Source organism: Macrotis lagotis, unplaced genomic scaffold (genome assembly GCF_037893015.1).
Source record: "Macrotis lagotis isolate mMagLag1 unplaced genomic scaffold, bilby.v1.9.chrom.fasta BILBYCTG078, whole genome shotgun sequence".
In the NCBI taxonomy this organism is placed as follows: Eukaryota; Metazoa; Chordata; class Mammalia; order Peramelemorphia; family Peramelidae; genus Macrotis; species Macrotis lagotis.
In genome coordinates, this window is record NW_027421985.1 from 1 (window position 1) to 68,176 (window position 68,176).

The 68,176-nt window shown below is 39.1% G+C and overlaps 1 long non-coding RNA gene across 1 annotated transcript; it reads right to left on the reverse strand.

Moving 5' to 3' along the window:
* Positions 1-8,554: 8,554 nt before the first annotated feature.
* Positions 8,555-33,007, reverse strand: LOC141504073 (uncharacterized). Its single transcript, XR_012473197.1, has 3 exons — positions 32,885-33,007; positions 13,632-14,303; positions 8,555-9,950 (listed from the first exon to the last, which is right to left on the reverse strand). It is a non-coding gene; the product is annotated as an uncharacterized LOC141504073 (long non-coding RNA).
* Positions 33,008-68,176: the final 35,169 nt, after the last annotated feature.

Genomic DNA, 68,176 nt, shown 5'->3' on the forward strand with positions numbered 1-68,176 from the left:
AACAATGATCGTTATCCTTTATACTCATATGGCCAGTCCAAGAGGTGTGACATGGTAACTCAGAGATGCTTTAATTGGCATTTCTCTAATAAGTAATCATTTAGAACAATTTTTATATGTCTAAGGATCACTTGGATTTCCTTATCTGTAAATTGCCTTTGCATATTCTTTGACCATTTGTCAGATGTGAAATGGCTGGCTTTTTTAAAAATATGAATGTTTCAGTTCTCTATATATTTTAGAAATGAATCCTTTGTCAGAAATCCCTTTCCCTTACTTCCTCCCATCACTTCCTCCAAACCACCAGAGCAAGTGACAGAACAACAAAAAATCACAAACATGTGGAGCAGGGTAAATACTGTTTTCTCCAATTTTTGGAGTAGAAAATTTAATATCCTGACACCACCACCTAGGCATAAGTCCTAAGTCCACAGATGTGGCCTTTGATCAGTCCCTGATATGCAATTATTTTCATCCCAGGGAAACAATGAGACCAAAAACAGAAAAGTGGACCCTTAACAGTCCAGAGTCTCGAATTTATTATCTTCAGTGGGCTCAGACAAAGAAGACTCAACCTCAACTAGACTTCAAACACCAAATAACACTTCAAGTCAACACTTTCCATTAACCGAAGGATATTATGGGGTTGGGAGTAGACCCTGAGACACTCCAAGAACTACTCAATGAGAAATATGAAAGGTAAATATTAAAGGGATCAGACCAGCTGACCCCTAATCCCACTGGTGATGGCACTCTTCCGCTTGGTGCCGAAGACAAGGAAACATCTTTGCTGGAGCCTAAGTCCTGTGCTGCATCCCCTGAGCATGAAACTAAGGATAGTCCAGACCCTAATACATGGGATTCACAGCAACTCTAGTTTGAACGCAGTGAAACAGCCAGTAGCAGAGGAACATCCAAAAGCAGAGGTCCATGGGACACCAAGGTCTTACTTAATCAAAGGTAAATTGAAAACAACACTCAGAGAGCCTGATCACCAGGGCATTGCATCCTGGGCAAGTCTATCAAAATGAGGCTATAGAGGATGTCAAAGAGATCTGAAAGAGACCCAGACGGTTTGTCTTCAAAGACCAACCCATAGGATGTCACCAATTGGTGAGGAAACTTTTTAGAGATCCCAGTATATAAACCCATGTCAGTGCCCTTACTACATTCCATCCACTAACCCTCATCCATTCCAAATGCCATTCCCTTCCTTCCTTTCACCCCATCCTCCAAGTCTGCTGGGATAGATGCATTAAAACAAATCTAGAAAAGACTCATCAAAAGCTTTAGAGTTTTGGATTCAGGCCAGAAAAACCATTTTATGGCTGTATTTTTATTTAAAAATCAATCCTCCCCTTAGATTTTTCCTCCTACTAGCCCTGACCAATAGACTCTGGTACCTAAGTACCAGACATTAGATACAGCCCCAGGCCACAGGTATAATTGGAAGAGTGCTTTAATTTCATAAGATATGGCAACATTCTGCCAGCCACAACTAAATCCAACTCTGGGTACAAGACTGGAAAAATGACAAACCTGAATTCTCAGTTGACAGAACTTTGGGAAACAAAGACAGAGGAAATGGACCACCAGATCATAAATCTCAGGTATAAATATCCAGGCAGCAATTTCACCTATGTTTGATCATTGGGCCACATCACTACCTGAACCTCAATTTGACTGCAGCTATACATGACCTGTATATAAATTTTATTTGAGCTACAACCAAAAGAACACAAAACATGGTAACCAAAACACCACAAAACTAGGTAACCAAAACGAGAACAACGTGCTAAAATTCCAGGTCAACTGCAAAGTAAGTCAGCATAGATGACCAGAAAACAACACTTGCCTGCTCCTAGAGGGTCAGGGTTGCTTCCATGCTTGGCTTCGACTACACCAGTCCCTGATGCACAGGTCTTGTTTAGATTGAACAAGAGCACAGGGAACTAATGCAACCAAAAATAGAAATCTGGACCCCAGCTTTAACAGACCACCACCTTCACTGGGCTTAGACAATGAAGACTCAACTGGACGCAAGCATCCCTTCCCACCAGCCTGAAGATATAACACAGTTTGGGGTGTGGGTTGGACCTTGAGGTTCAGGTTTCCAAATATTTTTAAATGGGGAATATCAAAGACCCTAAATTCCACTGATGATGGCCAAGGGGCAACACTTCCTCAAGGAAATGATAAGGAAACAACTTTGACTGGCCCTGAGCACGGATTTTTATTGCCACTCAGCCCTGACTACCAAGCTGAGGATAATACAAACTCTAAAGACAAAAATTCTTAACTTTAGAGATTTGATTTAATTTTATTGTCATTTGTATAGTAGTCACTCAGTAGAGTTTTCCCATTCCTTTTTCAATTTGAACCAGTTTCCACAAATATTTTGAATTCTCCACATTCCTCAAAATATTCCATCTCCCAGTCTAGTAATAGGCATAATCATTCTAATTTAGATGGAGGGAGCTGATAAAATGTTTTGGTGCTTTATCCTCCATTTTCAAGACCATGACATCAAGGAAATGATGCCATGACCTCCCCAAGAAATGGATTTTGAGTGTATGGGTGCTGTAAAATGTCACCAGACTTGCTCTTCCAGAGTCATCTGGGTCCAGTGGCCAGATATAAATCTGGATGACTGGATATTGTCCAGGATCTGAGACAATCAGGGTTAAATGACTTGTCCAAGGTCACACAGATAGTATCAAGTGTATGAGGACAAATCTGAACTCGATTCCTCTTGACATCAATGCCAGTGCTCTCCCCAGTGTCAACAAGCTGCCTTTTGCTGATAAAATAGACAAGCAAGAGAATGTAGAGGGACACAGACTTGTACAGTCTTGGGGAACCACCTCAATTAGGGGGCATGATATGAATGATAAATTTATGAAGAATAAGAAAGCAGTCATAGTTAGAAAATGAGAAAGAGCATTTTGTAAAAATTCTAAGGGGAGATGGTGTCTAGGAAGAGAATGATCAAGACTGTTACATGTTGCACAGTTTAAGAGTACGGGGTGTGCAATACAACATCTGAGTTAAAATCTCAATAGTGTCTATGGGCAAGAGCCTAGACCTTGTTCTGTTTCCTTATTCAAAAAATGTGGATAATTAAAACACCTTTCTCATGGTATCATGAGGGTCAAGAGGAACTACATGGAGAGAACTTTCCAAAAACCTTAACTCCCTGACATAAATGATAGACATCATGAATGCCTCATGAATTCATGAAAGAGCCCAACATCTAAAAATTGAAAAAATGGACAGAGGAGTTGGACAGATTTGGTGATTAAATCATGACTTGTAACATACTGAGAGAGTAATTTTATTTGAGTGATGAGAAGAAACAGATTGTAAATGACTAAAATATGAGTTGGAGAAAAATTCATGGCAATAAATGTATAGGTTCTTTTTTATGAGTTTGAATGTTGGGAAGAGGAGCATGAAAGGGTCTAAGTGAAGATTTTTCAGGACAGGGAAGGCTTGAAACATTTGTGACAAAGACGATATGAAGCACAAGATGAGACTTAAAAAAGTTAAGAGAAAGGGAGGAGTTAAGAAAAGGGGGGTGCTATCTGCTATAAAAGATAGGAGATAGATTCCAGGCCATGTGCAAAATCTTTTGAGGGAGGACAAAAAGGGGGTAGACAGGCACAAAGCAAAGAGAACATAATTGTTTGCTTCACAATAAGCAATGTGTAGTAGACTTGGTTCACACTGTTTCTTTTACTGTTTAATCTAAATATTTTCTATCCTAGGAAAGTGTCCTTTCTTGTCAAAATCTTTATGCAGGTTACTCGCTGCACTATCAACATATTCACTGCTAGAAATCACATTATTTATGTAATCTCCTTAGTTCAGTTTTCTCAGACTACCTTGCACAGACCATCAGACCATATATTGAGTTATCAGTCAAGAAATAATGAGGGGGCAGCTAGGTGGCACAGTGGATAGAGCACCAGCCTAGAGACAGGAGGACCTGTGTTCAAATCCAGCCTCAGACACTTATTAAGTGTTTAGCTGTGTGACCTTTGGCAAGTCACTCTTAACCCCATGGTGTCAAATTAAAAAATAACTGAAACATGAGAGATAAAGAAATTAACATTTTCTTTCCTGCCAAACACTTTATAGCCATATGACCTAAAAATAAGTGTCTTTGTTTTCTCTTACAGAATAAGAAGCTAAAGAAAAGATTTTTTGTTATACTTTCTAATTTCTTAATGCCATATACTAAATTATGATATAGCACTATTTTTACCTTCAGAACTAAAATTTATACAAAATTCCTCTCTTCTTGTTAAGCAAAATGGGAACTACAGATAATTTTCGTATTTTGAAAATCATTCCTTGTCGCCGAACTGCTTGTATACTTTCATTATATATTTGTCACAAATTGGCTTCAAAAAAAGCCCAAAAACGTGTTTAAGCAGTTTCTGGCTGCCATAAAACCACTAAATTCTTTTATTGCCGTAGCATGGGTTAGACCCTGAAATCTCAAGATTCAGATGAAAACCAGCTACTGGTTATCACACATTAGTCTTTAGAAAGTCCAAAAGAAAAAGTTTTCCAAGCATTCAGTTTCTCTAGAGCTTTTTGTTTGCTAGGCAATAGCACAAGCAAGAAATTTGCAAAATTAGATGTCTGCTGTCAGGATTTAATTTTACCTCAATTATCACATCTGACCATCACTTAATTCAGTTCACAATCCCAGGAAGAAAGAATAACCTTTCATTTACAAAGCTCATTTAATTTTCAAAACAAGTCAGCATATATATGACTATCTCTCAGGTCAAATATACATCTCAATTGGTTAAGAAAACTCAAACCTGTTATACCTTCCATTTTTTTTCTTGAAACCCTTCCATTTGATTGGGGGGGTGGGGAGGCAGGGGGCAGGTCGGAGCAAAGATGGCCACAGGAGAAGAGCCTTTCTTAACTGTTCAATCAATATTTCAAAAATCTTAGAATTATGACTTTAACTAAATTTTTGAGGAACAGAACCCACAGAGGGATCCAGTGAAGCAATTCTCCAGAACAAGGTAACCTGGAAAATAGTGCAAAGGCTCTGCTCCACAGGGTTAGAGGGGCAGCCCACCAGAGTGAAGGAAGGGCTTGAGGGAAGATTACCATTGTGATATGAAAAAATTTGTCATTAATTTAATAATAAAAACATTTAAAATTACTTTAATTATTGCAAGTAGAAAAGTTCTTGATGTTTTGGTCTAATTGTGGTGGCATTCCTTGGAATAAGTAGGAGTTAAAATAGGGTTTTGAAATGATCACAACATTCAGATTAAATTCGTCACAAATTTCATTTTTTATGGAATCTAAGTTTTCCAAATGGGAGAAACAAAAGAAAAAAACCTAGATTTTAAATTTCTGTAATGTAACTTTCTGTATATATCAACATGGCAAGTGACATCAATTTATATTCATGATCAGAATTCCAGAATTTCCTTGCCTAATCATGAAAATATAAATTTTCACCTCTTTAGAAATTGCTGTTGAGATGTTCTTTTACTAGAAAGGTAGATATCTACAAGAAACCTGGACTGGAAGAGAACCTTGGGAGCAACATTTGAAGTCACAGAACTACAATGAGGTGGCTCCAAAAAAAAAAAACTGGACTTGATTTGGCAGATTTTCTTATCTGTACATGTTTAATCTGAGAGGACTGACCCCTTGTGTTGTCTATAATTTGATATTGACAATGTATTGTCCATCATTATGTAGTGATATGGACCTAATAATTGCCTGCTCCCATCTCTTGACAACCCTAGGTCTCAAAGATATGTCCTTCTGCCTCCAATATGCCCATCATCTCCCTACATCTTTATTTAATTGATGTACAGATGTCTCTTGAGTGTCTCTTTGATCCAAATGACGAAACTTTCAAGGTTTTTTTCTAAGACTTTTTACATACATATATGTATACACACACACACACACACACACACACACATATATATATATATATAAACACACATGCATAATCTGTTATAAGAAAAAAGACATGTTCCTCATCTAATTAAGAGTTTTAAATCTTCATATTGTCTTTGTTGCCGCCAAATTCAATCTGCCATCTCAAGGCCTGCTCTTCATAATCTCGTGATTTAGCCTGTGTCAATACTACTTAGCTTTGAGATAGCACCAATACATTTCTTAACCTATGACAACAAATCACAGGATAATATTTCTCTTGTGTGGAGATAGAAATCCTATGTCTGTAAACAATTTCTCTCCATCTAAGTGGTCCTATCAATAGGAATTTAGGACAGATAACCATAGATTATCTATTTGAAATCTCATTGATTCCCACCTTAATTTTATAGCTTGGTGTCTGTTTTGTATAAATATGTCCTCAAAGTTTTGTATCAAGATTGATATTTTTAATGATGTCATCCACCTATAGGTATCTAGGTAAGATCTTAGAGAAAAAACATGTATTTCTCTTCTTTTCGTTTTTGTCTAAATTAGTGTTCAGAAATTTTACTCTAGGATAAGGGCTGGACCTTGAATGAATAGTTCCAATCTGACCTCAGACATTTGTTGCTGTGTGCACCTTGGCAAGTCACTTGACCCTGTTTACCCCAGTTTCCTCTTCTGTTAAATGTGCTGCAGGAGAATATGGAAAATTTCAGTATCTTTATCATAAAAAAAAAACCCAGAGGATTTATGAAGATTGGGACAGGACTGAACAATAGCAATGATGTTTATATATATGAGAGGATATACGGTGGTTGGGACCTACATTTTGGGAAAGTCCCTTTGGAAGCTGGGTGGAGGATTGATTGACCATCAAAAGAAGGTTTCACAGAAGGGTGGGACAACTCATTTTGCTTCTCTGGTCTTTTGCTCATCTTTAGCATGAGAATTCCTGGTTTCTAAAGACCCTACCAATCCCATGAAATCTCAGGTCTCAGATGAATTGAGGTAGAGCAAAGTGAGAACCACCAAGCAATCACTGCACACAGTAATGATGCAAAATCTAATCCTTGCACAACAGCAACCAATTCATCAATTACAATATAAATTTTGCTATGGTCATAGCCAGTGTAATCTAATTTGGTCCCATTTTGTGATGATTTCTGTGTTCTGTATTGAATTTTTGAACTGAATATGCCTATGATTTTAATGTCTTCCCTTATGGTTCTTTTATGCCCTTTGGGCCTTAGCTTGCCCTCCTATCTTCTGCCTTTCACCCCCACTTCTAGGGTCTACCACGAGGAAAAATATCTTTTGATTAATTTCTTTGGAAGTAGCTCCCATATTGGACATGGTTCGTTATCAAATATTGTAGAATATATAACAGATTAGTTTGTTTTATGGTGTTTGTGATTGTTGATAAAGTTCACAAAAGAGAAATGGTTCCAATGGGTTCCTTTGAACATGTTGTTTTGTCAAGCTTCTGTTTTGGTTGAAACCACCTCACAGCTACATATTGCCATGGAAGAAATCATATGCCATAGAATGTTATTAGAAAAAAAGCTGTAATTGCCTTACAAAGATGTGATCTCCATCAATGAATACCTTGATTGTGCAGTGTTTTATTTGCACAAAGATTTTGTCAAGGTAGGAAGCTTTCCAAGGATAAAACATATTTAGATTACAAAATAGAGCAATACACATTTTTACTGAGCTGAAATTTATGGTCTTTTGTGCCTATCTATCCCTTTGTCTCAGATCCCCCAAGATTTAAAATGTTCCCTGGATCTCATCTGTTATTGTTTCGATCAGCACCCCTCTATCTGGAAACTCTTGATTCCCATTAGTTCCCATCTTTCTCCTCACAAATATCCCAGGCCTTCCCAGTCTTGAGAAATCTTCACTAGACCCAATCACACTCCTCAGCTATTCAAAAATGTCCACTTCCTAGATACAATCTCCATTCCTAGACACTATCCACCACTTAATTGCCATTCTCTTCCTAGACACTATCTTCCCTCTAAGTTTTTAAAAAAGTACTTGTTTCCTATATATGGCTGCTTTCTTATTCATGAATACATCATCCATTCCCCCTAATTGAGGCTACTCCCCAAGACTGTACTAGTCCCACTTGTCCCTCTACAATCTCTCAGTTGTCTATTTAATCATCAGAATGCAGCAAAGGTTCATAGTGGCACTGACATTGAAGTCAAGAGGAGCAGAGTTCAAATCTGACCTCTGAACTTGACACTAGCTGTGTGACCTTGGGCAAATCACTTAACCACGTTTGTCTCACATCCCGGAGAATTTCCAGTCATCATGATTTCTTTCTGCATCAAGAACTCAGATGACTCTGGGGGAGAAAGTGAGTCCAGTGACATTTATACATTTATACAGCACCCACCCCCCAATCCAATTCACATTCTTGTCATGACATCACCCTCCTGATGTCCATGACAGAACACCAACCATTTCATCAGTTCTTGCCCACCCCCTCCATGATCATTGGAATATCTATATACTAGACTGGGGAATGGAATATTTTGATGAATGTAGAGAATTCAGAGAAACACCACAACATTTATAGGAACAGATTCAAAAAGAAAAAGGAGTGGGAAAACTATACTGAATCATTATAATATGGCAAGAAAAACCTCAATTAAAGCTTGAAGAATTGCTATGATTGTTGGTCATTAAATTCTGGAAGATCCTCAGCTTGGTAGTCAGGGCTGGGTTGCAATACAGTACAATGCTCATGGCCATTCAAAGTTGATTCCTTGTCATCAGTGCCCTAAGAAGTGTTTCACCTTAAACATCAGAGGGATTTGGTGTTGCGGTCTACTCTGGGCAGCGGGGTCTCAGTCAAATTCACACAACTCTTCAGGGAGCTCCGCCGGACATGTCCCATATGTTCAATAATGAAAGTCAGCCAGTGAGAGATAAGCAAGGAGTTGATTGCAGGTATATGTTACATCTCTGACTCACATAGTTGAAATAAGGAGATATATATATATATACCTAGTCCCCTTGTATCAGCGCCTGTGAAAGTATAATGGGTATGCCACAAAAGGTCTGTATCCTGGAAAAATGTGGAATCTTCAACAAGATAAAGATGAAAGGTAGAGAGATAAGGACCAGAATTCCTTCCAGGGACACTTGAACAGGATGAGGATGAAAGGCAGAAGGATAAGGACCAAAGGTCCTTCCTGAGAATATTCAACAAGATAAGGATGAAAGGCAGGAAAACAAAGAGAGAGAAGGGCCAGAGCTCCTTCCTGAGTTGAGAGCACTCTGGTATGGACATTACTGTTATCCCAGGTCTCAATGACTCTCAGGATGAACTCCTCATGGCCACATAGTCTGTTATCCCCTTACAATTTGGAGTCTGCTGGTCTTTGATATTTCCTATTGAGTAGTTCTTGGAGGGTCTCAGGGTCTACTCCCAAAATCAGGCTGGTGGGAAGGGTTTCCATGAAGTGCTCCTTGATGTTTGGAGAAGAGGAGAGGTTGTGTGTTCTTTGGCTGAGCCCATTGAAGAACTTTAAGTTGGGACCCTGGAATGTTATGAACTGGAGCCCAGATTTCTGTTTTTGGTGGAAATCTTTCCCTGTGCTCCTGTTCAGGCTGAAAATACTTGTGCAACAGGGCCTGGTCAAAGCCCAAGTGAGAGGGCGCAGAGGTCTGGTCTATTACGTAGAGTCACGAAATAAATATTTAAGTAAAATTCAATGAAAAGATTTTTAGCCTGGGTCTACCTGTTTTCTTGGGTGTCTCTGTGTGTGTATGTGTGTGTGTGTGTGTGTGTGTGTGTGTGTGTGTGTTCCTTGCCCAGCAGACCTGGAGGAAGAGATGGGAGGAAGTAAAGGAAAGGCATTGGCAATGGAGGAGGGTTGGTGTAAGGAATGAAGCACAGTTGCAGAAATACAGAAGAATTATTTCCCTATTGGGGTAGGTCATCAGATGAGGTCTTCAAATATTTCTCATGTGGGTGGCTTCAGGGAGACCCCTTTGAAATTCTGTAGATGAAAGCGATGTGAGTTCAGAATATGTCCTACATTAACACCTTAGTCATCTTATAGTAAGAATATGTGCTAAATACATCTTACACACAGAAGAGTACATAGGAAATAATACCATGAAAGAGCAAGGGGCAGACAGAGGGACATGATCTAATCATTGTCTATACCTGGCTGTTGGGGTAGTATATTAAAGCTTTTCAAACACTTTGAAATTCATCATTTCCATAATTCCAGGTGGTATTCCTGATAAAGCAGGGGAGATTTCATTCACACCATGTCACAGATAAGAGAAGAGATCCCATGGAGAGAAAGATAGTGACTTACTCTATGTAACAGAGATACAAGTTTAGAGAAATCTGAAATGATATGCATGTGCCACTGTGCTAATATGCTAACGCAGAGTGGAAGGAACAGAGCTAAAACAAATTGGTACCATCAGAGAACTTTGTTAGATTGAAGCACTAGCACTAGCACAGTTACTAACCATGATTCCTGAGGACTGACTCCTGGCCTCCTGAAAGAAAAGTGAAAGAATGTAGTACTGAGGGAGACATTTTGAGGATCCTTGACTATGGGACAATTTATTTTGTTTGACTGTATGCTCATTGCAAGAGATTTTCTGTGCTTTTACTGCTTTTCATTATCACTTAGGGAAAAGGGACATTTTGAAGAAAAATAAGTAAAAGATTTTATATTGACATTAGAAATTGAAAAATAGAATGAAATGGGGCATCTAGGTGATGCAGTGGAGAGAATGAAGTGCACCTAATTTCAATTCCTGCCTCAAACACTTAATACTTTCCTAGCTGTGTGACCTTGGGTAAATCACTTAATCCCATTGTCCTAAATAAAAAAAAAAAACCACAAAATAAAACAAAAATAGAATGAAAGCAAAACTTATGTGTCATCTTGTCTTACTAGCTAGAGAACTCTGGAGTCAGGAAGTTTATTGCTGTTCCATTATGCCTTACTCTTCACGACCTTATAGGAGGTTTTTTGGGCAGGGATTCAGAAATGATCTGTCATTTCAATTTCTATGTCATATTACAGATGAGAAAACAAAGGCACAGAGGATTTAGTAACTTGTCCAGAGTCAGAGAGCTAATAAATATATGAGGGCAGAGTTGAACACAGGAAGAGAAGTCTTCCTGATTCCATGCTCTATCCACCGTACCACAAAGCTGTTCCTAGGAATATCTTGATTTAACACTTATGAACAAAAGGACCCTCCAGGATTTTTGAAAAGTCCCTCAAGCCTAAAGCTTAAGTATGTTTACTAATTTCTCTTGGTAGAAGTCCTCTGTTGCATGAAAATTCCACACATCCATTAAATCACTATACTAAGGAAAGATCTGGACTCAGAAGACCTGAGTTGGATGCTTGACTAATTATCTGACCTTGGGTCATCAGCCACAATGCATTCATGATGGCTTTTTATTTCCCCTATAGCATGCTAAATGTCAGGATCCCAACATAAAAATTTTTTTCAAGGATGTTTCTTTACATTAGGGGAGAAAATATGTAAGAAATAAAAGTATTCTCATAATATGGGCCAAGTGAAATGGAAATGGGGGGGGGGATCAGTAAATATTTTGTCAAGGAGGAGGTTGAGACATACATCATGAAGGTAATGTGGGACTGACTCCAACAGGCAGGAGAGAGAATGAAAATAAATTACAGACTTGAGCACAAGGAAATGAAAATGATAGATGTGAGAGATAGTGTTTCCTAAGCAAAGAATTAACTACAGACTAAATGATATCGAAGATAGAACACTGGATCTGGAGTGAGGAAGACTTAAATCCTGGTTCAGACTCAAGACACTAGATGTGAAACCATGGGACATGTCACTATTTTTCTTAAGTTTTCTAATCTGTCAAATGGGAATAATAGTCTCTAGCTCCCAGGGGTATTGTGAAAATTAAATGAGATGATATCCTTTGGTGGTCTTTTCTATATTCAGGTACATGTGACAAAGTTAAATAAGTATCTAAGCCATTGCATTTCTGATAAAAAGGAAAAATAGTGAATTTTAGGCTAAGAGTTATAAATCAGAATGTGGTATCTGTGGGGAAATATGTCAATCTGCCTTGTCAAGGACTCGTCTTCTTTGTAGCCTCTTGATTTATGTTGTATCAAAATTACCTAACCACTTTTCTAATAGCACCTTTAATAACACCAATCAATTCCTTTACCTGGGTGAACAAAGCCCAAAATAAGAAGCATCTTGGATGGGAAGAGAGACATCCTATGGTTGTTCATGAGTATTCCCTTCTCCAGTATAAGTGGGATTCTCATCAACTTTAAATGGAGCAGATATTATGACTTAATAGAGGATCATAATGTCTTTTGTATGAAATCTCATTGGTTACCTATTTTATAGGCCTTTTTCCTTTATAAATATGTACTCAGAGTTTTGTGTCTGAGTTAATATCTTTAATGATGACATCCACGATAGGTTTCTGGTATAAGATCTTAAGAACATAAAACTTTATGGTTAGAGGAATTTTTAGTTATGATATTTAACGTCTTAAGAAAATGAAGGTAAACACATGGTCTTCTAGGTAGGGGCTGGACCTTGAATCAGGATGAGCTGAGTCCAAGTTTGGTCTCAGACATTCACTACTGTATGACCCTAGGCAAGTCACTTTACCCTCAGAGTTTCCTCATCTGAAAAATGAACTTGAGAAGAAAATGGTAAATCACTCTAATATCTTTGGAGAGAACATTCGAGCAGGAGGTCAAGAAGACTGGGACATGATTGAACACTTAACCTGTACCTAAGCAGAGAATAATGTGGTTAAGACCTACCCTGTGGGAAAGGCAAATAGGCAGAAAGAGTATGGATTTTACCCTTGGCAATCAACGGGATGTGTCACAAATGGTTGGGACAAATCAAAAGAGTATTCTGGCCTTTTTCTTCATCATTAGGATAACAAGATTTCCAGGCTAGAGGTTTCAAAGGACCCTTCTCAATCTCACTTAGCAAATTACAAGCTTTAGATGAGTTGATAAAAAGTGAAGTGAGAAGACCTAAGAGATGATTGTGCACAGTAACATCAATATTCTGATGATGCTGATTATCAACTGTGAAAGATTCACAGTTATGATGAATATAGTGTTCCAAGACAAATGTAAAGGACTTTTGAAAAAAATCCTAAAATTGGCCTCCAGAAAGAGACCTGATGAACTCAGATTGAAGTATAATCTATTCATTTTATTGTTCTTGCTATTAGGAAATGGCTAAAAAGGAAATATATTTTACAGGATTTCACAGGTATGGTTGATATACGTGCCTTTATGATGGGTGAGAGAAACACATAGGGATAGAGAGAATTTGGAACCCAAAATTTTAAGAAAAATGTAAAATAACCCCACTGTTCTGAGAGGCTTTTAATCATGCCTGGATCCCCATTTCAACCATCTTATAAAATCACAGTTCTATTACAAAAACTAAACCATTTACAAATTTTTTTTTCTCATTTAAGAACATCCTCTTGAGTTCAGGATTGAATGTGTTGCTACATCTATATTTTGGTGATTAATATAGTCTGAATCCTAAAGAGTCTAAGGTACTTGCCCCCAAGTCAGTTACAGAAAATCCAGCTACAAACATGGGGCAGGTAGGAGGAGGAAGAGCAAAGTAAATGTCTTTTGAATGAAAATGAAAATTCTCACCATTGGGAAATATTCTATGTTTTCTCCCCAAGGATTCTCCCATTTTCTCCACAAGCATTTCCTGGGGGTGGGAAGAACACAAAAAAAAAGCCATAAAAATGAATTTACATGAACATGTTGATATTCTGATTTCAATTTACCTTTTATCCAAAAGATTCACAGTCAGTTTGATGACTTGGTTGCTTTTTCCATTACCTCCATATCTCTTTAAATCTCCTTCCCATCCCCTCATCCTTCAAACCACTGACTTTGTCTTTAATACCTATCCATACTGACCTCCCTGCATTCTTTGAACATCTGTTTTTATCCCCTGTCAGTGCCTGTCTCCCATGTATAGAATATTCTCTCCTCCCCTCTTAAGACTCCCTGCTTGCATTCCTGAAGCTCTGCTCAAAAACTACCTTCTTCAGAAGAGGTTTCTTGATGCCTCACCTCGATGTTTGCATGCCTATCTCTAATCCTTAGCACCATGGCTGGTGCTAATACAGTGTGTGCTGACTAACAGCTACACAGTTAGGTCAGAAACAGAGCGCTTCAAACCCAACTGGGAAACATTATATACCGTGAAACCATCGCCTCCAGGACCCTTTGATTGAAGTGTCTTTCAAAAGAACAGGATTGAGCAACAGCGCAATGGCAAGGTCCTACTGGGGCTTGAAGCTTCTTTTATTGCTGATGATAGAACAATTTATACAAATCAACTTTGAAAAATAGTTTTGATTAGAAGAAATACATTCTCTGGAGAAAACAATATTGTGTGGGACAAATGCCACTTAAATTTCGGAGATTTCTCAAGGTATGAAGAGAAAGGTTTATTCATTTCTGGAGGAAAGGGGCACAATCAGTTACAGAGATTGAGGCAAAAGCAAAAGGCCCAAGAATCACATTTATCCTAACTGGATTCCCAGCCCCCACTGACCCACCCTCCTTAATGAGGAATGTAGTCTTACAATCTAGACCCACAAACTAATCTAGGGAAAAGAGCATAAAATTCAAACCAAGACCAGATTATCTCTTCAGCCCCAGGAATTCAATGGATATCCAGACCCATAAGGTGGGGTCAGTTGACTCTTCACCAATATCCCAGAAGTTGCTTTGTGAAAGGAGCAGGGACACATACTTAACTATTCTCCAATCGATAGTATTCTACTGAAAAAATCTCAGACCTTATCTGGTTTGATTTGATGCATTTAAATAGAGACTTGAGTTCTCTCTGATATCACAGAGCAGGAGGGGTGTGTCCATGGAATGACCAGAGTTATTTCATCTATCACCTTTTTCCTATGATAAGAAGTTCTTATAACCTAAATATTCCGAAAGACAATAGGGAATTCAACCTTTCAAGGAATCCTTGAAAAATGTAAGATGTGTTAGTTTATGATTGTTCCTCTTTTAAACACTTGTTTTGGTGGCTTAGCATGAATAAAGGGAGCAGCGCTGAGAAATTCAGCAGCTCTGAGAAGATCTAAATTAACATTTCTTTTTCGTAAACTTCTTAGAATATATTGATTTCTATAAGTAATTAAAATGAATTGACTGTCTTCTGAATTCAAATGCATATCCTAGGCCAATTGTGAGATTTTGGGGGAGGGGAAAAGAGCAAAGAGAAACTTGAACAGAGGGCAGGGCCAATACCAGTTTGGATTATCAAAATAGGACTCAAATCTCTGATCCAGAGCTCTACTCTTTCTCTCTCAACTGTTCAAGCAATCCTGAGAGATCTTGTTCTCACTAAAGAGATCGATTCAGTAACACCCTTGGATACAACTTTGCCCACTGTTGGTCAGTATACCCTAAGGTGATAAAAAGAGAAATAACAATGGTCAATATATTTTGAAAATAGTCATGGCAGTACTTTTGGTGGTAGAAACAAAGTGAGGACCCATCAAGGAGGGAATGATCAATAATCTTAGTATATATTAACTGAATTTTTAGTTTGCTTGGACCAACAGTAGGGTCTCTCTTGGTGATGTAATGAAAAGAGAGCTGGACCTGGAGTCAGAAACACCTGCATTGGAATAGAGTATCAGTCACTTACAAGGTTTCGCATCCTGGGCTAGTCACTTATTTTCCTACTTTCCTTCTTCTGATTTCCCCTTTCGGGGAACACCCTCTTCATCAATACAGAGGAGTTCCTCCTCTGCAACCTAAATTGTTTTAGACCCTGCAAGTCTAAGTTCCTTTCTTAGGGCCACTGACCAGTAGCTTTCAGAGGGGACACACATACTTTCAAATTATCAGACTGGCTGCATCTATTATGTCATGAAGAGAGTAGAATATTTTGCACTGTGAGAAACTGAGAATACAAGGATTGTATGCAAATATAGCACTACCAATAGAAGCAGAAGGATAAAGACTCAATGACTAAGAGAGGTATATTGGCCTAGTGACAGAAAAATAAAGTTTAGAGGGGCATTTACTTGTAGAAGTGAACAGCTACATTTGATTCCTGACATAATGTTACTCTGAACATGTCTTTTTTTTGCCTCTCTGAGTCTCTATTTCCTCATCTATAAAAGAGATATTAAATACCATAAGACTTTTGAAAGAAAAATTTAAAAACATGCACATAACTTCGATTCTTCAGGTTTTTCCTGAAGATTTCTTTTTAGGAACAAAATTGTAACTCAGAAAAAATTCATTCTTTTAGAAAATTACTATTTATTTATCTTTAATTGCTTTCTCCATTTGTTAAGGATATCTTTCTCCTACTCCTCTCTGGCTTCAAAATATTATTTACAGTTAATAAGTAATTAAACAAAATCAATTTGGATATTCATCACATACAAAATTTTGCTTTTCATTCCTTTCAAATTTTCTATAAATATTTACCTTGGGTTGCTTAATAAAAGGAAAAAAGAACCAGAAATTGAGGGGATGCCCATCAATTGGAGAATGGCTCAAAAATCTCTGGCATAAGAATGTAATAGAACATTATTGTTCCATAAGAAATCATGAAGCATGCAAATTTAGAATCACCTGGTAAGACTTGCAAGAACTGATGCTGATTGAAATGACCTGAACGAAGAGAATATTATATATACTAACAGCAACATTAGGTGATAATCAACTATGATGAAGTTTTTCATTTCAGCAGTACTCTAAGCAAAGACAATTCTAAAAGCCTTGGGATAGAAAATGCCAACTATATCCAGAGAGGGATGTATGGAGTTTGAATGCAGACTACAGCTTACTCTCTTTAATTATTAAAAGTGATTTATGTCGGGGTGGCTAGGTGGCGTAGTGGATAAAACACCGGCCTTGGAGTCAGGAGTACCTGGGTTCAAATTCAGTCTCAGACACTTAATAATTACCTAGCTGTGTGGCCTTGGGCAAGCCACTTAGCCCCATTTGCCTTGCAAAAATCTAAAAAAAAGTGATTTATGTATTAATTTTTTCTCTTGCTTTATTTTCCATTTTGATCTTATTCTGATTTGAATTTGATTGACATCATTACTGATTTAGATGCAGTTTCACCAATACAAAGATATATTTTAGGCCATATATAAGGAATGTCCTGTCATGATATTGTTACAACATCAGAAAACTTCTGTTTGGAATTTTCATCATTCAGAAATTCCTCAGAAACGCTAAAGGAGCTTTATAGCACAAGACTTCCACTTCCAGTTTTTGGAAGTTTACTAACTGAAAGTAACAGCTTCTGTATTCTGAAGTGCTGGCTGGTACTGGGTTTCACACCTCCAAATATTGGAGTTCAGTGTGGGATGTCTGAAAAAGAATTCACAAGACGTGGTCTCTCTCCAAGACATGTTGGCATTTTGTTGAGCACTGTGATGACTCAGTGCCCAAAACATAGGAGATACTCTAGCAAAATGGGATCTTGCAGGTTCTCATTTATAAAGGGTAAGAAGAATGAAGAACAGACCAAAAATGCTTTCAAGTAATTAAGATAAAATAATTTGAAGTGGGGTTTGTTATATAGCACTGTGGGCAAGAAATCAGAGATACTTTAGCAAAATGCCATCTTTAAGTCTCTCATTTATTAAGGGAGAGAAGAATGGAGAAGAGACAAAAAATTCATTCAGATAAATAATTCTGTTTGAAATGGGGTTAGGTATCAGAACTTGGTGCCACCAGGGGCCAGTTAGAAGGGACGAAACTTACAATCAAGTCATAAACTATTGTCAAGAAATGCTTTTGAATATCAAAGATTCCAGGTATTGAAAATAAATGATTAAGGCTCTAGGCAGACCAGACCCCAAATTTCACTAAAAGGTTTAAAGTGAAAGGACGACCCTGAGCAATGAACATTGATAATGGAACACCAAGAGACAAAGCTGTTTTGGGGAAATAGAAGGGTCAGGAAATAAAGTTAGTATACGGGATACTAGCAAGGACCCAGGAAGTAATCCCTCATCATAATTCTTCCTGTAGAGATAGAGGAATGAAATGCGTTTCTTGAGAAAAAGGGCTGAAAGTGCATCTCCTGTAACTTCCTCAAAGGGACACACGGACAAAGGTAGGAGAGTACTTCAAAACCGATCTCTGCAGTGGGATCTGAAATGGTAGCCAGCACATCCAAAGAAGTTGCTGGAATTTGTTCATAAGAGCAATCATCTAGAAATGGACACATATTCTGGAGCTTAGGGATAAATGGAATATTCCTTAAATTGATAATATCTTTCTAAAACCCTCAATGAGCATGTATTAGGGATAAGTTAGAATCTTTAGATCAGGGGTGCAACATGGATGTCTTTTGTCACTACTATTATTCAATATTGTATGAGAAATGGTAGCTTTCTCAATAAGAGATGATTAGGAATTTGAAGGAATTGGAGTAGGTAATGAAGAAACAAAATTCTCATTCATTGGAAATGATATGATGGTATACGTAAAGAACCTTGGAAAGAGTAAAAAATAGCTTGCAACTTTACCAGACTGGCAGGATATTAAATAAACCCTTATAAATCATCAGTATTTCTTTACCTTTTTTAAAGGTTTTTGCAAGGCAAATGGGGTTAAGTGGGGCCCAAGGCCATATAGCTAGGTAATTATTAAGTGTCTGAGACTGGATTTAAACTCAGGGCTGGTGCTTTATCCACTGTCCCACCTAGCCTCCCCATATTTTTTTTATCTTTTTAACAAGACAGATCAGCAAGAAATAAAAAGAGATATTCCATGCAAAGTAACTCTAAACATAACATACCAAGGCAGACTCAGAAACTGTAAGATATAGAAAACACTTTTCACATGAGTCAAATCATACTTAAATAAATGGACAAAAGTCAATTGTATAAGGATAGGTTGAATCTATATAATAGAAATAACATTTCTCCCTAAATTGAATTATTCAGTGCCATACTAATCAAATCTCCCAAAACTTTAATGAACCAAAAAACAATATTAACTAAATTCATGCTAGAACAAATGGCCAAGAATATCAAGGGAATTCAGGAAACAAAACCAAAGGAAGATGATCTAGTCATACAAAATCTCAAATTATTAAGCATCAATCATCAATTAGGTTCAAAAGAATCCTTTGTATATGACTATAATAATCTGCTGTTTAATAACACCAAAAATTCCAGCTTAGAACTCATGCCTTGTTAAAAGCTGCCAGGAAAATTAGAAGAACATATGTCAGAAATTAGGTTACATACCAAGGTAAGGTTAAAATGGGTTCAGAATTTAAACAGAAAAGGTGAACCAGTTAGCCAAATAGGAAGACAAGGAATCATTTACCTATCTGAGCTAATGAAAGGAGAGTGGTTTATGACCAAAGAATAGATAATGGAGATTATAAAATGCAAAATGGATACTTTACATTAAATTGAAAAATATTTATGAAACCTAAACCAATGACACCAAGATGGATTTTTGTTTATTGTACTTGGGAAATGAAAAAGTCGGTTATCTTTTTCAATAACGAGTGCTTCTGACAAAGGGTTCCTTTCTAAAGTACATAGAGAACTTGAGGCAAATTTGAAGAGCACAAATCATTCTCCGATTAATAAATCATCCAACGATATGAAAAGGTAAATCACAGAGGTAAAGTCTGTTCTCAATTCATTTAAGTTTTTCATAAATCATTAGTTCTCTTTATATTCTTTCCTTCTAACAGTCTCTCATGGAGAGTTACCTTTATTGACTTAACCAGTATTTTTTAACTCAGAGAATACCTTATCTGAATTTTAAAGTTCCAACTCCTACAAGAGAAGATTATCTTACAAAAGTACTTTGAAAATGCTTTGTAAGATCTCTGAGCTATTATAATTTTGGTAATACACTTAAAAAATGCTTCTCTAATTGTTTTTCCGTGCTTATGAAAATGTTCAAACTTAAAATGGACAAGGCAAAGAGGACAGACTAGTAACCACAAGTTTTACATTTGAAGACCCCCAAATGCCATTTACTCTTCTGGGATGTTACCCTTCACTCCACAGTCTCACTGTGGGAGTCTGGAGAAATCTTATGTAGATTTGGCATTCAGTACTTTAACCATTGCAGCCTGATTTCAATTCCTACTCAGGGAAGTCAGCTCTCACTCCCTAGCCATTCTTCCTTTGGGTACACCATATCACTGGTGACTATCTCACTGAAGATTCTTTTCTGACAACACCCACACCATCATGTGCTCTGATTTATAAGGGGATAAGTGTAAAATGTATTTGTAATCATGCATTCAGTATGACAATTTTGAAGTGTCTTTGAGCTATGTTTGAAAGGTAGAAGAAAATTTCCTGGATAGGATGAATTACCACACGCATGTATTAGAGCCTTCCCTATCCTTGGATGGATAGCCTCATGCCTATGTCAAATGATCCTAGGTAATGCAGGTAAGATGAACACAACACGTTTGTTTTTGACGAAATAAGAAGGATGTGGTTTGAAAATGAGTTTTGGTAACTTGATTTTGGAAATTAATGTGAAAATACATTAAATGCAGGCTCTGCTAAATTACTGAAATCTTTAAGATAACACTTAGGAAGATTGGAAGTTTATCCTCATCCTTATCATAAGTGTAGTGACTGTACAAAATGTGATTCCTCTTTTTATATTTTTGGGTTTTGGAAATAACTGAGTAAAATTGAATTTATAATGAATAGCAGTTGATCAGCTGAAATTAGGTATCATTATATTGAATTATCACGGTCTAGGCCCTAGCTAGAATGTTCCAGAGATATAATTGTCTTGAATTCTGTCAGAAATGTACAAAAGAAAAAGAAAAAAAGAAAATGTTTTGCTTTAGAAATGGGACTATCAATTTAAATCAGGAGATAAACTCTCCAAGCAGTTTAGTGAAGAAGGATAGCTTACAAGCTCCCTCAGTTCTATGAGCCCTGCTATCCCTCCCCTTGAGGGGAAATTTATACCTTTCATAGATATTTCTATTCTTTTCTTTTTTTAGTTTCTTTGAGAGGTAATGGGGCTAAGTGGCTTGCCCAAGGCCACACAGCTAGGTAATTATTAAGTGGCTGAGGCAGGATTTGAATTCAAGTACTCCTGACTCCAAGACCAGTGCTCTATCCACTGTGCCACCTAGCAGCCCCTAGATATTTCTATTCTTAAAAACAAAAAGTGGAAGTTTTGCCCTCACAATGATATACTGTCTCTAAATTATTATAGTAATTGTCATATTACAGTTTCTTTTTGGGGGAAAAGTATTGAGTATATTTTTCTAACTGTATACATGTTTATGAAGTAAAAATGTAAAATTTTAATATTTAAATAATATTTAAATAATATTTAAAATTTAAATATTAAAGAGGTTTGGACAGAGGTTTGAGCTCACTGAATTAAAATATGAAAAAAAATTGTTATACTTTATGATAGGAGACAATAAAATAATAAATTTCAGTATATTATTTGAAGGTGGCATACCACTCTTCCGTTGATGTGGGAACAATAGAAAGATATATTTCAGTACACATATAAAGAATATTCCCCCATGATATCATTACAACATAAGAAAACTTCTGTTTGGAATTTTCGTCATTCACAAAATCCTCAAAAATGCTAAAGGAGCCTGATAGCACAAGATTTCCACTTCCAATTTATGGAAATTTACTAAATGAGAGTAAAAGGTTCTGTATTTTAAAGTGCTCGCTGGTATTGGCTTTCACACCCCCAAAATACTGGAGTTCAGTGTTGGATGTCTGTAAAAGAATTCATAAGACGTGGCCTCTCTCCCAGACATGTTGGCATTTTATTGAGTACTGTGATGCCTCAGTGGCCAAAATATAGGAGATACTCGAGTAAAATGGGATCTTGCAGGTTCTCACTAATAAAGGGAGAGAAGAATGAAGAAGAGGCCAAAAATGCTTTCAAATAAATGATTAAGATTAAATAATTTGAAGAGGGGTTAGATGTCAGGAATTGGCAGCACCAGGGGAAGAGTTATTAGGGAAAGAATTTACAATCAAGTTATAAACAACTTGTTAAGAAGCGCTTTTAGTATCAGAGATCCTAGATAACAAATGATTAAGGCTCTAGGCAGATCAGAACCCCAATTTCACAAAAAATCACAAAGGGCAAGGTTGACCCTAAGTAATGGGCATTGAAAAGTGACAACGAGAAGACAAAGACATTTTGAGGAAATAGCAAGGTCAGTAATTAAATCAAATTCAATATGCATGATCCTAGCAAGGACCCACAAAGGTCACTCAGAGCAGATCTGAATATTCAGGATAGGAGGGCCCATGAATTGGGAGCCCTAAATAATCCTTCCAGTAGGGATAGAGGAATGAAATGCTTTTCATGGGAAGAAGGGTTGAAAATCCATTTTCTATAACTTCTTCAAACTGAAATAAGGCTGAAGGTGGGAGAGGAAAAGTACTTCAGATCTGATCTCTGCAGGGGAATCTGAAATGGGAGCTAGCATATCCAAAAAAGTTGTGGGAATTTGCTGACATTCTTTACAAGCAATCATCTAGAAATGCAAGCTTGTATTCTGGAAGAAACAATCCAAAAGGTCAAAGAAGAGACAATTAAATGTGCTAGTTCAATGAGTCCCACTGCATCCCCCATTCAAAGAGAGGCATTCTGCCTAAAGACCAAGTAGGAAAAGAATTACAGAAGGGACTGTGGTTTTAGACCAGGAAAGAAGAGTGCTATAGAGTCATACAACAGTGAATTTGATTGGAAGCAAAAGTGTCCCATAGAGGTGTGACTAAAATAAATGGGGACAAAGTAGGGAGGTCTCACCAATCACTTTCTGGTTGCCTCAAAACACACCAGGGCACGGTGTTCTTCCTCCAAATGGGAGTTTTAAGAGGATCTTTGTTTGGCATGGGGAAGGCAGAGAGAGACAGAGAGAGACGAAAACGTGAATGGAAAAAGCATGGTGGTAGTAAGACTAAGACAAGTCTGGAGCCCCAGTAAGGGGAAAGTGTAGAAATTGCTTATTTAGGAGACTAAGGGTTGCCAGGAGTTATGGGCAGTCAAAGTAACGGTAGCACAGTACACAAAGCAGTTACAGAGTCAAAGGAGGCAGTCCCCTCTTGGCTACATCGAATTTCTTCTGTTCATGATACATCTGATGCAGTTTTGGGATTTGAGATTTTCTCTCCAGGCTCTTCCGAGTACAATTATGTGTTGATGTCTTTACCTCATGTGAAAAATCTAAACACTGATTGCTTTCTGAGGTCAAAATTTATATTTCCTTGAGGAAAAATGGAAATTTTGGAATATGAAATATCTATTTCATGTGTCCATAGTCAACGAGATATACGAAGAAACTTTGTTTCTAAAAACAGAAATGAAAAACCCAGTTTTATATTTGATATTTTTCACTTCCCTCATTTGGATAATGGCATTCCATTAACATACAAACAGTATAAGAATTTGATTTCTACCACCAATAGGTGAATTCATTATGTGTTGCTCCTCCATTGGGACAGCTAAGTGGTGCAGTGCATAGAGCATCAGCTCTACAGTCAGGAGGACCTGAGTTGAAATCCAACCTCTGTGTGACCTTGGGGAACTCACTTAAATCCATAGCCTTAATTAAAAAAAAAGTTGTCCCAGTAACCTGACCTGATTAATCATTATATGTATAATCTTTATTTATAATTATGATAGAAGTAAAATCTTTGAAACTTTTACACCATTGTTAAAAATAATTCACAAACATTAGTTGACAATGAAGGTGTGTTTAACACAATTTTATGAGTGATCATGGTCAGTACTTCTGTAATAATTCATTAAGTTAATGTTCCCTCCTTAAAATGAACTTATAGAAATGTAATTATAGAATGTACTGAAAGAAAATCTTATCATGATTTCACAGGATCTTTATCATTTTACTTAGCATTGTGAGAAATCACATGGTCACAGTTAGCCCAGGTACTGGTCACCAGTAGAAGATGTAATTTCTTGAGTTGCTGCTTAGATTTTAGGTAACTATGGGCCAAAAAGGTATGAATTCCATGCCTTCACTATCAAGAGCATTATATTGGCAAACTGAAAATGACTATTGCAATTTACTATGAAAATCTGACATGTGAAAAATTTCATTATTTATTTTGTTTATATAGGAAGATAATGGATTTTCTTTTAAATTAAAGGAAATATTCTTTGGTCTTTTTTCAAACTCCACAATTCTTTCCCAGGGTACAGATGGTTTTCTCCATTGCAGATAACCCAAATTTGTGTCTGATAGTTGCACTGATGGAATGAGCAAGTCCATTAAAGTTGATCATCACCCCCATGTTGCTGTTAGGGTGTACAATGGTTTTTTTGGTTCTGCTCATCTCACTCAGCATCAGTTTATGAAAATCCTTCCAGGCTTCCCTGAATTCCCATCCCTCCCAGTTTCTAATAGAACAATAGTGTTCTATCATAGACATATACCACAGTTTATTATGTCATTCCCCAATTGATAGACATTCACTCAATTTCCAGTGCTTTGCCAGCACAAATAGGGATGCAGTGAATACTTTTGAACATATGATTTTTTACCTTTTTCATAATCTCTTCAGGGTATAGACACAATAGTGTTATTGCTGGATCAAAGGGTATCGTCAATGTGGTTGCCCTTTGGATATATATTACAAATTGCTCTCAAGACAGGTTGGATGAATTCATAGCTCCACCAACAATATATTAGTGTCCCAGATTTCCCACATCCCTTCCAACAATGATCGTTTCTGGTCATATTAGCTAGTCTGAGAGGTAAGAGTTCGTACTTCAGAGATGCTTTTATTTGCATTTCTCTAATAAGTAGTGATTTAGAGCAATTTTTCATGCGACTATGGATCGCTTAGATTTCCTCATCTGTAAATTGCTAGGTGGGATTATCAGTTTTAATTTGAAGCAGATATTATCACTTAAATGGATCATAATATCCCCTAAATGGAATCTCTTTGGTTGCCTGACTCAGTTTTATAGTCCTTTGTCCTTTTGTGTATAAAAATGTTTTCAGCTCATTGTGTCACTGAAGATATCCTTAAAGATGCCATCCACCCTAGATTTCTAGATTAGATCTTAGAAGTATAAAACTTCATGTGTAAATGAACTTTTTGATTTTACATATTTTAGTCCAAGAAAATACAGGCAAACACACGGTGCTCTAGTAGAGAAGGGCTAGAACCTGAATCAGGCTGACCTGAGTCCAAAGTTGGCAAAGTCACTTAACCCTGTTTGTTACAGTTTCCTCATCTGAAAAATGATCTGGAGAAGAAAATGGAAAAGCATTCTAATATCTTTGTCAAGAACAGCCCAGCAGGAGGTAATGAAGACTGGAACATGACTGACTAGTAAAAGGTTACTTAACCAGAGAATAATATATTTAAGACCTACCCCAGGGGAAAGGCGATTTGGCAGCTGAGTAGAGCATGGATTGTACCCTTGACCATCGAAGGGACAATTTATAAATATTTGGCTAGGGAAGTCATTTGGCTTCTCTGGTCTTTATATCATCTGAATGAAGATTTCCAGGATAGAGGTTTCTAAGGACCCTTCCCAAATGCACTTATGAAATCACAGGTTTTAGATGAGCTGAGGCAATGTGAAGTGGTGAGAAGCAAGAGATCATTGAGCTCATCAATATATTCTGATGATGATGATGATGATGATGATGATGATGATGATGATCAACTGTGAAAGATTCATTGTTAGGATGAAAACTGTGATCCAAGAAAAGTCTAAAGGATTCTCAATGAAAAATCCTGTCATTAACTTCCAGAAAGGGACCTCATGGATGCAGGTTGAAGCATAATTTAGTCACTATTTAGAAATGGCTAATACAGAAATATGTTTTGTATTAGCCATTTCTAATAGTGCAGGATTTCACACATATGGATGATATATCATTTGCCTTCTCAATGGTTTGAAAGAGGGATAGGGGACGAGAGACTGGGATCCCACACATGGGCTACTCAGTCTGGGATATCTTGTGCACCACCTAGCTGTCCTGTGAGGGTACAGTTCAGAAGTCAAAGTTTTTAGAGACAGTGTAGGAAAAGAAATCACAGATCTGAGAGACTTTAATCATGCTGTTCCCCATCCCATCTCACACATCTTGGAAAAACACAGTTCTACTACAACTAAATCATTTATAAATCTTTTTTGCTCATTTAACAACATCCTCTTCAGGAGTGAATGTATTACTATTCCTGTTTTACTGATTACTATAGCCTGAATCGTAAAGAGACTATAAGATATTTGCCTCACAGTCAGTTATGGACACACAACTACAAAGATGGGGTTGAGAGATGGGGTGGGGAGGAGGAGGGAAGGAAAGATGATTTGAAGGAAAACAAAATTGTAGAAGGGTTTATAGTTAGAAACAAATTCTATAATTTTTATGGTGTTAAATTTTGTTAACTGTGGAAAGCTGTTTGCTCCTGAGCTGTAAACTGACCTTGTTTGTATCCTACCTCCCCATTCCTCCTTCACCCAGCTTCCAATTCCTAAACACTTTGCCCTTGTCCATTGACACTAGCTTGACAAGAAATGACACATTGAAATTAGAGTTCCCCTTGGGTCCTTGGGACAGGAAGGACCAGTAGTACAGGAAGGACCAGTAGTACATCACTTCCAGTTAGAGAACACCTGGCCCAGCTTCTAGACCATTCACAAGTGTCACCTTTTGTCCAATATACTGCAGAAGTGTCATTATGAGGAAGCACTAACCATTTTCCATTCTCCTTGACTACCTTTTGCCCTTCAGGATGTCTGCATCTCTTTCCTTCCTAGTCCATATACTCACATGCTAGGACCTGGTGGTCCACCATGGGCCCCCATGCCACCATGGACAGAAGTGCTTGCTCTCTCTCTCTCTCTCTCTCTCTCTCTCTCTCCTATCCAATCATCAAAGGGATTACTTCTTTTCTAGAAGTTTTAACCTGTTTACTTTGTAATAAAATGTAATAAAATCCTGATTAGAAACCATATGGAGCAGGCAAATTCCTTCCTCTTTCAGCAACCCCCTATTGCTATCTTTAATTGCTGACCCCCCAAAAAAATGCCATTGTTGTCATCATTCTTACAAGACCACTATATTCTTTCCAGGCTCAAAATTTGTCCTAGTTCAGTTCTGGGATCCTTTCTCTGAAGGAAGAGTCTAACTCTTTTTCAAATCTTGTGTCTATGACCTAAAATTAAAGCCAAAAAAATATGGCTGAAAGAAAATTGTGAGAAAATATGTCAGACATTGAAATTTTATTCTCTTGGAATTTTACTGAATGCTTTAGGGTGGATAGGATCACTAAAGATACCCAAACAGACACTGAGTTTTGGGAGGATTTTTGTAGAGAATAGACAAACAAACCTTAACAACCAATCAGGTTATACATGAATACAGAAAGGTGTCACTAATTTTACTTTTAACTCCTCTATTCTGCTCCAAAGTTCTGTTCTATTTTAAGAAAACTCATAAAGATCCAATTCAATGGAAGACAATTATTGACTCATTAGCCTCAGTATCCTCTTCTGGAAAATGGGAGTGAACACTTAGCTTGCTGAGGAAACTCAGTAAAATCCTTCTTAAATCAATAACCCTGCCCCAAATGTCAGGATAACTAATGAGTGTAAGAAACAAACACCTTACCAAACATTCAGAACTGCTATTAGTGGATCAAAGAGGATCCTTTGTATAGAAACTTTCTTAAGAATGTGAATGGGATAAAGTCTGAGATTTCTTCAGTAGAATATTACAGATTACAGAATAGTTAACTATGTGTCCCTCCTCCCTTGACAAAGCAACCTTTGGGATAGTGGTGAAGAGTCAACTGACCCCACTTTATCTGTTGCAGTCCAGATGACCATTCAGTTCCTTGGGTTGAAGAGATAATCTGGTCTTGGTTTGAATTTTATGCTCTTTTCTCTAGATTAGTTTGCTGGTCTAGATTGTAAGACCACATTCCTCATTAATGAGGGTGGGTCAGTGGGGGGGGGGAATCCAGTTAGGATAAATGTTATTCTTGGACCTTTTCCTTTTGCCTCAATCTCTGTAATTGATTGTGCCCCTTTCCTTGAGAAATGAATAAAGCCTTCTCTTTATGCCTTGAGAGATCTCTGAAATTTATTTAAGTGGCATTTGTCCCACACAGTTTGGGGTCTCATTGCCAGGATAGCAGGCAGTTTGTCATTTCCTGGGAAGCCTTGATTTCCCCTCTGTGCAAATGACCCAAAGTAGAGAAACTTGGTAGGAAGAGAACAGCAAATCCACGGCAAGAACCTGAGGTCAGTAAGGACAAAGAACAGTCATTAAAGGTCTGTGGACAGAAACTCAAATGACATAAGCCTAGACCTTGGAATCTGAGGGCACTAGATTCCTGGAGGATCCATTTGGATAACTGAAGTTTGGGGGTAACCCCTTTTGGTTTGGGCATAAAAGATTTGGAAGTCTCTGTCAATATTAAAAATAGGAAGGACCCTGTCCTGAGCCTTCCCCTGTGGTAAATCAGGTAAATAAGACTGAAATATAAAGGAAAAGCAAGAAGAAAATGATTAAATATTGTTGTCTTGTCTGGGAAAACAAAGATATAGGAGAAGGAACAAATTTGGTCTGCCTTTGGGAGGGAGAGATTGTCAGAAGAGAGGCTGAAATCTATCCTCTCTGCATTCCTGAGTCATCAGGAATTTGCCATTGTCCTGTGTTTTGAAATTGTCACTTTGGAAAATTCTGTTGCATTTTGTATGATCTGTGTTTGTGCCTTGTCTGTCTTTATGTTTAAAATGTCTATTTAATTGTTTGGTTTATTAAACAGGGAAAGGAGGAGGTAGCAAGTTCACCTAAAGTGTTCCTTAGGTAGCCTCATTTTGTTTTTGGATTTTTAGGCAGTATTTATCTAACTTTCTCTGGCTCTTCCCTGGAGCCTGTTTTCTGCCTGTGTTACAATAGATAATATGATCCCACCCTGCTCACTCCTAGGTTGTCTCTGGGGGACTTAAAAGAGGGATTTTTATTTTGATTAAAAAGGAATGGATTATGCAGGGAAACTACTCACCCTATTGTTCTACCATTATGAGAAGGGCCCTCCCCTTCCCTATTTATGTTCCCTTCTCTTTCCAATTTTCCATGATTATGTGGTGCTAGAATGTTTTTTCCCCTCACTCTCTTTTAGATAAAGGACTAAGAGAGAGTTACTTGAGGAAGAATTAGTAAAGTTAGTAAAATATGTGTTCAAAGGGAGCTTATTTTGAAGTTAAACAGGAAAAAGATTATCATGGAAAGAAATGCTATTTTAATTTGAAAAAAAAAGAGGTTAGAAAATAAATTTCAGAAGGACTAAGAGTCAGGATAATCTTGAAGTATATAATGTGGTTACCAAGATATGCCAATATATGGGAAACTGAATAGTTAATCTTTTCCCAGAATGATATGGTAACAAAGTTTCAGGAGTTTATCTGTTTAGATTCTGGTAATGTTGGGTATTTCAGAAAATTATGGGACATGTAAGCATTTAAGAACAGATGATCAACCGCCCCCCCCAAAGGATTGTCCCTCTATAAAAGTTATTCAGCTTAATCTATTTGAAGAAGGCGAGAACAGGAATGTTCTGATTAGGCTAAGGGATTTTTGTATGACTGTTGGCCTTCTCCAGGGTTTTAGGAGAAAGAAATGCTAAAAATTACAAGCTCGGGAGGGAAAATGTATTGTGAAAAGTGGAATCATACCTGTGGTTTATATAACTGTATAAGCTATGTGATTCTAATTCAGAATAGTATGAATTAAAGTCAAGAAGTGCTAATGAAAAGGAATTAAGTATGGAAATTGTTGAAGCTTGTAGACAGAAGGTTTGAGCAGGTTTGACTTTGTATAACACAGATGGATTTTGGGAACTTTGTAAAGTGGTTTACAAATCATTGTAAGAGGAGAAAGGTGGTTGTGCATCAGCTCCCACGTGGAAATGAGCCCCTCCCTCACCCAATGGTACTATGGTTCTTCCCTAGGTGTGCAGAGTTAGAGAAAGGGGAGGAGGATTCTTAAGAAAAAAGGCAAGCTGTGCTTTGGGGAAGAGTTTAGAAGAAGTTCAAGAGAAGAAAGAGCATTTAAGGGAAAGAGTGAGAAATTAGAAGCAGGAAGATTTCCTATCATTATATGCCTTCTGCCTGGGTTGGGGGAAGGATTGGTGCATTGGAAACCAGGGTTTAAGAACCTCCTTTATTGAAAGGAAATCACATTTAATGAATACCTGCTGGCCATGTGGCCTGAGTGATGACTCTCATTGTTTCTAAAGTTTCTCAGCTACAGTTTTGGAAAGGACTCTGAGGGTTTTAAAAGAGGGATAATAGTGATGTAACATTCCGATAAAATTTGTACAGAATGGGAGGAACTAAATAACATAGATTGTTAAATTAATTTGGGATTAAACTATTTTAACACTATTGTTATTTTTGCAAGGAGTTTGGGATTTTCCAACTCTATTGTAACACCTTTGGGTTAAAGAAAATTGGTATCAGGTTACTAAGAACAGAAATACCTAGGTTACCAGGGGTGTTTACTAATTTCTTTTGGAAAAAAAAAAATCTAGTTGGTTTTAATGTTAAGTTTAATAATGCTAACAATTGTATTTTTATTTTGGATAGCATTTTTGGAATGTGAGTGTTGGATTCTCTGTCTAAGTTTTTATCAAAATTTCTAATTATATATATATATATATATATATATATATATATATGAATTGGGAATGTTTTAGATCTATGTGTATATTCCAGAGCAGTGATTGTTTGCTTTGAATCAAAAGCACCATACGATATAGGAAAGATAAACACAAGATAATTTGATATTTCTTGATGCAATCTCCTGGACAAAGGAGGCATTTATTTGTTGGAAGATACAACAGACTAGAAGGAGGTTTCTCTAGCTAAGGGGAATTTGATATACCATCATTATATACAGATAGAGTAGATATGATTTCAGACAAAGGGATGACTTTAGTAAGAGGTAGGAAACAGGCCTTTAGGGCCAGTCATAGTTAGAATACCAGATAATATGAGCTTTAGGTAGAGGTTTCATTAATTGGGGCTCCATTAAGCTTATAATTGGAATTGTATTCACTGGAAGTTCTAATTAGGTAAAACAAACATTTTAGATCACAGGACTTTAATTGATTTTCTCTTATGTCAGATACCAGGATGGGCAACAAAAAGAAATGCTACTTGGTAAATGTTATGTTCTTGGAACCAAGGAAGCTAATGGGACAAGGATGTCAGGTGACTGTGATGGGCAGCCGAAGGGGCAGCTTCTCAGTATGGCTGAGGTTGGATCCCTTTGACTTGATTTCCCTAAAAATGATATTTGCATAATATCTCACATGGAAGAATAAATCAGACCTAAGAAATTTGATGTACCCACGTGACCTGCCTGGACACTGACATTCAATACATATATCTGTAAAGGAATTTTCCTTTAATGTCCTGGATCTTTATAGTTAGTTACTAAGCAAACTAGGGAAAAGAAGTTTTAGGTGAATTGGATTTAATAGCCAGAGATAGGTGAGGTATCTGGCTCTGACACCTGCTATCAGCTACATGCTAAGGTAGGAATTAAGTTTCCTTGGTTTTTGTATTACAGGAGATATTTAGGTTAAGAAGAATGGGAAATTCTTAGGATAATTACAGTTGCAATTACAGTTTTGCTTTTGTCTCAATCTCTGTGATTGATTGTGCCCCATCCTCGAGAAATGAATAAAGCTTTCTCTTCATACCTTGAGAGATTTCTGAAATTAATTTAAGTGGCATTTGTCCCACAAATGGGTATCCAAAAATAGAAATGGACACATGTGGTACATGAAACGAGGGCCTCTAATCTCCTTTGTCCCTAAAAGGACAGCTATTGCCAAGGTCAAAGAACCTGTCAGATTTTCCTCCACATGGGTTCAAACTCCTTATCAAACTCCTCTTCCCCACAATTTGGCAGGTAGCCAGTCCTTTGAAAGTTGTAACATAGATGTGTGAATCTGATACTTATACTGGGATCAGTTCATTCACTAATCCACCTTTTAATTCTGGGGTCCCTTGTTTTCCTCTTGCCTTTCCATCCCCTTCCTCTGTAGAGGGAAATTCCTCCTTCTTCCCTATAATATATAAATAAAGTAGCTTGATTTACATTTGGAAGCCAAGATTCTTCCAATTCTACCACTTGAGTTCTTTTGCTCCCTTTTTACTATTTATTTCTCTATAAGATATAAACTGCTTTGCTCAGTTTCCCATAACTGATGAAGAAATGGAACCTAATCACTTATCACAATCAGCACAGCAACCAAAGATGACACCAGAAGCAGTGTTGTAAACCCAGTCTCCCACTTCTGTTAATGGAAGGAAGGAGGTGCATTCTCTTATCTCTTCTCTTGAAAAGTGACAGTAATTATTGGACAGTGAGCCAATATTGTTTTCTGGCCCTTATCTGGTTCTGTCAAGTTCAAATATAAGAGACAAAAGATAGAAAATAGAAAAATAGAAAAGATACAAGGTGGCAAAAGTTTAGAAATGTTGCAAGGAGCAAATTATGGAAACATAAAACAAGCCTATTGACCTGAGGGGCAGAATATAGAGGTGTTACCAAAGGCAAATAGAGGAAATTAGAATAAATCATGTGAGAATTATAGTCCTCAAAACGGGATTGGAATTATTTTAAAAAATGCTCCCCTAAAGCAATCATATACTAGAATGATTCATAGTAAGCTTTTCTCTGGGCTTCAAATTCAAAAATTGTTATCTAAATATCTCCATTGGGACACACAAAGTCCCTAGTGGAATAGAAATGTCTTAAGTGTTTCCCAAACCCACTCCTGAGGTCTTTGCCACAGAAATGGGTTCTAGGTGATGGAAATTGACCTCCCCACCTTTCCCCAGCCCACTCTACCCAGCTCTTCACTAGATGTGTGGGTCCCCTATAGAAATCCAGCCTCTACAAGTGGAAGTCACTGTTCCTGCCAGCCTGATGCAGCTTCTGCCTCCCCCCTCCTTCCCCATTCCCCCTCCCCCCTCCTTGTATTCCATCCCCTCCCCCATCCTACCTGAGCAACTGTTGCTGCTGATGACCTTCCCCTTCAGCCCTCTTAATTCCTTTGCTGTCCGGCTGGAGTATCAACAGTTTCCAACTGCCTCCATCTTCCTCTCTGCTCTGCTCTGCTCTGCTCTGCTCTGAAATAAACGGTTTAGTCCCTAAATTTTTCCAGATCATAGTTAGGCTACTAAATGAATTCTTCCACATTTTCTGAAAGCCCTGAAACTGTTGTGTGGGACAAAAGCGACTTAAATGATTTTCAGAGATGTTTCAATGTATGAAGAGAAAATTTTTTTTCATTTCTCAAGGAACAGACCCCAATCAATTACAGAGATTGAGGCAAAAGCAAGAGAACCAAGAATCACATTTATCTTAACTAGATCCCACCCCCTCACTGACCCATCCTCATTAATGAGGAATGTGGTCTTTACAATCTAGACTTGTAAATTAATCTACGGAAAAGTGCATATAATTCAAACCAAAACCAGAATATCCCCTCAGCCCCAGGAATTGAATGGATATCCAGACTTCAAGAGATAAGATGGGGTCAGTTGACTCTTCAACAATATCCCAGAGGTTGCTTTGTCAAGGGAGGAGGGGAACATAGTTAACTTTTTTCCAATCTAAAATATTCTACTGAAGAAATCTCAGACTTTATTCCACACAATCCCTCCCCTTTTATTTTGATGAGATTTCTTCAAATTTATGAATAGGCTCTTAAATCTAACACAAAACTGACCATCTCATTACTTCCAAGGTACTCTTTTAGATAAGCCCTATAACCACCATGATAATTGGTACATTTCCACATTTGCTGTGCCTCCTTTCACTGACAAGTTTTTTTTTTACAAATGTCTTTAGAAAGGTCTTCCTGGTTCCCAAATTGATCAAAATAAATTCCTGATTTTGTCCTATTGTACCAACCCCAACAATAGCTAATATACCTAGTGATGCTCCTTATATTGAGATAATAATGCCACCCAATAATCTCCCTCTTTCTCTCTCAGTGGGTAACATTTTCATAACCCTGAAGAAATCTCAGACTTTTCCCCATTCACTATTAATCTTAAAAATTGTTTGCAGGCTGTACTTTGCCCAGCAAGGCTATCACTTAGGATTTCATACTAGGCAATTCATTGTGAAATGTTTTGTTTAAGATAATAATAGACATTTGGAAAGTGTTTTGTGATTTTTCTTTTTTTAAATTTTGTCTGAAATGAACAGGAATCTTTCAACAGGCAATGATTTAAAAAAAGGAACTTCTCTTATGTAAAGTTTACTCTCTTAAATTGATTAGCTATTTAGAGTAATAAAATTGTCTGCCTTGGCTGATTCCACTTCTCAACTGTCTTCTGCTCTGTTCTGTTAATTTTTAGTTTTATTATTTTCCTTCTCAAATTCTCTCCCTCCCTCCACCCCCTTCATGGAAAATTCAAAAATATCTCATTATTCAAATGAAGCAATGTGAATCATCTTTCTATGCTAGTCATAACTCCTCTTCCCTATTAGTTGCCTCTTTTTCTTTGCATCACCATACATATCCACTTCTTCTCTACCCTGATAGTCTTCATTTATGATAAAGAAATATGAAAAAATAAAAGAAGTCACCAGACTTCTGGCTAAGATGGTGGGGAGAAGCCAGGAACTGTGTTAAGCTCCCATGGGCTTCCCCCAGCCTTTGCTGAATCATGAATCAAGCCTCATCACAGACTTTGGAGCAACAGAACCCACAGAAGAACATGCTGGAACATCTTCCAGCAAGGTCTGTTCGGGGGGAAATGTAGATGTGTCCAGAAGAAGACCCAGGGGACCAATGGTGGGGCAAAAAAACAGAAAGGAAAATGATCAAAGTTGGAGGGGATGTGGGGAAACTGGGACACTAATGCATTGTTGGTAGAGTTGTGGACTGTTCCAACCTTTCTGGAGAGCAATTTGTAATGATATCCAATGGGGGAAAAAACTCTGCACACCCTTTGATCCAGCAATGCCACAAATGGAGCGGTATCCTAAAGCGATCATGATAAGGGATAAAAATCCCATATGTACAAAAATATTCACTGCAGTTCTCCTTGTAGGGGCAAAGAATTGGAGAATGAGGGGATGCCCATCAATTGGGGAATGGATGAAGAAACTGTGGTATATGTATGTTAAAGAATAGTATTGTTCTATAAGAAATGATGAGGCATAGGATTTCAGAAAGCCTGGGAAGACTTGCGTAAATTGCTACTGACTTAGATGAGTGGAACCAGAAGAATATTGTAGATCCAAACAGCAACAGGGGGGTGATGATCAACTGTGACTTATTCATTCCATCAGTGAAAAGAAGATAAAAGGGATGAGAATAATGGGTTGAAGATAAGATAGGTGATGGAATCCAGGAAAGACTGTATAAGGTGGTTGGTAGGTGTAAAATACTTTTGAGGAAGACCAGGGTGAAAGAGAGAGGAAGAGAGGGGAGGGGAGGGGAGGGGAGGGCAGGGGAGGGCAGGGGAGGGGAGGGGAGGGGAGGGCAGGGGAGGGCAGGGGAGGGCAGGGGAATGAAATAAACAGGACTGAGAGGAATAGATTGGAGGGAAATACACTTTGCAACAATAATTGTAGGCATACAATATTGAAACAAGTTTTTATTATATAGAACTCATTTCTGTAACACAAAATATAAAAATTTAAATGTCATTTCTCATTTAATAAGTGATCAACAGAGCTGACCAGTTTTCAGTTGCGCAATGATCTAATTACATCATGTAAAAATGTCTTAACTCAACCCTGGTAGGAAAAATAGGGTTCAGAACAATTCTGAGGTATTGCCCTATACCTACTGGATTGACTAATAGGGAAGAAAGGGAAAATGACAAATGTTAGATGGGACATTGGTGCATTGTTAGACGAGTTGTAAATTGATCAGTTCTACTTGGGAATTGTCTCCAAAGGATTATAAATCTATACCTACCCTCCAGGGTCTAGGGATATCACTGATAGATCTATATACCAGAAAAGTTGAAATATGGGAAGAAAAATGTATCTATATATAGAGAGATATTTAAAGGAGCTCTTTTCTGGTTGAAGGGACCTGGAGATTTTGAGGATAACCATAGTTAGGGGGATGGCTGAATAAATTTTGATTAAAGTTTGAGATGAAATATTGTTCTGTTGTGGAAATTGATGAATTGGATGCTCTCAGGAAAAACTTCCATGATCAGATGGAATAGGAAATGTGTACAAAAAGTAACAGCCAATATTGTGGGATGATCAGCTGTGAAGGACTTAGCTTTTGTCAGCAGTACTGTGACCCAAGAGAACTCTGAAGTACTTACTGCAAAGAATACTTTTTATGCCCTAAACAGATGGTATAGGAATTCAGATTGAATTATACTTTTTGTGAATTGATTTTTCTTGAGGCTTTTCTTTTCTTAGGGTAAGGTGGAACATTCTGCTTTGTTTTTATAACATCACTATGGCGGAAATGTTTTTGTTCCAGACTTCAGATTTTTAACCTACATCAAGTAATTTGCTTTCCTAATGAGGTGGAGTCTACTGGGAGGAAAGCAGGGAATTTGGAACTCAAGATTTTGAAAGTGAATGTCTTGTACTTGTTTTGACATGTAAGGGGAGTGAAGGGGAATAAAATGAAATATAATTTAAATAAATTAAAAAAATAAAGGCATTGTAGTCTGAAATATGGTTAAACTGCATATGAAAAGTGATTTAAAAGGACATTTATCAAATGAATTTCGAAAGTCTTGAGAAGTGAATAGAAAGGGTTAAAAGTAAAAATTGAATGGATAACATGTTTGGATTTTCTGAACTATATCAGGTATCTTTAACCTGAGAGAAGATTCAGAAGTATGTTCAAGAAAGCATTAGCATGTTTTGAAAATTAAGTAAGCAATGTAAATCAAAAGTCATTTTTTTTTTCATTCTGGGACTGTGGAATGAAGATTTGCACTGAATTTAGTGATGATCAGACGTCATTGAAATAAAAGTGAATCCTAACTTTTGACATCTACTTTTGCAAATTCAAATTTCTTGCTGTGCTGTTGCCTAGGAAACAATGAACCCAAGATATATCGAATGCTTGGAAAACTCTCCCTTTATTCTTTTGGTCTTTCTACAGACTAATTTGGAATTATCATCTGAATCTTGAGATTTCAGGTTCTAACCCATCCTAGAGCAATGAAAGAAGGTAGTACTTTAAACTTCAACCAGAAAGTGCAAAGAGTATGTTTTTGTAGCCAATCTGTAGTAAAAATATAATGAAAGTTTGCAAGCAGCTCGGTGACAGGAATGATTTTCAAAACTGGAAAACTATGTAGTTCACCTTTTATTTTATCAAGATGAAACTAATGATATAGGAACTTTGCTTTGCTATTACCCAAATTTTAGTTATGTCAGGAAGAGGAATAGGGCTACATAATAATTTCGTATTTGTCATCAAGAAATTATTTAACTATATTAAAAAATCTTTGCTTTAGTTTATTATTCTGAAAGAGAAAACAAAGACCTATATCTTGGGGTTGCATGGCTATAAAGAGTTTGGAAGGAAAGCAAATTTAATTTATTATCTATTGATTGATAACTTTCAGTACATGGTCTGATCTGCATAAAATAATCATAGGAAACTGAATTAAGGTGTTTACGTAATATGATTTCTAGCAGTGAATACCTTTATGGTGCAGTGAGAAACCTGCATAAAGATTTTGTGAAGGTAGCACTCTTTACTAGCATAGAATATATTTAGCTTAAACAATAAAAGGACCAAAGAGTAGAAACAATGTACTTTGTTCCTGCCTACCACCCCTTTGTGTGTCTCAGATCCCTCCAGAGACTTTCACATAGCCTGGAACCCATCTCTTATCTTTTCAAGTAGATAGCAGCTCCTTTCTCTTAACTCTTTAGTCTCTCATCTTTTAGTTTATATGAACCTTGTGACAAATGTGCCAAGACGTCCCTGTCCTGAAAAATCTTCACTAGACCCTCTGATGTTCCCCAGCTATTTCATCTACCTGCCATACCAACAAATATTCAAATTCCTAAATAAACTGCATTTATTGCCTTGAATTTCTCTCCAACTCATCTTTTAGTCCCTTCACAATTTGGTTCATCTCAGGGGTAAAATTATTCCCTCAGCATGTCATGAAGGATCATTTAATCACTGAATCTGTTCACTTTCTCTCAATTATTAGATGCTGGCCTCTTTGCTATATTTATGTTGTTTATCATTTATGTTGGGTGTCAATGTTTGGAAAGCATAGTCCATATAATTTCCCTTGACCCTCATAATACTTTGAGAAAGGTGTTTAATTATCCCCATTTTTTTAAAAAAGCAAATAAATGGGAAGAGGCCAAGTGACTTGCTTAAGTCATGCTGTTTGAGGATTTTAACTCAGATATCTGATTGCATATCCAGTACTCTTAACCTTTACACACATTAACAGCTTTGACTATTCTTTTCTTGGACACTGTCTCCCCTCTGAGTTTTTATGAAAGTGCTCTCTCCACTTTCCAGTCTATGACTGCTTTTCCATTCTTGAATACATCGACACATCAAGCCCCCTAACTGAGTTTGTTCTCCAAGACCGTACGAATCCCTCTTATCCCTCTACAGGCTCTGACTTGCCTATTTCCTCATCAGACTGAAGCCTGGTTTCATAATGGCACTGGCGTCGAAGTCAAGAGGCCATGAGTTCAAAGATGCCCTCAGAACGTGACACTAGCTGTGTGACCTTGGGCAAGTCACTTAACACGTTTGTCTCATATCATGGACAATATGCAGTCATCTTGATTTTTATCTGGCCACTGGACACAGATGGCTCTGGAGGAGAAAGTGTCATTTGGACAGCACCCCCTCACTCAAATGCAATTCAAATCCATGTCATGGCATCACCTCCCTGATATACAAGACAAATCACCAAAACATTTCATGAACCCACCCCCCTCCATGTTCATTATAATATCTGTGCAAATTACATGTTTTATGGTACGGAATATTTTCATAAATGTAGAGAATACAGAGAAACACCATAATATTTATAAGAACTGGTTCAAAGAGAAAAAAAATGGGAAAACTTTGATGTGATAATTGAGGTAAAATTAAATCCTAACAGAAGACATCTAATTTTCCAAATTTCTTGCTTGTGCTGCTGTCTAGGAAACAATGAGCTCCAGAAACATTGAATGCTTAGAAAATTTTTTCTTTTGGACGTTCTAAAGACTAATGTGAAAGTGATCATCAGTAGCTGGTTTTTATCTGAGTCTTATGGTTTCAGGTTCTAACCTACATGTGGTGGTTTAACAGCAGCCAGAAAGAGCTTAAAGATAACTGTTTTGGGGTCCAATCTGTGATAAATATATAATGAAAGTATGCAGTTTGGTGACGGGGAATGATTTTCAAAATGGAAAAATTATCTGTAGTTCACATTTAGCTTAACAGGAAGATACTAATAATAATAGGGATTTTGTTTTGATATGACCAAAATTTTAGTTCTGAACGTAAAAAGAATAGGGCTACATAATGATTTGGTATATGGCAGTAAGAAATTAGAAACCATAACAAAAAATCTTTTCTTTAGGCTATTATTGTGTAAGAGAAAAACAAAGACACTTATTTTTAGGTCATATATCTATAAAGTGTTTGGAAGGAAAGGAAATGTTAATTTCTTTTATCTTTGGTTTCAATTTTTTTTCTTTTTATTTTAAGGCAATGTGATAAGAAGTGACTTGCCAGAAGTCACCGCTAGGCACTTTTGCTGTGTCTGAAGCTGGATTTGAATTTTAGTCCTCCTGTCTACAGGGCTGGTGCTTTATGTACTGTGTCACCTAGCTGCCCCCACCCATTATTATCGGTTGATAGATAACTCAATTTATGGTCTGATCTTCTGGAATTGTAATCTGAGAAAACTGAACTAAGGAGATTACATAAATAATGTGATTTCTAGCACTGAATACCTTGATAGTGCAGTGAGCAACCTGCATAAATGTTTTGCGAAGAAAGAACTCTTTCTTAGGATAGAAAATATTTAAATTAAACAATTATAGAAACAGTGCAAACCAAGTGTAGTACACATTGTTTATTGTGAAGCAGATAATTGTGGTCTGCTATCCTTTGGGCCAGTGTACCCATTTTTTTTTTTTATCTCAGATGCCTGAAGAGATTTTGCACATGGCCAGGAAACCATTTCCTATCTTTTCAAGCAGATAACATCCCCTTTTCTCTTAACACTTTTTGGTCTCATCTTTTAGTTCATATCTCACTTGTCACAAATGTACCAATCCTTCCCTGGCCTGAAAAATCATCACAGACCCTCTCATGTTCCGCCTTCTAACATTCAGACTCCTAAAAAAACTATCCAGTTGTTGCCTAGAATTTTTCTCCAACTCATCTTTTAGTCATTTATAATCTGTTTCATCTCATCACTCTACTAAGATTACTCTCTCAGCATGTTGCAGATCATTTAATCACCAAATCTGCCCACCAATTTTGTCCACTTTCTCAACGTTGGGCTCCTTGCTGCATTCATGATATCATCATTTATGTCGGGAGTTAAGGTTTGGAAAGCACTGTCCATGTAATTTCTCTGCACCCTCATCATACCATGAGAAAGGTGTTTTAATTATCCCCATTTTTTGAATAAGGAAACAGATGAAAGAAGGCTTAGGGCCTTGCCCATAGAACCTTTTAACTCAGATGTTGAATTGCACATCCAGTATTCTCAGACTCTGTAACACAACAGTCTTGATTTTTCTCTTCCTAGAACCTATCACCTTTTGAGTCTTTACAAATTGCTCTCTGTTTGCCTATGACAGCTTTCTAATTCTTCATGAACACATCATATCATGCCCCTAATAGAGGCGGTTTCCCAAGACTACGAGTCTGTGTCCCTCTATATTCTCTTGTTTGTCTCTTTCATCAGCAAAAGGCAGCTTGCTGAGACTGGGGAGAGCTCTGGCATTGAAGACAAGAGGGCTCAAGTTCAGATTTATACTCAATCACTTGACACTATCAGTATGACCTTGGGCAAATCACTTAACCTTGATTATCTCAAATCCTGCACAATGTCCAGTCATCCAGATTTATATCTGGCCACTGAACCCAGAGGACTCTGGAGGAGCAAGTCTGGTGACATTTTACAGTACCCACACACTCAAAATCCAATTTTGGGGCTGGTCATAGCATCATCTCCCTCATGTCATGGTCATGAGAATGGAGGATAAAAACAATGAAAACATTTCATCAGCTCCCTCCATCTTAATTAGAACGTTTATGCCAATTACTAGACTGGGAGTTGGAATAATCTGAGGAATATGGAGAATTCTAAATACCCCAAAAATATTTGTGGGAACTGGTTCAAATTGAAAAACAAATGGGAAAACTCTATTGAATGACTACAGCACAAATGACAAAATTAAATTAAATCTCAAAATTTGTTATGAATCTTGATCTTTAGAGTTTGGAATATCCTCAGCTTGTTAGTCAGGTCTGGGTAGCAATAAAACACAGTGCTCGGGGTCATGCAAAAGTTGTTTCATTGCCACCATTTCCTTCAGGGTTTCTTGCACCTTGGCCACCATCAGTGGGATTTAGGGTCTGCTGGTCTCTTCCCTTTGATATTCGCCATTTAATAATGCTTGGAGACTTGGGTCTCAAGTTCCAACTGTGTTATGTCCTCAGGCCGGTGGGAAGGGATGTTTGAAGATGGGTACATTTGAGTCTTCAATGTCTTAAGCCCAGTGAAAATACTGGTCTTGTAGTGCTGGGAACAAGATTTCTACTTTTGGTTGCATTTGGTTCCCCTGTGCTCTTCTTCAGACTGAAACAAGACCTGTGCAACAGGGCCTCGTGTAATCAAAGCCAAGCAAGGAAGGAACCCTGATCCTGTGGGAGCAGGCAAGTGTTGATTTCTGGTCATCTATGCTGATTGAATTTGCAGTTGACCCTTAATGTTCACCTATTAGAATTTTGGCATGCTGATGTCATGGTTGCCAACTTGTTTTGTGCTGTTTTGGTTGTAGCTGAAATAAAATATAGATTCAGGTCATGTGTAGCTACAGTCAAATTCTTGTTTAGGTAGTGGTGTGGCCCAATCATCAAAAATAGGTGGAATTGCTGCCTGCAAATTTATACCTGAGATTTATTTTCTGGTGGTCCATTCCCTCTGTCTGTTTCCCAATGTTCTGTCTACTGAGAATTCTGGTTTGTTACTTTCCCTATCTTGTACTCACAGTTGTGTATTGTTGGGGCTGGCAGGATGTTGCCATATGTTATGAAATTAAGGTGCTCTTCCAATTATACTTGTGACCTCAGGGCTGGTAAGGGGAAAAATCTGAGGGGACAATTGAATTTTTTTTAAACAGACACAAAATGAGTTTTTTAGACCTGGATCCAAAACTCTAAAAGTTTTTAATGAGTCTTCCCTAGATTTTTTTAAAGCATCTATCCCAGCAGACTTGGAGGAATGGATGAGAGGAAGAAAGGGAATGGCATTTGCAATTGATGAGGGTCAGTGAAAGGAATGTAGTAAGGGTAATGTCACAGGATTATACTGGGATCTCTGAAAAGATTCCTCACCAATTGGTGACATCCTTTGTGTTGGTCTCTGAATACAAACCATCTGGGTCTCTTTGACATCTCTTTGACATTGTCAATAGAATCAGTTTGATAAACTGGCCCAAGAAGAGACATGTCTTGGTGATCAGACTCACTGAGAACCTTTTGCTTAAGACAGACAATAGTGCCCCATAGCCATCCCCATTGGATGCTCCTGTGTTGCTCTCTGTACTGTGGTTGAAAGTGGACTTATGAACCCCAAGCATTAGGGCTTGGACAATTCTCAGTCTGAAATTCAGGGCTGGCTGGGGATGCAATGCTGGGCTCAGGCTCAGGCTCAGGCAAGGGTGTTTCTTTTTCCTCAACACCAAGAGGAAGTGTTGCCCTTTTGCATTTGGGGTCTACTGGGGGGAAGGAAGTGAAACTGAGTTTGAGTTTACTTTAAAGATCTTAAGTTAAGACTCTCTTTCCGTTTCCCGAGATGAAAGGATTTGAGTAACACAACCTGGAGAAAGGCCCCATCTGAGCAGGGAGAAGTCAGGAATGGGAGCTATTTCTTGTATAGTGATTCATGTACAAAAGAAAAGAGTTTTGTCTCTGGTGCACAGGGGTGTTGCTGCTTTCATCAACTTGGGGACCACAGCAATAACCTCCCTCCTTAGCTGAGACTAAGGAGTCAAGGGACCACTGCCTTATGCTTCCAGCTCAATTTTATTACTTCTTCACATCTACATATATACTTTTAGGTCTTCCTGGGTTGAACAAAGAAAATGAGCGTGTTGCATTATAGGATAAGGGGGTATGTAAAGGAGGAGTTGGTAAAACTAAGCTGTGTCCTGTGCCCTTGGGCTGTGGGGTGGAATGAGCAGCTCCCAAGGACTATGGTGCACCTTATCTCTCAGGGCAGCAAGCCAGCTCCTGAGACTGTCCGGGTGGTGGGGTCCTTAGAATAGCCTGTGTTCCCACAGAGAGGCTGTTTAATGTTCCTGGGTATTACCTGCCTTGCAGGCCTAGAGGAAAGAATGGGGGGAAGTAAGGGAAAGGCACTGTGAATAGAGGGGTGTTGGTGAGAGTAAAGAGGTGAGCGCACTGGTGTTAAATTGCCTTGGGTATCCCCAAAGTGTTCTTTCTCTAATCAGGACACCCGATTGTTCTGGCCTTCTTCACCTTGAAGCCCACAGTGAAGAACTCCCTCCTGGAGGGGAGCTGAGAATTAGGGGTCAAGCCATCACTGCCTTATGCTTCCAGCTTAATTTTATTATTTCCTAGCTTTTACATATATACTGTTAGGTCTTCCAGGGTAGAACAAAGAAAATGAGGGAATAGGAGTGGACAAGAAGGGTATGTGCAGCCTCTTGTAGTACAAGGTAAGGCTGTACTTTAGGGGGGAATTGATAAAATACAGCTGTGTCTAGTGCCCTTGGTCTGGAGAGTGGAATGACCAGCTCCCAAGGACTCCCATGTGCCTTATCTCTCAGGGTGGCATGCCAGCTCCTGAGACTGTCCAGGTGGTGGGGCCATTAGAATAGCCTGTGTTCTCTCACTTTGGGCTGCTTGATGTTCCTGGGTATTAATTGTCTTGCAGGCCTAGAGGAAGGAATGGAGGGAAGTAAGGGAAAGGCACTGTGGGAATAGAGGGGTGTTGGTGAGAGTAAAGAGGTGACGGCATGGGTATTAATTACTTTGAGAAATCCTAAAGTATTCTTTCTCTATTGTGGACACCTAATTGTTGTGGCTTTCTTGACCTTGGGGCCCACAGCAATGACCTCCCTCATGGAGGGGAGCTGAGAATAACGGGTCAAGCCATCACTGCCTTATGCTTTCGGTTCGGCTCAATTTTATTACTTCTTCGCTTCTACATGTATACTGTTAGGTCTTCCGGGGGAGAACAAAGAAAATGAGGGAATGGGGGTTCACAAGCAGTGTACATGCAGCCACTTGCAGTACAGGTCCGGCTCTCAAACCTCAGACTCCCAGCTCCACTTCAACTGCTAATCTGGCTGATCTGGGGATGATCCTCCCTCTGAGCCCAGACTCACCCACCTGAATTTGGCCAATGTGGGTGCCGGAGACAAATCGTGACTTAGGTAGATGTACTGTCTCCTGGCTTTTCGTTCTGGGTTTTGTGGGTCAGATTTCTGTGAAGAGTTTTTTCCGATATGATACATGGGGAAAGATCAGGAGACTTTAGAACTGTGCCTGTCTACTCTCCTCCATCTTGGCCAGAAATACTTTTTTCTAAAAATCTCCAAGAGGAGGTTTTTGGCCCTGGTCCATAGGGCCTTTTTGTCTTTGCCTGCTGAGCAGGCAGAGAGGTAGGGATGGGAGGAAGTAAGGGAAAGGGATTGGGAAGGGAGCAAGGTTTGTAGGAAGAATGAGGTGAGGGCTTTGGATCTAAATGTCCTTGGGAAAACCCCAAGTCTTCATTAATTATCGGCCTTAGGCGATACGGTCTTTTTATATATCCCATGAATCAGGATTCATGATGGTAACCTTGATATACTGTAGATAAACGAGAGAGGTGAGTTATCTCCATAAGGATCTGAGAATAAGAATATGACCTACCTTAAGACCTTATGCATACAATAATAAAAATAAATCCTAAATACATATTGTAATGAGAAGAGTATGTAGAAAAATAAACATGAAGGAGCAATTGGTAGCTCTTTTGCCTTACGGTATATTATATTCCAAGCCCTACAAGCTTCCAATGTAGCTGCTGCTACGTCCTATGTGATCCTGACTGCAGCTCCATGATATTTCAACTGTGTCCTTCTGACTGCTTGTAATATTTTCTCTTTGACTTGGGAGTTCTGGAACTTCGCTATAATATTCCTAGGGGTTGGCTTTTTTGAGATCTCTTTCTCGTGGGGGATCGGTGGATTCTCTCCATTTCTATTTTGCCCTCTGCTTCTAGAATATCAGGGCAATTTTCCTGTAGTAATTCTTTGAAAATGATGTCAAGGCTCTTTTCCTGATCGTGACTTTCAGGTATTCCAATAATTTTTAAATTATCTTTCCTAAGTCTGTTTTCCATATCAGTTGTTTTTTCAATGAGATATTTCACATTTTCTTCTAATTTTTCATTGTTTTGGTTTTGAAGTATTGATTCCTGTTTTCTGGTAAATTCATCAATCTCCCTGAATTCTATTCTTTGTTTGAAGGATTTGTACTCCTCAGAGAGTTTTCTTATCTCTTTTTCCATATGGCCAATTTTGCTTTTTAAAACATTCTTATCCTCAATAACATTTTGAACTGTTTTATCCATTTGACCTAAGCTGGTTATTAGCATGCTATTTTCTTCGGCATTTTTTGGATTTACTTGACTAGGCTGCTGACTTCATTTTCATGTTTTTCCTCATCTCTCTCCTTTCTTTTTGCAGTTTTTCTTCTAACTCCCTCATTTGATTTTCAAAGTCTTTTTTGAGTTCTGTCATAGCCTGAGCCCAATTTCTATTTTTCTTGGAGTCTTTAGATGCAGGAGCTTGTGCTTCCTCATCTTCAGACTGAGTATATTGATCCTTCTTGGGATCATAGATAATGTATTTCTCAAGGGTGTTTCTCTTGTTTCTTTGCTTGCTCATTTTCCCAGTCTAAGCCTGTTTTGGGGATGCTTCCTAAGCTTTTGGGACACTCCCACAAGGGTCTCAGTGTATGAGGCACTGTCCTCCCTCCTGGTCTGTGAATGACCACAAGCTCCACCCCCTCTGCCACAGGGCTCAGGTGGTGGGGGGGGCCTGCTTTTCTGTGGGGCACCTGGACTGCTATCAGGATCTCAATGTGGTCATAGCCACAGTGTCCTTTACCAGGGGCAGAGGACAGATCTCAGCAGTCTCTTTCTCTTCACTCCCCTCCCTAGGTTTAATGGGCTCATGCCTTGGGGGCTCCTGCTTACCAGCTCTCCCTACTTCTGTTTCCTAGATCTGGAATGCAGTGGCCAAGCTGGTCTCAGTGTGCTCTGAGTACTGGGCTTCACGTGCTTGCTCTGCAAGAGGTACCCCAGCTGTCCCTGAATTTGTGCCCAGTACTCCCTGGGGTGTATGTCAGGAAACTGTCCCCTGCAGGGCAGATGCTAATACCATGTTTGTTGACTAACAGTACTGCAGTTTTCTTAGGACCACAGAGCCTCAGCCAAACTCGGAACAAAAGTTTGCTGAGAAGAAACAGACCCAATGACCATAGGAGAAGTAGATTGGCCTAGTGACAGACAAGTAAATTTAGAGGGGAATTTATGTGAGAGCAGAACAGTCACAATTGAATCCTGGCAGTGTTATACTGAACGTGTACTTTTTTGTCTCCATGACTCTCTGTTTCCTTAAATATATGAAAGAGCAAGTTTAAATACCAAAAGATTTGATAGAAAAATTCAAAAGCATGTGTAAACTTTCCCTTCTTTTAAGTTTCCCTGGAAGACAGCAAGAAGCTGAGGAAATAGATCCCAAATTTTTTATTTGGTTTATGTCTTTTAGAGACAAAATTGGAAGTAATTCAGAACACATTCAAAATTTTTAAAAACTGCTTTTTATTTATCTTTAATTCCTTTCTCCATTTATTAAGCATATATTTCCTCCTTCTCCTCTTGTTTCAAAAAAATTATTTATAGTAAATAAGTAATTAAAATAATTTTGAATGAAGATCACATCCAAAATTTTGTTTTTCATTCCTTTCTACAAATAATTAACTTGGGTTGCCTAAAAAAAAGCAGAACCTATGAGGTAAGTGCAGGTCACATCTCCTATTGTTGGCGCAGGAGCCTATGTGTAACATATTTACTCTTAAGAAAAAAGGTTTCCTCTTTAAAACCGCTTCCAAAACCATGCCTAAAGGATCTCTCACCAGTAAGAAAGTCTAGGAGATCAGAAAATAGGTGTTTCCAAATTTTGGTTGGTCAGTCTCCTGAAGACCAATCCTCAAAAGGCTAGAATAAGAGCAAAGGACTCAGGAACTCTATCCCTACAATATGATAAAAGAAAATTGGTTGCGTTCTTTTTCTCATGGGGAAACGAATTTGTTGTGGCCTTCTTCACCTTGGGGCCCATAGCGGTGACTTCCCTCTAGACTGGCTGCTGACAATTAGGGGTCAAGCCTCCACTGCGTAACGCTTCCAGCTCAGTTTTATTGCTTCTTTGCGTCTACATATATACTGTTAGGTTTTCCAGGGCAGAATATAGAAAATCAGGGAATGGGGGTGCAGAAGCAGTGTACATGCAGCCCCTTGCAGTAAGGCTGTATGTTAGGGGGGAGTTGGTAAAACACAGCTGTGTTCTAAGCCCTTGGTCTGTAGAGTGGAATGACCAGCTCCCAAGGACTCTCTTCCTGGTGGCATGCCAGCTCCTGAGACTCTCCAGGTTGCAGGTGCTGTTAGAATAGCCTGTGTTCCCACACAGGGGCTATTTGATGTTCCATGGTATTAGTTGCCCTGCAGGCCTAGAGGAAGGAATGGAGGGAAGTAAGGGAAAGGCAATAGGAATATAGGGGTGTTGCTGAGAGTAAAGAGGTGAGGGCATGGGTGTTAATTATTTTGGGAAATCCTAAAGTGTTCTTTCTCTATTGGGGACACCCGATTGTTGTGGCCTTCTTCAACTTGGGGAGCATAGCGATGATCTCCCTCCTGGATGGGTGCTGACAATACGGGGTCACACCGCCACTGCCTGATTCTTCCAGCTCATTTTATTAATTCTTAGCTCCTACCTATATACTGTTAGGTATTCCAGGGTATAACAAAGAAAATGAGGGGATGCGGGTGCACAAGCAGTGCTCTTGCAGCCTCTTGTAGTACAGGGAAAAGATGTACATTGTGAGGAGTTAGTAAAACATAGCTTTGTCCTGTGCCCTTGTTCTGTCGAGAGGAATGCCCAGCTCCCAAGGACTCCTGTGCACCTCATCTCACAGTGCGGCATGCCAGCTCTGGAGACTGTCCAGTTTGGGGGGCGTTAGAATAGCCTGTGTTCCCACGCAGGGCCTGTTTGATGTTCCAAGGTATTAGTTGTCTTGCAGGCATAGAGGAATAATGGGGGGAAGTAAGGGAAAGACACTGCGAATAGAGGGGTGTTGGTGAGAGTAAAGAGGTGACAGCACTGGTGTTAGATTGCTGTGGGTATCCACAAAGTGTTCTTTCTCTATTGGGGACACACAATTGTTGTGGCCTTCTTCACCTTGAGGATGACAGCGATGACCTCCATCCTGGATAGGTGCTGACAATAAGGGGTCAAGCCTCCACTGCCTGATGCTTCCAGCTCATTTTATTCTTAGCTTCTACATATATACTTTTAGGTCTGCCATGGTAGAACATAGAAAATGAGGGAACGGGGGTGCACAAGCAGTGTACATGCAGCCACCTGCAGTACAGGTTAAGGCTTTATGTTAGGGGGGAGTTGGTAAAACACAGCTGTGTCCTATGCCCTTGGTGTGTAGAGTGGAATGACCAGCTCCCAAGGACTCTGGGGCACATTATCTCTTCCTGGCATCATGGCAGCTCCTGAGACTCTCCAGGTGGCAGGTGCTGTTAGAGTAGCCTGTGTTCCCACACAGGGGCTGTTTGATGTTCCAGGGTATTAGTTGCCTTGCAGGCCTAGAGGAAGAAATGAGTGGAAGTAAGGGAAAGGCAATAGGAATATAAGTGTGTTGGTGAGAGTAAAGAGGTGAGGGCATGGGTGTTATTTATTTTGGAAAATCCTAAAGTGTTCTTTCTCTATTGTGGACACACGTTTGTTGTGGCCTTCTTCACCTTGGGGCCCACAGAGATGACCTCCCTCCAGACTGGGTGCCTGACAATAAGGGGTCAAGCCTCCACTGTATGATGCATCCAGCTCATTTTATTAATTCTTAGCTTCTACATTTATACTGTTAGGTCTTCCAGGGTAGAACAAAGAAAATGAGGGAATGGGTGCGCACAAGAAGTGTTCATGCAGCCTCTTATAGTACAGGATAAAGCTGTACATTGGAGGGAATTGGTAAAACACAGCTGTGTCCTGTGCCCTTGTTCTGTAGAGCGGAATGACCAGCTCCCAAGGACTCCGGTGCACCTCATCTCTCAGTGCAGCATGCCAGCTCCCGAGACTCTCCAGGTGGTGGGGCGTTAGAATAGCTTGTGTTCCCACACAGGGCTTGTTTGATGTTCCTTGGTATTAGTTGCCTTGCAGGCATAGAGGGAGGAATGGGGGGAAGAAAGGGAAAGGCACTGTGAATAGAGGGGTGTTGGTGAGAGTAAAGAGGTGAGGACACTGTTGTAACATTAACTTGGGAAACAATGCTTTCTTTTTCTCATGGGGAAACCCCATTGTTTTGGCTTTCTTCACCTTGGGGCCCCAAGCAATGACTTCCCTCCCGGAGGGAAGCTGAGTATTAAGGGGGCAAGCCATCATTGCTGTATTCTTCCGGCTCAATTTTATTACTTCTTAGCTCCTACATATATAGTGTTAGGTCTTCCGGGGTAGAACAAGGAAAATGAGGGAATGGGGATTAACAATCAGTATACGTGCAGCCATTTGCAGTACAGGATAAGGCTGTACATTAGGGGGGAGTTGGTAAAACACAACTGTGGCCTGTGCCCTTGGTCTGTAGAGCGGAATGACTAGCTCCCAAGGACTTCGGTGCACCTTATCTCTTCATAGCAGCATGCCAACTCCTGAGACTGTCCAGGTGGCAGAGATATTACAGTAACCTGTGTTCCCACACAGGGGATGTTTGATATTCCTGAGTATTAGTTGACTTTCAGGCATAGAGGAGGAATGGGGGAAGTAAGGCAAAGGCACTGTGAATAGAGGAGTGTTGCTGAGAGTAAAGAGGTGAGGGCTCTGGTGTTACAATACCTTGGGAAACCACAGTGGGTTTATTATCTATTGGGGACACCCAATTGTTGTGGCTTTCTTCACCTTGGGGCCCACAGAAATGACCTCCCTCATGGAGGGGAGCTGGGAATAATGGGTCAAGCCATCACTGCCTTATGCTTTCGGTTCGGCTCAGTTTTATTACTTCTTCGCTTCTACACGTAGACTGTTAGGTCTTCCGGGGGAGAACAAAGAAAATGAGGGAATAGGGTTTCACAAGCAGTGTACGTGCAGCCACTTGCAGTACGGGTCCCGCTCTCAAACCTCAGACTCCCAGCTCCACTTCAACTGCTAATCTGGCTGATCTGGGGATGATCCTCCCTCTGAGCCCAGACTCACCCACCTGAATTTGGCCAATGCGGCTGCCGGAGACAAATCGTGACTTAGGTAGATGTATTGTCTCCTGGCTTTTCGTTCTGGGTTTTGTGGGTCAGATTTCTATGAAGAGTTTTTTTCCGATATGATACATGGGGAAAGATCAGGAGACTTTAGAACTGTGCCTGTCTACTCTCCTCCATCTTGGCCAGAAATACTTTTTTCTAAAAATCTCCAAGAGGAGGTTTTTGGCCCCGGTCCATAGGGCCTTGCAGGCAAAGAGGTAGGGATAGGAGGAAGTAAGGGAAAGGGATTGGGAAGGGAGCAAGGTTTGTAGGAAGAATGAGGTGAGGGCTTTGGATCTAAATGTCCTTGGGAAAACCCCAAGTCTTCATTAATTATCGGCCTTAGGCGATACGGTCTTTTTATATATCCCATGAATCAGGATTCATGATGGTAACCTTGATATACTGTAGATAAACGAGAGAGGTGAGTTATCTCCATAAGGATCTGAAAATAAGAATATGACCTACCTTAAGACCTTATGCATACAATAATACAAATAAATCCTAAATACATATTGTAATGAGAAGAGTATGTAGAAAAATAAACATGAAGGAGCAATTGGTAGCTCTTTTGCCTTACGGTATATTATATTCCAAGCCCTACAAGCTTCCAATGTAGCTGCTGCTACGTCCTATGTGATCCTGACTGCAGCTCCATGATATTTCAACTGTGTCCTTCTGACTGCTTGTAATATTTTCTCTTTGACTTGGGAGTTCTGGAACTTCGCTATAATATTCCTAGGGGTTGGCTTTTTTGAGATCTCTTTCTCGTGGAGGATTGGTGGATTCTCTCCATTTCTATTTGGCCCTCTGCTTCTAGAATATCAGGGCAATTTTCCTGAAGTAATTCTTTGAAAATGATGTCAAGGCTCTTTACCTGATCGTGACTTTCAGGTATTCCAATGATTTTTAAATTATCTTTCCTAAGTCTGTTTTCCATATCAGTTGTTTTTTCAATGAGATATTTCACATTTTCTTCTAATTTTTCATTGTTTTGGTTTTGAAGTATTGATTCCTGTTTTCTGGTAAATTCATCAATCTCCCTGAATTCTATTCTATGTCTGAAGGATTTGTACTCCTCAGAGAGTTTTCTTATCTCTTTTTCCATATGGCCAATTTTGCTTTTGAAAGCATTCTTCTCCTCAATAACTCTTTTGAACTGTTTTATCCATTTGACCTAAGCTGGTTTTTAGCATGCTATTTCCTTCAGCATTTTTTTGGATTTACGTGACTAGGCTGCTGACTTCATTTTCATGTTTTTCCTCATCTCTCTCCTTTCTTTTTGCAGTTTTTCTTCTAACTCCCTCATTTGTTTTTCAAAGTCTTTTTTGAGTTCTGTCATAGCCTGAGCCCAATTTCTATTTTTCTTGGACTCTGTAGATGCAGGAGCTTGTGCTTCCTCATCTTCAGACTGAGTATATTGATCCTTCTTGGGATCATAGATAATGTATTTCTCAAGGGTGTTTCTCTTGTTTCTTTGCTTGCTCATTTTCCCAGTCTAAGCCTGTTTTGGGGATGCTTCCTAAGCTTTTGGGACACTCCCACAAGGGTCTCAGTGTATGAGGCACTGTCCTCCCTCCTGGTCTGTGAATGACCACAAGCTCCACCCCCTCTGCCACAGGGCTCAGGTGGTGGGGGGGGCCTGCTTTTCTGTGGGGCACCTGGACTGCTATCAGGATCTCAATGTGGTCATAGCCACAGTGTCCTTTACCAGGGGCAGAGGACAGATCTCAGCAGTCTCTTTCTCTTCACTCCCCTCCCTAGGTTTAATGGGCTCATGCCTTGGGGGCTCCTGCTTACCAGCTCTCCCTACTTCTGTTTCCTAGATCTGGAATGCAGTGGCCAAGCTGGTCTCAGTGTGCTCTGAGTACTGGGCTTCACGTGCTTGCTCTGCAAGAGGTACCCCAGCTGTCCCTGAATTTGTGCCCAGTACTCCCTGGGGCGTATGTCAGGAAACTGTCCCCCGCAGGGCAGATGCTAATACCATGTTTGTTGACTAACAGTACTACAGTTTTCTTAGGACCATAGAGCCTCAGCCAAACTTGGAACAAAAGTTTGCTGAGAAGAAACAGACCCAATGACCATAGGAGAAGTAGATTGGCCTAGTGACAGACAAGTAAGTTTAGAGGGGAATTTTTGTGAGAGCTGAACAGTCACAATTGAATCCTGGCAGTATTATACTGAACATGTACTTTTTTGTCTCCATGACTCTCTGTTTCCTTAAATATATGAAAGAGCAAGTTTAAATACCAAAAGATTTGATAGAAAAATTCAAAAGCATGTGTAAACTTTCCCTTCTTTTAAGTTTCCCTGGAAGACAGCAAGAAGCTGAGGAAATAGATCCCAAATTTTTTATTTGGTTTATGTCTTTTAGAGACAAAAATTGGAAGTAATTCAGAACATATTCAAAATTTTTAAAAACTGCTTTTTATTTATCTTTAATTCCTTTCTCCATTTATTAAGCATATGTTTCCTCCTTCTCTTGTTTCAAAAAAATTATTTATAGTAAATAAGTAATTAAAATAATTTTGAATGAAGATCACATCCAAAATTTTGTTTTTCATTCCTTTCTACAAATAATTAACTTGGGTTGCCTAAAAAAAAGCAGAACCTATGAGGTAAGTGCAGGTCACATCTCCTATTGTTGGCCCAGGAGCCTATGTGTAACATATTTACTCTTAAGAAAAAAGGTTTCCTCTTTAAAACCGCTTCCAAAACCATGCCTAAAGGATCTCTCACCAGTAAGAAAGTCTAGGAGATCAGAAAATAGGTGTTTCCAAATTTTGGTTGGTCAGTCTCCTGAAGACCAATCCTCAAAAGGCTAGAATAAGAGCAAAGGACTCAGGAACTCTATCCCTACAATATGATAAAAGAAAATTGGTTGCGTTCTTTTTCTCATGGGGAAACGAATTTGTTGTGGCCTTCTTCACCTTGGGGCTCACAGCGGTGACTTCCCTCCAAACTGGGTGCTGACAATAAGGGGTCAAGCCTCCACTGCGTAATGCTTCCAGCTCAGTTTTATTGGTTCTTTGCGTCTACATATATACTGTTATGTTTTCCAGGGTAGAAGAAAGAAAATCAGGGAATGGGGGTGCAGAAGCAGTGTACATGCAGCCCCTTGCAGTAAGGCTGTATGTTAGGGGGGAGTTGGTAAAACACAGCTGTGTTCTAAGCCCTTGGTCTGTAGAGTGGAATGACCAGCTCCCAAGGACTCTCTTCCTGGTGGCATGCCAGCTCCTGAGACTCTCCAGGTTGCAGGTGCTGTTAGAATAGCCTGTGTTCCCACACAGGGGCTATTTGATGTTCCATAGTATTAGTTGCCCTGCAGGCCTAGAGGAAGGAATGGAGGGAAGTAAGGGAAAGGCAATGGGAATATAGGGGTGTTGGTGAGAGTAAAGAGGTGAGGGCATGGGTGTTAATTATTTTGGGCAATCCTAAAGTGTTCTTTCTTTATTGTGGACACCCAATTCTTGTGGCCTTCTTCAACTTGGAGCGCATTAAGCGATGATCTCCCTCCCGGATGGGTGCTGACAATAAAGGGTCAAGCCTCCACTGCCTGATGCTTCCAGCTCATTTTATTCTTAGCTTCTACATATATACTTTTAGGTCTGCCATGGTAGAACATAGAAAATGAGGGAATGGGGGTGCACAAGCAGTGTACATGCAGCCTCTTGCAGTACAGTTTAAGGTTGTATGTTAGGGGGGAGTTGGTAAAACACAGCTGTGTCCTGTGCCCTTGGTCTGTAGAGTGTAATGACCAGCTCCCAAGGACTCCAGGGCACATTATCTCTTCCTGGCCTCATGCCAGCTCCTGAGACTCTCCAGATGGCAGGTGCTGTTAGAATAGCCTGTGTTCCCACACAGGGGCTGTTTGATGTTCCAGGGTATTAGTTGCCTTGCAGGCCTAGAGGAAGAAATGGGGGGAAGTAAGGGAAAGGCAATAGGAATATAGGGGTGTTGGTGAGAGTAAAGAGGTGAGGGCATGGGTGTTACTTATTTTGGGCAATCCTAAAGTGTTCTTTCTCTATTGTGGACACCCAATTCTTGTGGCCTTCTTCAACTTGGAGCGCATTAGCGATGATCTCACTCCCGGAGGGCAGCTGAGAATTAGGGGTCAAGCCACCACTGCCTTATACTTCCAGCTCATTTTTATTACTTCTTAGCTTCTACATTTATATTGTTAGGTCTTCTGGGGGAGAACATAGAAAATTTGTGAATGGGGGTGCATAAGCATTGTACGTGCAGCCACTTGCAGTAAAGGATAAGGCTATACATTACTCAACAGGCAATGAGGTAGGGATGGGAGGAAGTAAGGGAAAGGGATTGGGAATTGAGCAAGGTTTGTAGGATGAATGAGGTGAGGGCATTGGAGCTAAAGGGCCTTGGGAAATCCCCAAGTTTTCTTTACTTATCGGGGTTAGCTGATAAGGTCTTCTAATATATCTCATGAATGTGGATTCATGGTGATCCCCTTGATATCCTGTAGATAAATGAGAGAGGTGAGTTATCTCCATAAGGATCTGAAAGTAAGAATATGACCTACCTTAAGACCTTACGCATCCAATAATAAAAATAAATCCTAAATACATATTGCAATGAGAAGAGTATGTAGGAAAAACAAACATGAAGGAGCAATTGGTGGCTCTTTTGCCTTCTGGTATTTTATATTCCAAGCCTTACAAGCTACCAATGTAGCTGCTGCTAAGTCCTGTGTGATCCTGACTACAGCTCCATATTATTTGAACTGTGTCCTACTGAGTGCTTGTAATATTTTCTTTGACTTGGGAGTTCTGGAACTTCGCTATAATATTCCTAGGGGTTGGTTTTTTGGGATCTCTTTCTCGAGGGGATTGGTGGGTTCTCTCCATTTCTATTTTGCCCTCTGCTTCTAGAATATCTGGGCAATTTTCCTGTAGTAATTCTTTGAAAATGATGTCAAGGCTCTTTTCCTGATCATGACTTTCAGGTATTCCAATAATTTTTAAATTATCTTTCCTAAGGCTGTTTCCCATATCAGTTGTTTCTTCAATGAGGTATTTCACATTTTCTTCTAATTTTTTATTTTTTTGGTTTTGAAGTATTGATTCCTGATTCTGGTAAATTCATCAATCTCCTTGAATTCTATTCTTTGTCTGAAGGATTTGTTCTCCTCAGAGAGTTTTCTTATCTCTTTTTCCATCTGGCCAATTTTGCTTTTTAAAGCATTCTTCTCCTCAATAACTTTTTGAACTGTTTTATCCATTTGACCTAAGCTGGTTTTTAGCATGTCATTTTCTTCAGCATTTTTTTGGATTTCCTTGACAAGGCTGCTGACTTCATTTTCATGTTTTCCCTGCATCTCTCTCATTCCTTTTCCCAGTTTTTCTTCCAACTCCCTCATTCGATTTTCAAAGTCTTTTTTGAGCTCTGTCATAGCCTGAGCCCAATTTCTATTTTATTGGAGACTTTAGATGCAGGAGTTTGTGCTTCCTCATCTTCAAATTGAGTATATTGATCCTTCTTGGGATCACAGGTAATGCATTTCTCGATGGTGTTTCTCTTGTTCCTTTCTTTGCTTGCTCATTTTCCCAGTCTAAGCCTGTTTTGGGGGTGCTTCCTGACCTTTTGGGACACTCCCATAAGGGTTTCAGTGTGTGAGGCTCTGTCCTCTCTCCTGTTCTGTGAATCACCACAAGCTCCACCCCCTCTGCCACGGGGCTCAGGTTGGGGGGGGGGGGCCCTGCTGTTCTGTGGGGGAGCCTGGACTGCTATCAGGATCTGAATGTGGTCAGAGACCCAGAGTCCTCTTCCAGGGACAGAGCTCTGCAGTTTCTCTTCACTCCCCTCCCTATGTTCAATGGGCTCATGCCCTGGGGGCTCCTGCTTACCAGCTCTGCCTGTTTCTGTTTCCTGGCTATAGAATGTAGTGGCCAAGCTGCTCTCTGTGTGCTCTGAGGGCTGGGCTTCACATGCTCACTCTGGCAGAGGTACCCCAGCTGTTCCCCCAATTTTTGCCCAGTGCTGCCTGGGGTGTAAGTCAGGAAACTGCCACTGCTGCTCTGAGCTGCTGCTCTCAGTGTCCTGGGGCTTTCTCCGGGAGTCTGAATTTCTTTCCCTCTCTATTTTAAATTCTTAAGAAAATAAATTGTCATATGCAAAGGATCTTTTAGTTATGGTTTTTAAATTCTTAAGAAAATGACGGGAATGGTGGTGCACAAGCAGTGTATGTGCATTGTGTTGCGGTACAGTTTATAAGGATTTACCTTAGGGGGGAGTTGGTAAAACACAGTTGGGTCCTGTGCCCTTTGGCTGTGGGGCAGAATGACAAGCTCCCAAGGACTCTGGTGCACCTTATCTCTTCATGGTGGCATGGCAGCTCCTGAGACTCTCTAGGTGGCAGGGGCCATTAGAATAGCCTGTGTTCTCGCACAGGGGCTTTTGGATGTTCCTGGTTATTAGTTGCCTTGCAGGCCTAGAGGAAGGAATGGGGGGAAGTAAGGCAAAGGCAATGGGAATAGAGGGGTGTTGGTGAGAGTAAAGAGGTGACAGCACTGGTGTTAAATTGCCTTGGGTATCCACAAAGTGTTTTTTCTATATTGGGGACACCCATTTGTTATGGTCTTATTCACCTTGAGGCCCACAGCGATGACCTCCCTCCAGGATGGGTGCTGACAATAAGGCATCAAGTCTCCACTGCCTGATGCTTCCAGCTCAGTTTTATTACTTCTTAGTTTCTAGAGGTTGTTTGATGTTCCAGGGTGTTATTTGGCTTGCAGATGTAGAGAAAGGAATGGAGGGAAGTAAGGTAAAGGCAATGGGATTATAGGGGTGTTGGTGAGAGTAAAGAGGTGAGGGCACAGGTGTTAATTAATTTGGGAAATCTTAAAGTGTTCTTTCTCTATTGTGGACACCCGATTGTTGTGGCTTTCTTCACCTTGGGGCCCACAGCGATGACCTCCCTCCAGACTGGGTGCTAACAATAAGGGGTCAAGCCTCCACTGCTTATTGCTTGCAGCTCAATTTTATTACTTCTTAGCTTCTACATATATACTGTTAGGTTTTCCAGGGTAGAAAATAGAAAAAGAGGCAATGGGGCTGCACAAGCAGTGTACATGCAGCCTCTTGCAGTACAGGTTAAGGCTGTATGGTAGGGGGGAGTTGGTAAAACACAGCTGTGTCCTATGCCCTTAGTCTGTAGAGTGGAATGACCAGCTCCCAAGGACTCCGGGGCACCTTATCTCTTCCTGGTGACATGCCAACTTCTGAAACTCTCCAGATGGTGGGTACTGTTAGAATACCCTATGTTCCCACACAGGGCCTATTTGATGTTCCAGGGTATTAATTGCCCTGCAGGCCTAGAGGAAGGAATGGAGGGAAGTAAGGGAAAGGCACTGGGAATAGAGGGGTATTGGTGAGAGTAAAGAGGAGAGGGCACTAGTGTTACATTACCTTGGGAAACCCCAATGGGTTCTTTCTCTATCGGGGCATCTGATGTGCCTTTCTTTACCTTGGGGCCCACAGTGGTGACATCCCTCCCGGATGGGAGTTGAGAAGGAGTCAAGACACCACTGCCTTATGCTTACAGTTCAATTTTATTACTTCTTAGCTTCTACATCTTTACTGTTAGGTTTTCCAGGGTAGAACAAAGAAAATGAGGGAATGGGGGTTCACTAGTGGCATGTACTTGCAGTGTCTTGCAGTATAGGATAAGGAGTTATGTTATGGGGGAGTTGGTAAAACACAACTGTGTCCTGTGCCCTTGGGCTGTGGGGCGGAATGACCAGCTCCCAATGACTCGCGCACCTTATTTCTTAGAATTGCCTGTGTTCCCACATCTCCCCCTTGTTTTTCATAAATGGCTGGGGGGACCTGGATAGTCATAATAAACACTGAGGAGGGAACTACGAAATGCATAGAGAGAGAGTATGGGGAGACCCACAGTTCCATTACTGGCAAAGAGAGCAGGGAAAAGAGCTGTATCATAAAAGAATAGTGGGGGGAGGGGATAAGTGTGCACTGAGGGGTGACCCATGTTTTGGGGGTGTTCATCAGGAAAGGTATAGTAACAAGGAGTTGGTGAACAAGTTTCAAGTCTATTTCTCTTTTTGCCAAGGTAAAGAGCTCGTCCTGGAGCTCTACATGGAGGTTGGGGGGAATCGTCTTGTCCCCCTCTGTCCTCTGCATCTCGGGTTTCATCTACCGTTGTTTAGAGTCATTCTTTGCATTCCTTTGCTCAGGGCTGCTACAGAGTTAGGTGATCAGGAAGGGGGGAGCTGCTGCTGCTGCTTGTTGGATAAGATGGTCAGGAATCTACAGCGGGGCAGTGCAATCTGTGGGAAAAACACAAGCAAATCCCCTCCATTGTGTTAGGATGGGGGAGGAAGGGAAGCAGGCAAAGACCAAGGCTAGGGCTTGCAATTCTGCACGTTGCACACACTGGGTGTGGGGGCTCCTGTGAGTGTATAAAATGGATCCATTACTGTAGATGACATTGCCCAGGTACTTTCTGTTTGAGTCTGTAACGGCTGCCTAAGCCTGTGGAATGGGTTGGGGGGAGGCAAATGAGAAGAGGAGCGTGCTGACAGGGAGTGCTGAAATCCCCTTGAGAAAGGGGGATGGGTGAGTAACGGTTATCAATAGACCCAGCAAAAATCTCTCATCTGCCAAGCATCCTTGAAGTCGTTAGCTGTTGCTGAGGGGGCAGGGGGAGCATCTTGGTGTTTCAGGGGAGGCTGGATCCACCTGTCTTCCCAAGGCACCTCAGGGTAGAGATAAGGATGCTTTGGGGGTGGGGGGGTGTTGGGTGGAGGATCTGGGGAAGGTTTAGGAAGAGGGGGCTGAGTGGATTTCTCACCACTTTGGGTGCCCTCATCGCAGACCTCAGGTGCCACGGGCTCCCTGCCCTGGCCTTTTCTGCATCTAAAGCTGTCTATAAAATGTCTTGAGGTTTTTCCTCTTTCCCTTAAAAGGCAGGCATGTATTGCAGTGACAATACGATAGAAGGGCAGCGGGGGAGAAAAGTCACCACATACCTCAGCTTTGTGGGCAAGTGTCAAAACACGCCCCCAAACATCAGGATCCAGGATGTGACCTTCAATCCAGGGTGCCAAAGCCAAAACCGCCTGGAGTGTTGTCTTACATTCTTTTTTGGCAATAGGAACTTAGAAGTTGTTTAATAACACATACCTGGGTATCTTGGGAAGAAGGGGGAAGATTCCCCATTAGGATAAGGGACTTCAAGGGACTCTAGAAGCTGTGGGGCTACTGGGGAGAGGGGACCCTCAGAGAAGGGTCGGTATGGGGCACTTACCTTGGCCAGCAAGGGTGAGTGTCCTTCAGAGTGGGGGTATCCCAAGTTTCTGCACCATTTGTTGTGGCTTCCTTCACCTTGGGGCCCACAGTGGCAACCTCCCTCCCGGAGGGGAGCTAAGAATAAGGAGTCCAGTTACCACTGCCTTATGTTTCCAGCTCAATTTTATTATGGCTTAGCTATTACATATATACTGTTAGGTCTTCCAGGGTAGAACAAAGAATAATGAGGTCAATGGGGGAGGTGCACAAGAGGTGTGTACTTGCAGCATCTTGTACCCGCACCCGATGAGGTCTTCAAATATTTCTCATGGGGGTGGCTTCAGGGCGATCGCTTTGACATCCTGTAGATAAACGAGAGAGGTGAGTTATCTCCCTAAACATCTGAAAGTAAGAATATGACCTACCTTTACACCTTAGGCATCTGATGTTAAGAATATGTCCTAAATACATATTGAACAGAGAAGATATAGGAAACACAATCATGAAGGAGCATTTGGCAGGCCAAGGGATGGAATCTAATCCTTGTCTATACCTGGCAGTTGGGGTAGTATTTTTAAATCTTTTCAATGACTTTCATATGCTTCACTTCCATAGTTACATGGTGTCTCCCTGATAAAGCAAGGGAGATCTCATGTATACCATGTCACAGATCTTGAGAAGAGGTCCCACGGAGAGGAAAATATTGACTTACAGTAAATAATAGAGATATGAATTTAGAGAAATCTGAGAAGATATGTATGAGCTAATATGCTAATGAACAGGGGGAAGGAGCAATACTAGAACAAATTGGTACCATCAGACAACTTTGATAAATTGATGTCTAGGATTAATACAGTAACCAACCCTGTTTCACAAGGACTGACAACTGTATCCATCCTCCTGGCAGAAAGCAATAGTGAGGGAAGCATGTTGGGGAACATTGACTACATGACAATTTGTTTTGTTTGACTGTACATTCATTTCAAGGAATATTTCGTGTTTTTGCTTATCATCACTTGGTAAAAAGGGAAATTTTGAAGGAAAATAATTAAAGGATTTCAAATTGAAAAAAATGGCATGAAATGGGTCAGCTACGTGGTGCAGGGGAGAGCATTGACCCTCCAGTCAGGAGGACCTGATTTCAAATCTGGCCTCAAGAAACTTAATGGTTGCCTAACTGTGTGACAATGGGCCAGTCACTTAATACCATTTCCTTAAATAAAAAAAATAAAAACAAAAAGAAAAATAGAATGAAAATAAAAATTATGTGTCATGTTGTCTAGCTAGAGAACTCTGGAGTCAGGATGTTTGTTGCTATTGTGACTGACTTGTCAAGAACTTATTGGAGGTTTTGTGAGCAGAGATTCTGAAATGATTTGTCATTTCATTTTCTATGTCATTTTACAGATGAGGAAACTAAGGCACCCAGGATTAAGTAACTGGACCAGAGTCAAAGAGCTAATAAATGTATGCATGCAGATTTGAACTCAGGAAGAGTTTTCCTGACTCCAGCTCTATCCATTGCACCACCCAGCTGTTCCTAGGAAAATCTTCATTTAATTGTGCCCCTAACACTTATGAACAATAGGACCCTCTCTCCCTCAAGCCCTAAGCTAAAGTATAATTTCTGTTTCTAGAAGGCCTCTTGTTCTATGAAAATTCTGCACATCCATGAAATCATGGTACTATGGAATGATGTGGATTCAGAAGACCCCAGTTTTTATGCTTGGCTACTTATCTGACCTTGGGTCCTCAACTACAATGCATTCATGTTGGGTTTTTATTTCCCATAAATCATCCTAAATGTCAGGATTCCAAAGTTAAAATTGTTTTTCAAGGACCTTTAATTACAAAAGGGGAGAAAATAAAAGTATTCTCATAATACAAATTTAAAGTAAGATGGAAAGGGAGATAATAAAGACTTTGTCTAGGAGGAGGTTCAGAGGCACATCATGAAGAAAATGTGGGACTGACATCCAAGGGCAGGAGAATGAAAATAAATTCCAGACTTGAGCCACAGGCAATGCAAAGAACAGACTTGAGAAATAGTGTTTCCTAAGCACAGAATTAACTACAGGCTAAATGATGCAGAAGATAAAACATTGGATCTGGAATTAGGAAGACTTGAGTCCTGGTCCAAATTCAAAATACTAGATGTGACCCTGGGGCATGTCACTATTTTTCTTAAGGTATCCTCATTTGTAGAATGGGAAAAATAGACCCTAGATCCCAGGGGTTTGGTGAAAATTAAATGAGATAATATCCTTGGTAGTTGTTTCTATAGTCAGATACATTTGACAAAGTTAAATAAGTTTCTAAACCTTTGCATTTTGGGTAAAAAAGGGGAAATACTGGGTTTTCAGCTGTCTGAGAGAGTTATAAATCTGAATGTGGTATCTGTGGGGAAATATGCCAGTCTGACTTCTCAAGGTCTCCTCTTCTTTGGTAACTAATTTTAATGAATGATGCAGTCAATCAACAAAGCACCAAAACAAGAAATTTCACCAAGACATAATACCAAACCAAATGGGTTGCTGACAAAGCAGTTAACAAGGGAATGTAACTCTAAATATTGACATGAATTAATAGAGGGAAAGAGATCAACTGAGTAGGCAACAAACTGAAAAATATAGAGTAAGATCATAAAAATCAACTAAACAGTAAATTTGAAAGTGTGAAAATCAGAGAAATTTGTCAAACCAAAAGAAGTATTGAATGAATCAATCAAATGAGTTGGTTTTAGAATAAAACCCACAAAATAGATAATCCTGGTTAATGAGAATTTTTAGTTTTTTACAAAACAGTGGGTTTAAGTGACTTGCCCAAGGTCACACAGCTAGGTAATAGTTATATGTCTTAGGTCAGATTTGTACTCAGGCCCTCCTGACTCCAGGGCTAGTGCTTGATTATGCTGGACCACTTAACTGCCCCAGTTAATTAGCTGTAAAAAAAGGGAACACAAATGAATAGAAATGAAAAAGGTTAATTCACCACTTCAGAATGCTTTTTCCCTACTATAGGCCAAGGAATGTGATAATCTCAGTTAAATGGATGAAGGCTTATAAAAAAATAAACTGGTTAGGTTAAAAGAAGTGGCAATTAAATACTTAAATTCCCCATCTCAGGAAGGAAATTGAACTCCCATCCATGAAATCATTAAGAAAAATGTCGTTTTTGTTTTTTTAGGTTTTTTGCAAGGCATTTCAGTTAAGTGGCTTTCCCAAGGCCACACAGGTAATTATTAAGTGTCTGAGGCCATGATCAAATTTTGAAGGATCAATCAATTCCAATTCATATTGGCTATCCAATTCCAATATAAACTAAGCAAACAATTGATTCCAATTGGATATCAACTATTTGGAAATATAAGAAGTAGTTCTGCAGAAGTTCTATTATACCAATAGGCTGTGGATATCTAGAGCAGAAAGTGTCAAAACAGAGAAAGGAAATTTTTGATCAATTTACCTAATGTGTATGGATGGAAAAGCAAATTTTAGGAAAAACTTAATGACGAGAACAAGTTATGACCAGGAAGATATATACTGTGATCCAAAGAATTTATGCCTGGAATGCACAGTTGATTCAATATTAGGAACTCCACCGGCATAGTTAACTATATCAATAGCAACATAGAGAAATAGCTATTTCAATAGATGACAAAAAAGTTTTTTTAAAAATTCATTTTTTGAATTTTATATTTTCCTCCTTATCTAGCTTCCCTCTCCTGACCCCCCATAGAAGGAAGTATGTTAGTCTTTACACTGTTTGCACGCTGTACATTGATTTAAATTGAATGTGATGAGACATTTCCTTAAAGAATAAAAAATAAAATATAAGAGCTAGTGAAATTACAGACTGAGATAACTCTGTAATTCTTTCTCTGGATATGTATGCTATTCTCCATTGCAGATACCCCAAAATTATCCCTGAGTTTTACACTGGTGAAATGAGCAAGTCCATTAAGTTTGATCCTTAATCCCATGTTCCTGTTATCCCATCCATTGTTCTGGCTCTGCTCATCTAGCTCACCATCAGGTCATGCAAATTCCTCCTGGCTTCTCTGTATTCCCATCCTTCCTGGTTTCTAATAGAACAATAGTATTCCATAACATACATATACCGCAATTTGTTCAGTCATTCCCCAACTGATGGGCATTCACTCAATTTTTAATTCTTCACACCACAAACAGTGCTGCTATGAATATTTTTGTACAAGTGATGTTTTTACCCTTTTACATGATCTCTTCACTGTATAGACACAGTAGTGATCACATGGTATGCACATTGTTTTGCCCCCTGGGCATAATTCCAAATTGCTCTCCAGAAATTTTGGAGTAGTTCCCAGCTCCACCAACAGTGTCTTAGTGTCCCAGATTTCCCACATCCCTTCCAACACTGATCATTGACATTTCTAGTCATATAGCTAGTCTGAGAGGTGTGAGGTGGTACCTTAGAGATGCTTTAATTTGCATTTCTCTAATAAGTAATGATTTAGAGCAATTTTATATGTATATATATATATATATATATATATATATATATATATATATATATATATATATGGATCACTTTGATTTCCTCATCTATAAATTTCCTTTGTATATCCTTTGACCATTTGTCACTTGGGGAAAGACTTTTTTTTAAATACATTTGATTCAGTTCTCTATATATTTTAGAAATGAGTCCTTTGTCAGAAATACTAGTTGTAAAAACTTATTTCCCAATTCACTACATTTCTTTTGATCTTGCTTACATTGCTTTACTCTGTGCAAAAGCTTTTTAATTTAATGTAATCAAAATTATCTATTTTGTTTATAATGATGTTCTCCAACTCTTCCATGGTCATAAACAGCTTGCCTTTCCAGAGATCTGATAGGTAAAGTATTCCTTCATCAGATAGTTTGCTTATAATACATTTATGTCTAAACCGTATATCCATTTGGACTTTATCTTAGTATGGGGAGTGAGTTGTTGGTCTAATCCAAGCTTCTGCTCATACTAACTTCCAATTTTCCCAGCATGTTTTATCGGAGAGTTTTTATTCCACAACCTGGGCTTTTTGGGTTTATCAAACAGCAGATTACTGTAATCATTTCCTGCTATTGCACTTAGACTAGTCCATTGATCGACCACTCTATTTCTTAACCAATACCAGACAGTTTTGATGATGGATCCTTTACAATATAATTCTAGATCTGGTAGAGCTAAGTCACCTTCCTTTGAACTTTTTTTTTCATTAAGTCCCTGGAAATTATTGACTTTTTACATCTCCATATGAATTTACTTACAATTTTTTCTAACTGTCAAGTAATTTTTAGGAATATTGATTGGTAAGATGATAGAAAGGTAGTTTACTTTAGGTAGAATTGTCATTTTCATTATATTAGCTTGGCCTATCCATGTGCAATTGATATTTGCCCAGTTTTTTAAATGTAATTTTACTTGTGAGAGAAGAGTTTTGTAGTTTTCAGAGTTTCTGAGTCTACTTTCGCAGGAAGACTCCCAAGTATTTTATATTGTCTAGAGTTATTTTGAATGGAATGGATTTCTCTCTCCACCAAGGAAGAGGTGGGGGACATCATTAAAAACAAAATAGATGTAGATAGTGGATAGAGCACTGACCTGGGAGTCAGGAGTACCTGAGTTCAAATCCAGCCTCAGACTTTATTTACCTAGCCGTCTGACTTTGGGTAAGCCATTTAACCCCATTGCCTTGAAAAATCTAAAATAACAAACAAAAAAAATACCCAAACTAGATAATTTTGATTACTTTAAATTAAAAAGGTTTTGCACAGACAAAACCATGGCAACCAAGATCAAAAGAAATGTAGTAAATTGGGAAACAATGTTTGCAACTAGTATTTTTGAGAAAGGACTCATTTCTAAAATAGTTAGAGAACTGAGTCAAATTTCCAAAAACCAAGCCATTCCCAAATTGACAAATGGTCAAAGGATATGCAAAGGCAATTTACAACTGAGGAAATCAAAGCAATCCATAGTCATCTGAAAAATTGCTCCCAATCATTACTTATTAGAGAAGTACAAATGAAAGCACCTCTGAGATACCACCTCATACCTCTCAGACTGGCCAATATGACAAGAAAAGACAATGATCAATGTTGAAAGGGTTGTGGGACATCTGGGACACTACTACATTGTTGGTGGAGCTGTGAACTCATCCAAACTTGTTTGAAAGCAATTTGGAATTATGCCCAGTGAGCAATAAAAATGTGCATACCCTTTGAGCCAGCAATACCACTACTGGTTCAATACCCTGAAGAGATCATGAAAATTGAACCAATCTTGCATTACAGATATAAATTCGTTTGATCATGGTATATCATCCTAGTCATAACTTGTTCTAACCATTAAATTTTTTCCTAAAATTTGCTAAAACATTTGCATGCATAATCAGTTAAACTGATCAAAAATCTGCTTTCTCTGTTTTGACACTTTCTGCTCTAGATATTCACAGCCCATTGGTGTCAGAAAAAATGTTTACAGAACTCCTTTCCTTATATTTCCAAATAGTTTATATCCAATGGAATTGATTGTTCCTTCAAAATTTGATCACGGCCTCAGACACTTAATAATTACATAGCTATGTGGCCTTAGGCAATTACTTACTCCCATTGCCTTGACAAAACCTAAATAAAAAAAAGCAAAAATTGATTAGCTTCAATCAGGGATCCATCAGGACAAGAAGATGTTTTTCTTAATGATTTTGTGAATGGGAGTTCACTTTCCTTTCCTGAGGTGGGACATTTAAGTATTTAATTTCCACTTCTTTTAGCCTAATCGGTTTTTTTTTTGTAAACCTTCATCCATTTGACTGACATTATCAAATTCCTTGGCCTATAGTAGGGCAAAATCGTTCTGAAGTGGTGAAATAACCTTTTTCATTTCTATTCATTTGTGTTTCCTTCTTTGTTACCGCTAATTAACTGAGGCAGTTAAGTGGTCCATCTTAATCAAGCACTAGCCCTGGAGTCAGGAGGGCCTGAGTACAAATCTGGCCTCAGACATATAACTATTACCTAGCTGTATGACCTTGGGCAAGTCGCTTAAACCCACTGGCCTTGTAAAAAACAAAAAAAATTCTCATTAACCAGGTTTATCTATTTTGTGGGTTTTATTCTAAAACCAACTCTAGTTTGAGTGATTCATTTAATACTTTTACTTTTATTTTGATAAATTTCTGTTTTTCACATTTTCAAATTTAGTATTTAGTTGATTTTTTAATTTGTTCTACTCTATATTTTTTTCATTTCATTGCCTACTCCATTGATCTCCTCTTTCCCTATTTTAATTTATGTAGATATTTAGAGTTATATTCCCCTGTTAACTGTTTTGTCAGCAACCCATTTGGTTTGGTATTATGTCTTGGTGAAATTTCTTGTTTTGGTGCTTTGTTGTTTCACTCCATCATTCATTAAAATTAGTTACCAAAGAAGAGGAGGCCTTGAAAAGGCAGACTGACATATTTCCCCACAGATACCACAATCAGATTTATAACTCTTAGGTAGCTGAAAACCCAGTATTTTCCCTTTTTACCCAAAATACAAAGGTTTAGAAACTTATTTAACTTTGTCAAATGTACCTGACTATATAGAAACAATTACCAAGGATATTATCTCATTTAATTTTCACAAAACCCTATTATTCCCATTATACTGGTGAAGATACCTTAAGAAAAATAGTGACATGCCACAGGGTCACACACATCTAGTATCTTGAATTTGGACCAGGACTCAAGTCTTATAATTCCAGATCCAATGTTCTGCATCATTTAGCCTGTAGTTAATTCTGTGCTTTGGAAACACTCTCTCAAGTCTGTTCTTTGCATTGCCTCTGGCTCAACTCTGGAATTTATTTTCATTCTCTCTCCAGCCCATGGGCATCAGTCCTGCATTTTCTTCAAGATGTACCTCTGAACCTCCTCCTAGACAAAGTCTTTATTATCTCCCTTTCCATCTTACTTTAACTTTGTATTATGAGAATACTTTTATAACTGTATTTTTTCTCCCCCATTGGAAAGAAAGATCCTTGAAAAACAATTTTTACTTTGGGATCCTGACATTTAGGATGCTTTATGGGAAATAAAA